General features: G+C 38.3%; 3 protein-coding genes across 8 annotated transcripts; 1 reads left to right on the forward strand and 2 right to left on the reverse strand.

The window, feature by feature from the left end:
- Positions 1 to 2,138: 2,138 nt before the first annotated feature.
- Positions 2,139 to 4,809, forward strand: LOC105055898 (L-type lectin-domain containing receptor kinase SIT2-like). Its single transcript, XM_010937914.4, has one exon. It carries the CDS (start codon positions 2,689 to 2,691, stop codon positions 4,672 to 4,674), a length of 1,986 nt encoding a protein of 661 aa, XP_010936216.2. The 5' UTR covers positions 2,139 to 2,688; the 3' UTR covers positions 4,675 to 4,809.
- Positions 4,810 to 22,037: 17,228 nt separating this feature from the next.
- LOC140853293 (EPIDERMAL PATTERNING FACTOR-like protein 2) lies at positions 22,038 to 23,124 on the reverse strand. Its single transcript, XM_073247743.1, has 3 exons — positions 22,794 to 23,124; positions 22,682 to 22,716; positions 22,038 to 22,588 (listed from the first exon to the last, which is right to left on the reverse strand). The coding sequence occupies exons 1-3, from the start codon at positions 23,122 to 23,124 to the stop codon at positions 22,349 to 22,351; spliced, it is 606 nt and encodes a 201-aa protein (XP_073103844.1). The 3' UTR covers positions 22,038 to 22,348.
- A 468-nt stretch (positions 23,125 to 23,592) lies between these two features.
- Positions 23,593 to 48,101, reverse strand: LOC105055897 (putative lipase YDR444W). 6 transcript variants are annotated; one of them, XR_012136311.1, is made up of 11 exons: positions 47,639 to 48,100; positions 46,718 to 46,785; positions 45,575 to 45,645; positions 45,155 to 45,424; positions 44,435 to 44,595; positions 44,290 to 44,345; positions 44,111 to 44,163; positions 43,905 to 44,037; positions 43,719 to 43,783; positions 29,525 to 29,622; positions 27,528 to 27,578 (listed from the first exon to the last, which is right to left on the reverse strand). XR_012136311.1 is itself a non-coding variant. In XM_073247741.1 (10 exons), exons 1-10 carry the CDS (start codon positions 47,944 to 47,946, stop codon positions 23,653 to 23,655), a joined length of 1,296 nt encoding a protein of 431 aa, XP_073103842.1. In that variant the 5' UTR covers positions 47,947 to 48,101; the 3' UTR covers positions 23,593 to 23,652. The 6 variants fall into 6 exon arrangements, 5 of the variants coding, with proteins under 5 accessions (XP_073103842.1, XP_010936213.2, XP_073103843.1 ...); XM_073247741.1 differs by lacking the exons at positions 27,528 to 27,578; positions 43,719 to 43,783 and adding an exon at positions 23,593 to 23,730 and having other exon boundaries at positions 47,639 to 48,101; XM_010937911.4 differs by lacking the exons at positions 27,528 to 27,578; positions 43,719 to 43,783 and adding an exon at positions 25,876 to 26,928.
- Between the last annotated feature and the right edge of the window lie 3,961 nt (positions 48,102 to 52,062).

The raw sequence follows: 52,062 nt of genomic DNA on the forward strand, positions 1-52,062 counted from the left end.
ATCTCAATTAGTTGGGTTGGGTTACTCCCTTCCTTTCAAAAAAAAAAAATAGGGTAGATTATTATGAATCACCAGGGTATTTAGACATGTGAATTGCTGAAGATTGTCACGATAAATTGACCATATAGATTTAGCCATATGAGAGGTTATGTTGTTTCTATGATTTGAAGAATAGGTATCCAGAAGATCTTCATTGTCTGTTTTGTTTTTATTTTTTTTTTGCTGATGATAAATGATCAAGTTATACGCAGATACATGCATGTCCAACCGCAAGGACATGCATGGCACTATAACTGCAACCGGTCTGGCGCAGTCCAAATCCAATTCGTGCTTGAATCAGATTAAAAACTTGAATCCAAGTCCAATTCATCCTCTTCAGGTCAGACTGGATTAGATTTTCATTTATTTTATTGATTCATCAAGTTTTTCAGATCAAAACATATCGAGAATAATCTAAAACTACAATAATTTTTTATAAATTAATCAATAACATATAGTCAATATACTATATCTACTAATTAATCTATTATAATATAGATCAATATATTATAATAGATAATATACAAGCATTATTAATGAGCTATTCTACATAAGATTGGATTGATAACTGGTCATATACAAACATGAATGCAAGCAAGCAGAACACGATTACTGGTGAGAAAAAGTGAAGTTTGCTGTCTTGCAAGATAGCTAGCCAAAGCCAAAAATGCCTGCATCTGGGATGCCCATCGAAGTTAGGAGCTACACGTAATTGACCATGATCCGGAAAAATGATAGCGAGAAAAGTAGCATCCATGTAGTACTTGTTACGTCCTTTTCCAAGAAACTGCAGCATCCTCCTGTTTTCTGGACAAAATCTAACCAAAAAACTACTTGGGTCCAATCAGAAACCAATTCTTACTCTTTGGGATGAAATTTTGGAGATAAGTATTGATTCTATTGGCAGCTATTTTATCTCTAATGAAATGTCTACCATCATTTTGCTGAAAAAAATAAGAAAAGAAGGTTGGGTCTGGACGCTGGACAGTCTATGTTGGGCTTGGATTGGTTGTCAACTTCAACCAACTAACTAAATCGCACCGGAAGAAACAGAGCATCCATGACTGACTATGATTTTGTCCATTCCAATGCTTTGGAAAACAAAGCTATTCTAGACCAATATCGTCATAAGAGACAACCCATCAACTAAATGTTGGTGTTAATTTATTAATGATGGATACTTGGATGGAGACCTCCCTTACATAATTTGTGACTAGAAGAAAGAATAGCTGGTTTTACTAGTAAGCTTGATAGACTCCTGTAATCCTCTGCTTTACTGTTTGTTCTCCTCGTCTAAGTTTTTGGTAATGAAGTAGGTGGGGCTCTGGTTGGCCCTTCCTGGTAATGAGAGAGGGATGCTCGATCTTCCGCTGTCTGCCACGCGCTGAAGGGAGAGATCAGCCGATGGAGACCCGAACTCAAAGAGGAGAGAGGGAGGGCAGATTTTCCCTTCGAGATAAGTCAGGACAAGTTAGGTTTCCTTCAGGAGAAAAAAAAAAGGCAAGTTAGGTTTGACTTTATGCTCGTAACCTATTTTCTCGTTCAGTGAAGATACATTGGGGCCTAGATATTTACTCCATGGCTTGATGATCTACTTTTGCAAGAATATTAAATAGATCTTTGGATACCTGTAAAGGGCCAAGAAATCCGGCTAGTGTTTTTATGTGAAATTTTGGATTATTATTACTTTCCTATCTACATTTGATGGATGGTTTTGAAACAAAAAATTTTATGATGACTCAAGCAAAAAGCATTCTATGAATGCTCCCATCTCATTGCGCAATTTGGAACCTACAAAGAAGGCAATTTTTATGCTCAGTAACATATGTAAATAATATCATTTTACAAATATTATTTTTATTGTGGGACAGTGGGAGAAGAAGGATTTCCCCCAACAATTTATTAAGAGAAAGAAAAGAATGCACAAGAAGAATTAAGGCCAACTTCTTGGGGGCAAAAATACTTAAAGAGTTCTTCTAATAGCTAGACGACTCTCCTGTACTCTTGGTTAGCATAAATTTCCCCATAGAAGAAAGGAATGGAGGGTCTTGCGGAACACTACATTAATGGAGCATTTTTTTCCTCAGAAAAATTCTGGAATTCTTCTCCGGCCACACATGCCAACAGAAACCGTAGCCACTCGGTCCCAAGCTCCTCTCCCTTGGGATTTTACTCTTTTACGTCTCCATGATGACCATAAGTCCTGAATATTAGGCAGCCAACCTCTGATTTTGAGATATAGTTTGAGAGAGAACCAAATGCTCCATGAAAATGGGCACCTAACAAAGAAATGGGATACCTTTTCAGTATTTGCCTCACACAGCGGATAGCTTGTAGAGAGTATCCATCCTTTCTTCCCTGACATCTCTCCCGTGGGCAATTTGTTTTTCAGAGCAAGCCACATAAATACCCTCAATCTTTAAGGTAAAGACTGCCTTTCAGATGACTCTATAGAATGGTCAAAGCGTGCCGCCATTGTTGATAAATCTGTAGTATGAATCCCCCGAGGAGTTCCCATTACCTGTGAGTTTCACAAAAAGGGGCACCTGCAAGCTCTTGTTCCCTTTAGCCTTTCTTTTCCGAAAAATATTATATCTAATCACAGATATGGCATAACAGAGGTCCTGACTCTTGTTTCCCCCACTAAATATGTTTCTAAAGCTCGTCATCTGGCTTCTCCCCCTAAGATTTGCAGTCTCGAGCGAAGATGGCTTCACCTTCAGCGGATTCATCGGTGCAAACCTTAGTCGGGACGGCGCCGCAGTGGTGACCCCCGAGGGACTCCTGAGACTGACCAATACCACAGACCAAACCAAGGGCCATGCCTTCTACCCTGTTCCCCTCCACTTCCGGCCATCTCCGACCGCTAATGTCCTCACCTTCTCCACCACCTTTGTCTTTGGTATAGTCACCGAATACAATGGGTTCAGTAGCCATGGCTTTGCCTTCTTCATCTCCCCATCCAATGACCTGTCCACAGCTCTGGGAGTTCAGTATCTGGGCCTCTTTAACTCGAGCAGCAATGGCGATCCATCTAACCATATCATTGCAGTCGAATTCGACACAATACTCAACCCTGAATTCGAAGACATCAATGACAACCATGTCGGTATCGATGTCAATAGCTTGATATCCAACAAATCCTCCACAGCAGGCTATTTTAGCGACCAGGGCAATGAATTGAAGAACCTCAGCCTCGTCAGTGTGGAACCCATGCAAGTCTGGGTAGAGTACGATGGCATCAAAATGCAATTTAGCGTTACGTTGTCTCCTATGGGAACATCCAAACCCAATCATCCTCTCCTGTCTTCTACCATCAATCTTTCGAGCATCATGTTCGACGCCATGTATGTGGGCTTCAGTGGGTCTCAAGGTCTCAGTAGATCATCCCATTATATTCTAGGTTGGAGTATGAAGATTGATGGAAGAGCCAATGACCTCAACCTCTCAAGTCTACCTTCACTTCCTCGACGGAACAACCTCGAGAAGGGAGCAAACCATTTGAGAGCTTGGTTGCCATCTTCGTTATCTGTGATTGTATTGATGGCTGTCGCTCTTGCAACTTTCATGGTAATAAGAAAGAGGAAGTTTGCAGAGTTGGTCGAAGATTGGGAGGTTCAATATGGGCCACACCGGTTCTCGTACAAGGACTTGTACATGGCGACCAAGGGATTCGCAGACAAAGAACTTCTTGGCTCCGGAGGCTTCGGCCGAGTCTACAGGGGAACCTTGCGCACTTCCAACATGGAAGTTGCTGTCAAAAGAGTTTCCCATGAGTCTAGACAGGGAATGAGGGAGTTCATAGCCGAGATTGTGAGCATGGGCCAACTCCGGCATCGAAATCTGGTGCAACTTCTAGGATATTGCCGCCAGCGAAACGGCGAGCTTCTTCTGGTCTACGAGTTCATGCCTAATGGCAGCCTCGACAAGCTCCTCTTCGGCATGGATGGGTTCATCCTTGACTGGCGACAGAGGCTTCGAATCATCAAAGGTGTGGCCTCGGGCCTCCTATACCTGCATCAAGGCTGGGAGAAGGTAGTGATTCACAGAGATATCAAGGCCAGCAATGTGCTGCTAGACAGTGAGATGAATGGAAGGCTCGGTGACTTCGGCCTGGCCAGATTATATGATCATGGGACAGATCCTCATACCACTCATGTCGTCGGAACTATGGGCTATATTGCACCGGAACTCACGAGAACCGGCAAGGCGACCACCGGCACCGACGTCTTCGCTTTCGGAGTTTTCCTTCTCGAGGTTGCCTGTGGAAGGAAGCCGCTGGACCTAGGAGCACCGGAAGAGGAGGAAGTGTTGGTGGATTGGGTGGTGGCGAATTGGCAGAGAGGAGAAATCCTCGATTCATGCGATCGGAGATTGGCAGGAGAATATCAAGTGGAGGAAATGGAATTAGTGTTGAAACTTGGTCTGCTCTCTTGCCACCCGTTGCCTGGGGCAAGGCCGAGCATGCAGCGAGTGATGCACATACTGGATGGCCATGTTCCCCTGCCAGAATTTTCGCCCAGTTATCTGAGTGATAGCATCATGGAGTTCCTTACTGATGAAGGGTTTGATGATAATATGGCATCCTATCCATCATCCGCATATGTAAGCTCAGAGGTTTCAGGAGGTCGCTGATTCAATGGGGAAACCTGTGTTACCGGCTTCTGAATAATTACCAATGTTGTATTTATCTTCCTTTTCTTTTTTTTTTTTTTTTTTTCTTTTTTGGATGGAAGTTGGATTTAGAATATTCTGTTAGAATTTTCTCGAGTAGCAGCATTGATATGCCCACAAAATCATGCCTACCATCCTTGATGGCAGCCGATCCAGAGCTCATAAAACTCTGTTTTAGCTAATTATATTTTAGTCTATCATAGACCAATTCTCTGGCCCTTGGTGGTGAAGCGCATAGGTGATATGTTTACTCTGTTTTCGTGTAGAGATGGATGAAACTCTTTGCAGCCTTTGCAACGAAAGCAGAATGGAAGAAGCAATTCTAGTAGGTTTCATACTTTAGGTCCGTTTGGTTTAGTGCAAGTGGGTGAGCAGGAGCCCACTTCACTACTGGACCTGGTGTTGGACCACGTCCCGGTGCCGGAGCCGGTTATGAACTCCCTCATCCTTTACCTAGACTCATGTGGAACTATTTTATACGTCGATTTAGAAGAGACGCAGTGCTTCTTCGGTCCAAAATTACCTACCACAAGAACCGTACCTGTGACATCATATGACATTAATGAGTGACCACTTGACCCCTTGGAAACTCCTCATGTTGCACACCCTTTCATTGACAAAGTCCTCCAACGGGCAGTTGTAGGACATAGCTGTTGCGATTATTATTGTAGAAATATGCATCGCAGATGATGGTACTTCCATTGACAGAGCCCATCAACAGGTAGCTGTAGGCCATGGTTGTTGAGATTATTATTCTACAAATATGTATCATGGATTGAACGGTGAGGTCTTCATGGTCATACTTGTTTGTCTTTAATCCAGTGACGTGCATCTCAAGTTCGACCGATTATTCAGGTGAATGTCACATTTCGAATCCAACAATCGATTCAGATACGTGATGACCACATACTTTTTAGAACAGATCTTAAAGAATATGCAAGACTAAAATATTTCATTACAACCTCAATATCCATAATATCTAATTTCAATAATAACTAATAAAATTTATATAATTACAAATTAAATTTCTTCAATCTTCTGATCACATACTATGACACTCTATCTATCCATCTGCTCACCCATAAATTCAAGCCATAGCCAATCATAAACATCCTGTATCTCTGAGGAAAAAAAGAAAGATGAAGGAGTATGAGCTTTACAGCCCAGTAAGAATTCCCATATCACACCAATACAATAATATAATCTGAAAATAAGAATAAGCAATAAAACATAAAATCTCATGTTCAATATTCAGAATAATTCAAATATCTATAAATTATCTATCTTGTCAAAAGAGATGCATCATCATATATTAATGAGTGAAATATTTTTGTTCAACAATTGTTTCTCGTCTTGCCTTTCATTTCTCTTTTGATTATCATATAATCTTTAACCTTTTTTTTTGACTTTGGACTAACCAAGTCTATACCTCAGTCATCATCCGAATCAATTTTCACTTAAAAACCTTTCAAGGCTGTCCCAAGATGAGCTTCTGACCGACTATCTCACGTACGAAAGCCTGTGAGAGGCTGTCCCAGGCATAAGCTCCTGGCGGACTGTCCTAAGTATGAGCTCCTGACCGGCTGATCCACCTATAAGCTAGTGGGGGCTGTCTCAGGTATAAGCTCCTAGCGGGCTGTCCCAAGCATAAGCTCCTGACCGGCTGTCCCAGGCATAAGCTCCTGACGGGCTATTTCATATGACAAGGCTAGTCCATACCATATATCTCTTTCTTTTCATTTAATCATTATGTGTTGATTTCATCAAATCAATTCCGACTTACATTATGATCAATTTAGATATATCATATCCATATAATCATGCCATCAATCTCTAATACATATATATTGACATAACATACTCATACTCAAAATCAAATAACAGTATCTCAGATATAATAAATTCATCGATCTCAAATCCGACGATGCAAAACCAATGATACAAGACTAACAGTAAAATAACATATATATAATGATGATCATATACGGAGATTCTTACCTTTATCGGTAACTGATTCAAGCATAGAAATCAATGTTTTTCTTCGATTTATGAATTTTGAAAACAAGATATTCCACTCGACATCTTATGCAAACAATCGTATCTCTTCGTGATCCTGATCAAATATAAAAATTATATATAGAGAAATTATCGATAATCGATCCTAATAACATAAATTCAGGACTTCTCCTAAGATTATCCAAAATTGGGATTTGTCTACGTATCTGGATCCTCTATTGGTCCACAAGACTTATAGAGAGAGAAAATCAATAAAGAGAGAGAAAATTCTAGAGAGAAAATTTTAGAAAGAGAAAGTAGAGAGAGAAAGTGAAGAGAGAATCTTCGTATCCTTCAGATGAGGCAATTCATGATTAAGATCATCTGAGATCATATCAAGATGACTCAATATGGATTAACCATGATTGATATTATAAATTTTGAATAAAGATCGGACTGGAATCCAATCTACTGCATAAATTTTAAAGCAATCTCAAGTCATCTAATTTTTATCTCAAGTTTGCCCTAGAATCTGTAATGCAGCTAGAGAGAGAAAAAGACCCTAGAGAGACAAAATCCATAAAGAGAGAGAGGAGAGAAAAGGTCTAGAGAGAGAATTTAGAGAGAGAAAATAGAGAGAGGAGAGAGAAAAGAGAGAGAAAGAAGAGAGAGAGAAAAATTCTTTTATTTTTTTTTCTTTTTCTTTTTCTCTTTTTCTTTTTCTTTTCCTTTTCCTTTTTCTTTTTCTTTTCTTTTCTTTCTTCCTTCTTCTTTTCTCGTTTTCTTCTTTCTTCCTCTTTCTTGGCCGAACAAGGGGAGGACCAGAGGGAAGAGCTCGGTGGCTCGAGCTCCGACGAGGGCGGCAGCATCTGGTCGACGACGACAAAGTAAGGAGAGGCCGGCGGCGAGGTTCGGCCGGTAGAGGTTTAAAGAATTTGAAAAAACAGGAGATCCGTCCCATTTTTTTTTATTTTCCGGTCATTGGCCGATCACCGATGGCCAAGATCTTCAGAAAAGAGGGATAGAGAGATGAGGATCCTATCCTAGGGTGAGAAGCTACAAACGGCAGCGGCAGTGGTCGGAAAAGAGAGGAAAGGGCCCGGCCGAAACAAAGCAAAACATGGTTCACCCTTTTCATGAATTTTCTGGCAAGCTCGACGGCCGGCGATGGTGCACCGTACTGTGGAAAGGAGGGAAAGAAAGAGGAAAAATGAAGAAGGGCTTACCTCAAGCTTCAGTAGCGTCGTCGGCTCCAATTTCCACGAGCACAAGTACGGAGGTCACGGCTTCAATGAAAGAAATCAAGAGGAAAGAGAGGGAGGAAATCGGTGATCATCGTGGGTTATTTAGGAGGGGAGAGGGGGTCTTATAGAGTAGAGGGGAGGTCGAATCCCCCTCGGATTCAACTTCTCCTCCAATGATTTGGGTGGAAGAAAACTTCCAGCGAGAGTCTTCTTCATTTATTCTTTTTTTTTTCCAAAATTAGGTTTTTAAGGTTGGGCTCGGTCTAGGGCCCAAACGGCCGGGTTATTACAGTGAAGGCATAGCAAAATGGAAAAAAAAAAAAAAAAATTCTGATGCTATATAACAGTCTTTTGATGACGACACTATAAAAATCATATTTTCTTTCACGTCCATATGTTCACACCTCATGTCCAAAATATGTTGCTTTCTTCTTTCCTACATCTATCCCTTTTACTTTCCAAGTCTAGAATCGTTCTTAGCTGCAATAGTGTCCTTCCAATATAGTGGCTGGCCCTCCTTTGCGAATGGTGATCGCATGAGTGCTGAATTGTTTCATCACGGGTTGGCCCCAGGTGTGAAACTTAAGGGCTGAGCCCAGCCCAGCCTCAAACTGGCCCGAGGGAACCACGCCGGCGCGTGACCTGAGCTGGGCTGCGCTCAGGTCCACTTTTTGAGGCCAGGTCTTGGCGATCGCACCATCCAGCCCATTAAGAGACTAATCATGTGGATTTGGGGGATGGGATCTAATGTATGCGATTGGAATGGAGGAGCGTTAAACACCTGGCTTGTTTCGGCCGCCATTTTCCACCCGGCTTTGGCCATTTAGCATTTAATTTTTGATCCTGCACCAATTTAGGGGGTTTGTACACCGTTACACTTATATTATAAGCACTTGCATTAGTTGCTCACACAATTACATCATCTCTATGCACGCATATATCCAGATGTATGCGGTTATTTGTAACCATATAGAAGTTAAGATGGATGTGTTATGGCCATGGACTAAAAGCTAAGTAGCCTAGGAATTATGAGCACGAATTAAACTTTTGGTTAACAAGGATTAAACATCAGATGATGGGATGAGCCAATCAGATGGCAATACTTGATATACAAATCTTGATCATCAAAAGTGACTCCGATACCTTGATCTTAATTTGAGGTAGGTGAGCAATCTCCTTGGACGATCAAATCTTTGATTCAGTATATACTTACTACTCTTCTGGCTATGTTTGAACAAGGCTGAAAAAATCCAATATGTGCATGTAGAGACCAAAAGCATTGGGATGCCTTGCAAACCATGGGTGCCTATAGGTAGTGGAGATAGTGTGAGAGCATATGCAGATGTATATTTAGTTCTGATTATGCATTAAGTAGATTTTAGATATTTATGTAGGTTTAAGGGTTTTTTTTTTTTTTTTGATGATAAAGGAGGCAAATGCCACCAAAATTTATTGATTAAAAAAAAATTACATAACAAATAAAAAAGAAAGGAGGTATATACAGAGATTGGAACATTTGGGGAGGAGTTATAAAAAATTTAAAAATAGACAAATCTCGTTCCTGAAGTTTCTACTATACCATTCTAAAGAGAATCAAATGCAGTTGATACTTTAAGTACAATTGAGACCATGATACTAAAGATAAAATGCAATAGATACTTTACCTCCATCTAAGACTAAGATAGCAGCATACATCATGTACAATAATCAAGAAAGAGAGCTTCACTCAAAGAAAAAATAACACCATCATCCAAGATGTTGTTCCAGTCACTGAAGAGATGAAGTAAGAATTCTGATTTTATTCCAAATTGTATAAAATACAGGAAGCATCTTCTAATGGTACAAAGAAGCCCTTGTATAGCAATAGAATCGACTGAAGAACATTTGATAAGAAGATCCTCGCATTGCGTTCTTTCCAGCAATTTCAAATGATTGCAGTGAAGAGTAGAAGAACAATCGGCCATGCAGCTATTGAAAACATATTTTTTCTCTATCTCATATAAAGTTTAGTGAAAAAATTTGAAGGTGCAAAACACCAAGACAAAGACAAATATTCATCCAAATATAGGAAAAGAACTGACGGAGCAAAAGATATCATTGATATTTTTCATCCCATAACCACAAAGGATACAGCCTCCCAATTGCTTATCTTTTTTTTTTTAAGCAACTCTTTAGTATTCAGTTTTTCTTCCAACAAAGCTACAAAAAATATCTAATTTTTAGCAGACAGGAAGAGCCCAAAGATATTTAGCAAACTCATATTTCATCCCTCTTGAATTGATGAAGTGGTAACAAGATGCAGCAAAAAAGAGCTTTTCCACCAAGTTCCCAAGTGACATAATCGTAATCTTGATTTAAGTTGACAAGAGTAAGGATGGAAAGAGACAATCAAATTTTGTTTGAATCTGCAATGAAGAGTGCTTGATCATTTGAGTCTCAAAGTCGAAGATCTAAAGTTATAAAAATCAGCAATCACTCCACTCTTTTTTATGATGATGTTGAATAGCTTTAGCAATAAAGTCTGTAGAGGAGCATCAGAAGCCAAGTTCCTTCCAAAAAAGATATCCTTCTCATTACCAAATGAAACCTTTATCTTTCCAGACCACAGGAGAGCACAATGATATCCTTCCAAATACTCGAACATTTCCTTTTTAGCTTCCAAGATATTGATAGTTTCACCTTTTTATGATCCCTTCTGACTAAACTTTCTTGATGCGATCTTGGATTGTGACAAATGATATTAAATCGGATCTAGTCCATATCAACTAAGCACACTTTAGCATGAGTCTATTGGGGATGATTACCGATTGATTATAGTATTTATAATTGGATTTGATTAAATTTTAACCTCTAGATGAATGAGGATACCAACCCTGAAATGGAGGAAGTATGTGAGATTTGTATAAGTGTGTTTTTTCCACATCGGCTATAATAATAGATCTTAAGATATTTATATTTAAATAATACCTTCCGACTAGTTTTTTTTTGGATGAGATAATGGAATGAAACATATGGACGTAGTGAATATAAACAACTTAATTTGTATTTTTGAAGTATCCTAATTACTAGTTGTAATCATAGTTTTATAATAAAAAAGTGATAACTTTCTAGCTATTCATGGCGTTACTTAAAAACATCAAGCACATATATTGGGAGGCCACTTGTTTGGATTCAAAATAGGTCAAGCAAAACAATAAGCTGAAGTTTCATTGCTTAAAAACATTTACACTAACTTGTGTTATAATTGTAGAGCGAAGTTAATATGCGGTACCATAGTTGAAGAAACGTGCATGAGCTGAGGCATTTACATGTTCGTGGTAGCATGTGATTGGTGATCATGCACGAGATAAACATGCTCATCATGTGTAAGCCCTTAAGCTCACAGTCTTTACCTACACGCGTTGACACAATTTTAACATTGCGTGGGATATCCGAAGATCATTTAGTGAAAGGAAGGGGAATTTGCAATCCTTTCTTTGAGTGCCATTTTATGTTTAGCTTGCATGCATCTAATATTTTATGTGTGGCCTCGCTACACAAAGGATAGGATGTAAAATGACACCAAAGTATAAAGCAGGTGAATAATTTTCGAGCACAAGGATTGAACGGAAAATGACAATAGCCACATCTAACGGACCTTAATCACCCCAAGGATCATATGAAAGTAGAGAGAGAGAGAGAGAGAGAGAGATTGTATTTTCATGTCATAAGTGAAAAGTCCCATCAAATGGTTCCTACCTCGAACTGATAGGAAGAAAATATTGGCGTCCAGTTTATGTTTTGGGAAGCTGGAGAAGTCACCATCCGTCCTTTTTTTTCTTTTTGCTAACAGTGGTACGTGGAACTTGAATTCACAGGGTAGCATTCCAGAGCAACAGTATCCTTACCGCTTATTGGCAGGAAAATTAGTCCAGATCGAAAACATGAAAAAATTCAAGACCCAAAATACCCATCCAACACTTGAGAATATAAAAGCCATGACTAACTCACCGTGGCCTCTTGAGCTATAATTAATTTTTAACCCATCATCGAGCATAAATCGGTGTCGAAAATTCATCGGTATGATTTGATAATTCTTACTTGGAGATATCAGTGACCTCTTGGTGGCCCACTCGCTAGGATCAATCCCAAAATCATTTACAAGCGGTCAGTAGACTAGACGTCTATTCACAACCAAAGGCCTCCGACCAAATACGCATCGAAGTGAGGGAGCCTCATCCCTAAGGATCAGCTTAGCTCTCAATCGAGAGCCTTCCCTTCAGGGAGCTAGTTATAACATCCGATCCCTCATCGGTCCTATTCGTCGACTTGCCCAGTGGCTTTCTCAGTAGCCGCCGTCACCCTTTCACCAATCGATAGCTGTTAATGATTTCCTCCAAAGTTCAGAGATCGTCGACAAGGCATTAAGTCAGCTTGGCCGACTTAAACCCCCTGAACAATCGGATCATCTGAACAACCAGACGGTATCCTAATAAACTTTTGAAATATAGCGGACAAGATACTCTGACAAGCTTATAGAACACGACCACGTGACATGGCTGACACCCACGACTAACAACTTGATTAGTGGGCGGACGGCAAACAGCTTATTCTGACAATCTACGAGCGCAAACCTAATAACCTCCGGACTCTGTCTATAAGAAAATGCGAAAAAGGAGATCCCAAGATATGTCATTGCTCTGTCTCTCACACACCTCTTTCTGTGGAACGAGATACTGACTTGAGCATCGGAGAGTCCCCATCAAACCATTTTCGATCGAAACTTTTTTATAGGTCTCACCTTCGGAAGATAGATCTCGACCGTCTGCTCCAGTTCTTCCGATGCCGATCGAAATCTTGCATCGACACCACCTATGACAATAGTGAACTAATTGACCATGATAGCAGCACAACCCTGTTCCCCTGTTCCCTTAAACATAGACAATGTAAAGAGACTAACATACATTCTACATGCAAAAGGCAATATAGGTTGTATGGTTAAGTAACAGAAGAGCCGGGACCAGAGCCGCCTTCATCAGTTTCAGACATACAAGAACCTGTAGATCTTGAGATATTGCCTTTGAGCCGAGCCTCTCTAGTGGGTTTACAGCCAACCAAACTTGCAACATTGTTCTGTCCTTGTTTATAGCCTTTTCCCACTTGATCATCCTACAAGATTGTAAGAAAAGCATCATGAATCATTAATTCATTAGGCTGCCAAATTACATCTCCTTGCATTGCTTCTTTTGCGATTGAATCAGCATCCCTGTTAGCTTCACGAGGAGTATGGGAGCAATTAAAAACGTTGCACCCGGTTTAAAATGTCAGAATATCCTTCAATAGAAGGTGCGCCCAACTCCCAGTGCTATTGCTATCTGCAATACCAGGAACAACAAAGGCAGAATCTTCCTCCAAACAAATGTTACATGCGTTGAGATCCACAACAACTACTCTGAGACCCATCCAAGTTGCCGTAAGCTCACCTTGGTGTACCAAGAAACAGGGCAACTATTTACCTTCAGCTTTGATAAGCTCATCCACTGAATTTCTAATGATAAACCCAGTTGATACCTTATCCACATTGACGACTGCATCAAAGTTAACTTTAATGCTTCCAGAGGTGTGAGGTAATCAGATAATAAGAGAGTTTAAACCCCTTTCCATAATGGACAGAGAATAGTTACCCCCAAACCTGAACGGAATTTTTTTTTTTTTTTTGATGAAAGTTGGAGGCTAAGGCCACCAAAAAAGATTTATTGAAATTGCAACATAGAAGAAGATAGTAGAGTTTACAGACTCAGAATGTTACAGCTCGCCGCATAGTATGGAACAAGACAACAGGGAGACGAAGGGATGAGATAAGGGAGTAATACAATAAAACAGATGGGGGAGCAAGGTAGTGGGATTAGGAATTTGGCGAGGGGGTAACTTGCTTGATCTTTGATCGGATTGCATCAAAGTTCTTCAGCTGGTTGGAGTTACAAAGGATCGACCAATCTTTGAAGAGGGACAAAGCATCGGATGCAACTACCCACATCGAGGAGGCTCTATTCAGAAAGAGTCTAGCATTACGCTTCCTCCAGCATCTCCAAGCAATAGTAGAGAAGAGCATCAAAATAACCAATTGGATAGACTTCGGAAACTTCGACTGTGTCCAATCCATACATAAGTACCTGAAGGTAGATTGAGAGGAGAGAGTGCCCAAGGCCACGCATATGGAGCTTCAGATCTTGGAGAATAGGGGGTAGTAGGAGAAGAGATGATCTATTATTTTCGGTGATATGCCACAGATAGCACAGCCACCCAAGAACTTGCCCAGCTTCTTTCCAATAGTATCCCTTGTATTCAATTTATGCTTTCAACATAGCCACAGAAAACAACGTATTTTCAAGGGAATGGAAAGATTCTAAAGGGTGGATGTGAACCTACAGATTGTGCCCGAAGAGTTTAGAAATTGATAGAATGAGCAAGTGGAGAACTCACCATTGCAAGAAGCCTTCCAAACAATTCGATCTTCATCGCTGTCGAGAGTGACAGAGTTCAAGAGACAGACAATGAGATCAAATTGGGTGCGTTCATCGAAGGAAGGGTTTGGAGGCGGTTTGAGACGCCAAGAACGCAGTCTGATGTTGAAATAACTTGCCACTATGCCATTCTTATTCTTGCACAGTTTGAAAAAAATCAGGGAACAGAGTTTGGAGAGGGGCATCGGCAATCCAATTATCCTTTCAGAAGAGGGTTCGAAGAGCATTGCCACAAAGAAATTGAGTGCGATTTCAGAAAGCAAGCAGGTGGGCTCATTAATTGAACGGAATATTGAAGTTACTTGAGTGCATCATAGTATCTTGTTGAATGAGATAAGTAGAGGTCCGTCTCATTAGTTGAACTAGAGAATGACTTAGATTTTGAAAGATTCCCTCATTGCGTCTTGTCTAACTCAGCCAAGCACCAGTTGCCAACATATATTGCTTCCTCTTCTCCACCTTAGCATCAGACGATAAGTCCATCAAGCCCGGCAAACACTTTAGGCATAATCTCCATTGAAAGCTCATTCTTGAGTAGTTGCCAGCAGCCTGCAGTATTAGCACACCCTACCAACACATGATTGATATGCTCAATTATATTAGGACATAGGTCACAATTTGAGGAATGTTCAGGTATGATTCCCTTGTTGGCTAGAAAAGCCTTGTGAGGAAATCTATTCCACATCACCTTCTAGCAGAAGTATTTGACCCTCGTAGGCACTCACATTTTACATATCCAATGTGTCTTAGGGCCTTGAGCTTCTTGAGGTGGCTAATGATTGAACAGAAAGTTTTAATAGGTGGATTTTTAGTCCAGCTACTCCCCCAACTTAACTGATCAGACCAATCTATATGTGCAAGAGGCATCATACTGGATTCATTATCTCAGTTGCCATTATGTTAGAAACTGAATGCATATTCCATTCTCGTGAGGGATTAATCAAATCACTGACCTGCAACCCCTCAATTGGAGCTTCTGCATTGATAAAAGTAGGCCACGGTGCAAGAGGTAATGTAGACAACCAAGGATCATGATAGACATTGACCGATTATCCATTACCTATCAATCAGATAAATTGGTGCTGAACAAAAGGGCCACATTCACAAATTTTCCTCCAAATTGTACAGCATTTTCGGGGTCTGACATAGTTCGTCTAGTTGCCCTCAAAATGATACTTAGCTGAAACAACCTTGGCCCATAAGCCATTGCACGAAAATGCCTTCCTTCTTGCTAATGGTGATGTTATACCCAAAACCCCCTCTGTGACTTAGGTCGGCATATATTCTTCCATGCAATGAGATGAACGCCTCTTTGGTCAGTACCATGCCCCTGTAAGAAAGCCCTATAGTCCTTTTCCAACTTATTTAAAACAATTGTTGGCACATTAATGCAGGAAAGAGTATAATGGAATGGAAAAGAGTACAGAACTCGGTAAAGTTGCTCTACCTGCTAAAAACAAAGCCTTTCATTGCCAACTTGCAATTTTGACTGTCATGTTTTGTATAATAAAAGAGAAGGCTTCCTTATTCAAAGCTTTCCTGATATTGGAATGCCAAGATACTTTCGTAACCCTCTATTCTCATTAACCGCCATGACTCTTGTAATATTTGCTTTTGTTGCCGACAATGTAGTTGGATCAATCATAAACCTGTGGTTTAGCAAGATTGATTGCTTATCCGAGATAGAGCAATAAGCATTTTAAGAAAAGTCCCTGTCTGTCCTTTAATTTCTTGTTGTTAACGGTTATTTCTTGACAAAGTTGTTAACAATTATTCGCTTGTGATTTAAGCTATGATGTGACTTTATTTAGCTCAGATCGTAGACTTGACATTTCATGGAGATGCACTGGCATGGCGTGTGAGAAGCCCAAATAAATACGCAAATCTTCTTACCTCCCAAGGGCTTCCGCTCTTTCCTGACATGCAATCTTATTGTCCATTAGCGATGAAAATAGAAGATATATTTATTTTTATTTTTTTTTACACTATCAAAAATATATAAAAATTTATAAATATAAATATATATCAAATATAAATAAGAATAACAAAATATATCAGAGAATAATCAAGAATATGCTAAAAATAAATCTCTGGACCTTTAATTGGACATTTTTTCAATTAAGTTCAATCCTTCCAATACTCCCCTCAAGATGAGCGAAGATATCTCGAAGCCCCATCTTGTCAATCAATCCAGAAAAAGACAATGAGCTAATTCCTTGGTTAGAATGTCTGCCATCTGATCAAAAGACCGAATATAGGTAATGCAGATCTGGCCCTGATTAATTTTTTCTTGATAAAATGACGGTCAATCTCGATGTGTTTGGTACGATCATGCTGTATCGGATTGCTTACAATCTCAATTGCTGCTTTGTTGTCACAATACAACCGAAGAAGAAATTTATTTAGAAGTTGTAATTCCTAAAGCAACTTCTGAAGCCAAAGAAGTTCACATATGCCTAGAGCCATTGCTCTATATTCAGCTTCTACTGATGATCTAGCCACTACTGACTGTTTCTTACTTCTCCAGGTAACTAAATTATCCCCTACATATGTACAATACCCAGAAGTAGATCGCTTATCATCCAATGACCCAGCCCAATCTGCATCAGTGAATCTCTCTACCTGGAAGGTGTTGTGTTGTGAGAACAACAAACCACGACCAGGACATCCTTTCAGGTAGCGTAATACTCTGAAAGCTCTCTCCATGTGTGATTCTCGTAGATCATGCATGTATTGACTGATGACACTGACAGCATAGGCTATGTCTGATCTTGTATGTGAAAGATAAATCAACTTTCCAACCAACCGCTGGTATCTTTCTCGATCAACAAGAGCTCCACCATCTATCACTGTTCGATGATTCTGATTTATTGGAGTAGTAGCAGGCTTACACCCCAACATCTCAGTCTCAGAAAGCAAATCTAGTACATACTTTCATTGTGATAGAAAAATAATATGCCCAAAAAATATCTTAGTGGACCCAGATCTTTTACCTCAAATGCTTGCTTTAATTTTCCTTTGAGTTGTTTAATCTCATGATGGTCATCTCCTGTTATTACAATATCATCAACATAAACCAAGAGTATAGTTTTTTTTTCTTGAGATGCCTATAGAATAGAGTATCATCTGCATTACTCTGTTTATATCCCATTCCTTTTACAGTCCGACTGAATCGATCAAACCATGTTCGAGGAGACTGTTTAAGGCCATAAAGTGAGTGCTTTAGCTTGCAGACTTTTCAATAGTTGCTCTGGTCTCAAATCCTGATGGTATTTGCATGTATACTTCCTCCTGAAGATCTCCATGAAGAAATATATTCTTCACATCTAACTGATGTAATTTCCAGCCAAAATTAGCAGCACATGATATCAGTGTTCGAACAGAGTTCATCTTGGCCACTGGAGCAAAGGTTTCATCATAGTCTACTCCATATATTTGAGTGTAGCCCTTTGCTACTAGCCGAGCTTTGTATCTTTCCACCTTGCTTCTGGAGTCTGCTTTATAGTGTACACCCACTTACACCCTACAGGATGCTTACCAGCTGGTAGAGTGACCAGATCCCACGTCTGATTTTTGGATAAAGCAGTCATCTCTTCTAACATTGCTTCCTTCCACTTAGGTTCTGCCATAGCCTTTTGCCAGGTACTAAGAATACAGACAGAGTCTAATGCAGCTATAAAGCTTTGATAAGATGGAGATACATTTTTATATGAAATATAGTTAACGATATCATAATGGTAACGAGCAGGAGGAACAATTGAGCGAGTATCCTTCCGTTTTGTAATAGGAATATTAAGATCAGAAATGGAAGGAGTAGTAGAAATATTGTTACCATTAGGAGACTCTGGAGAAGAAGCTTCAAGCGGTGGAGACACCTGGGCAGTTGGTGGTGAATGCACACTGGACTCTTCTTCTTTCTCAATACTAGGCTCCCTCTGAACATCGTTACTATGATACTCCTCCTGGGCATCAAAATTTTTTGGTGTGTATAGAAAGTCACCCGGAAGAAATAATTCTGGTGTCTTATTATCAGATAGATGACTTCCATAATAAGCTTCAGTTTCTCAAAAAGTAACATCCATAGTAACAAGCATTCACCGCTCAGGGGGATAATAGCACTTGTATCCCTTTTGAGTAGCAGGATAACCAACAAAGACACATTTTAATGCTCGTGGATTTAGTTTTCCTACTGAAGGTCTATGATCGCGAGCAAAACAAACATATCCAAAGACCCTAGGAGTGACTACATAATCAGTAGACCCTTTCAAACATTGTATGGGGGACTTAAACCCGAGTATTCTTAGAGGCATACGATTGATCAAGTAAGCCGCGGTCAAGACAGCCTCACCCCACAAAAATTTAGGAACTTGCATGGTAAAAAGTAAGGATCGGGCTACTTCCAATAAGTGCCGGTTTTTTCTTTCGGCAACTTCATTTTGAGCAGGAGTATCAACATAAGTGGTTTGATGAAGAATTCCGTGAGTGTGAAGATACGCACGGAACTCCTGATTAATATATTCTGTGCCATTGTCAGAACGTAGAATTTTAATTTTGACACCAAACTGAGTACCTACAAGTTTATGAAACTCTTTAAAATAGTTTAAAACTCCCATATTTTCCTTCAATAAATAGACGCAAGTCACTCGACTAAAACAATCAATGAAGGTAACAAACCACCTATGGCCCATGAGAGTATTAGTACTACATGGTCTCCATACATCAGAGTGAATTAAAACAAAAGGTTTAGAACTTCTAATTCCAGATATAGAAAATACTGCTCTGGTGTGTTTAGCCAACTCACAATGATCACAAACTAACAAATTTTTATTGCATTTAGTTGATAAAGACGGAAATAAGCGACTAAGAATAGAAAAAGAATGTGACCCAGCCTACGATGATGTAACATAAGTTCTGAAGTGGCACCTTCAGCAGACAATGCATACCCCGTCAAAGAAGAGTTCATACTTTTCTCATCAGTTGATAGATAATAGAGTCCATTGTGCAGTCTACCACCCCCAAGTATCTTTCCCGTTTTCAGCTCCTGAAATAGACAATGAGAAGGCCAAAAAGTGACAGAGCAATTCAAATCTCTAATAACAGAACTGATAGAGAGTAAATTTATAGGAAAGGATGGAACATGCAATACTGATGATAATCTTAAATTAGGAGTACAGTCAATGGATCCTTTTCCTGAGACAGGGGTAAAGGATCCATTAGCTATTCGGACATTGTCATGTCTTGAACATGATGAATATGAAATAAAACTATTAGGTGCCCCTGTCATGTGACTGGATGCTCCTGAGTCTATTACCCAGGAGTTGGATATTCGTAAGTAAATGCATGTGATAATTTATATGGAGTACTGAGTGTGCAAAAAGAGAGGAGTCAAGATATCCGTCCTGGTGGCTAGACTGTTCCAGAGTAGATGTGGTGTTAGAAGATGATTCATATTTTTCATCATTCGTCGGAAGGTCTGACACTCCTCTGCAGATAAGCTGTGTATAGCACTCTCGGTCTCTTCAGAGAGATTGGCTTGGGCAGTCCACGAACATGATTCTGTCATCCAGTTCTTCCACCACTACGACGACCACCACGGCCCCGACTACCATGCCCAGGCTGATTTGGGCGGCCATGGAGATCCCAGCAAAATGCCTTAGTGTACCCAGGCTTTTTACAATAAAAACATACATTCTCACCTACCTGCTGTGGCTGTACAGTAAGAGCTGATCTTATAGAACTATTGGAGTCACAAGTCACTCATCGCCGTGTCTCCTCGCTTAAAACAGTAGAGAAGACTTGACCTAAACTAGGTAAAATATCTCTAACGAGAAGCTGAACTCTGACAGATTCATATTCCGGATTCAGACCATATAGAAAGTCCTGAACCCGTTTTTCTTCTAAATATTTCTGAAATCCATTAACATCGATGGAGCATTGTGGAACAAAAGTTCTATAATGATCAGCTTCAGACCAGAGATGTTTCAACTCGGTGGCATATTCAGTGATAGATAAATCTCTTTGACGAAGCTGACGTAATTGAGAACGGATCTCAAATGCTTGAGCAGAATTCTACTTTTGTGAGAATATTTGGGCCACCGTCTCTCAGACTTCCTGTGCAGTCTCCAGCAGTTGCACACTTCTGGCCACATTCGGTGTCATGGTATTTAGAAGAAATGCCAGAACAGTAGAGTTTTCATTCTCCATTAAGCCATATCCTGCTCATTATTAGCAGGTTTCTCTTTGTGCCGGTGAGATATCCCTCCAAACCTCGTCCTTGTACAAGTAGACGAGTACTCCTCTCCCATTGTAAATATGTCGTTGGGCCATCAAATTTTACAGCCACTTGAAGAGCATTCAGCGATCCACTATCTCTTGACGAACCCCCTGATCAAGTAGCAACTGTAATAAGCCGATCCAGTAGACCTTCAAGATCTTGCATAGTAATTGGATTGGCCATACAAACAAAATACGAACGATAATCTCACTGACACACTATCAATGAATCATCAAACACACGAATCACCGAACACACCGTAACTGCAGACTTCTTAATTATCTAGCCATAAAAGTTTTTCATTTTTTTATTTTTTTTTTTTTTTTTTTTTTTTTTTATTTTTTTATTTTTTTTATTTTTTTATTTTTTAAATAAAATAAAATAAAAGGTTAAAAGAAGGAACTGTGGTTTCCTTTGTTACCAATTATGTATCCCGTGAAGCATGGGATTGTGGAGGGTGATGCCGTCGCAGAGGACGCCGTCGGCAAGGAAGGCGGTGGCTGGTGTCGGGGACTAGACCGTGAAGAGCTTTTGGTGGAGGCGTCGGAGGGATTTCGGGGCTGTGGTGGCGAGCTGCGAATGGACTCAACGAAAGCGGAGGCTTCGGAGGGATTTCGACCGGGAAGAAAGGGGGCTGCGGTGGCTGGGAAGAGGGGGTTGTGGATGGACTCGACGAAGGGCAGCTCGTGGAAGGATCGGACGGTGGCGATGGTCCGGTCGAGGACCAAAAGCGGGATGCCGTGGTTGGTGATTTGGAAGAAACCCCAATCGTGGGAGGCAGCGTGGATGAGATCGACGGGTCGATGGTGGGATGATGGGCTCGGCAGATACGGCCGGGAGGAAGGGAGCTGCGATGGCTGCGGTGGCTGCGGCGGTAGTGGTTTGCTATGAAGAAGAAGCGGTGGTGATTTGCTGTGAAGAAGGAGGAAGAAGGAGCGGTGGCGGCGATGGTGAAAACGAGGGTAGAGACGGTATCAGCAGTGGAGGGAAGAGAAGGGTTTTAAGAAGGGAAAGGAAAAAAATGGATCAGAACCTGAGAGCTCTGATACCATGATAAAAAAGGAGGAGATATTTGTTTTTATTTTTTTTCACACTATCAAGAATACGTACAAGGACCTATAAATACAGATATGTAGACCCAAATATAGATAGAGAATAACAAGAATATGCCAGAGAATAATCAAGAATATGCTAAGGAATAAATCTCTGTACCTTTAATTGATATTTTTTCAATTAAGTTAATCCTTTCAATAATTAGAAAAGACTATCCAGTACAATTATTAAAAAAAAAGAAAGAAAAAAAAAAAAAAAGGCCCAGAGAATGGGCCCAAATTCCTACAATATGTCACTAATGTACAAGTTACGAAGAAAAACCCAACTGGCATCCAAAACTCTAAAATTCCACATAAAAAACAAGCAACAAATGTAGGGATATTTTTACACCGGTGAGTGCAGAAAAAGAGTAATCTCCACGTTCAAATAAAGAACAAGAACAAAACAACAACACAGACGACCAAAAGATCAGAAAGTTCACCAAAGCATTGTCACTTCTTGAGTAGTTTCTTGGAACAATTCAAATGGTGCTCTCATTGTCTCTCCTTTTGACGGCCATTAAGTAGTCATGGATTAAGGATCCTGTGTCCACACTTGCATTTCCAGCTCAAAGGCTTGTAGTTGGAGCTGTCGTCACCTCTCGAAGTGATTGCTCTGGAGGAATACCCAATGCCATTCTTGTCCTGTGGTACTGCAGGCACTTGAACTGGTTCACAATGGCCACACGAGAGACACCTCCTCTCACAGCTTGGTGGCCTCGATCCAATCAGGGCTCCCACCATCGCCATCTCCTGTCCTTTTTCCTCCTAATTCCCAGTCCAATGTCAAACTTACGAGCCAAAGCTGAAAATCTCATCAAAAACAAAGCCAAGAAATGCTGTATTGAATAAAAATCTCACCTCAATGACCTCCATAAGATGAAACAATGGCCTACCTGCAGGTGCCAAAGCTTCAGACTTCATGGTAAAGGAAGTTTTGAAACAAAACACATTCGGTGAGAAATTAAGCTACCTTGAGCTAAGTATCTGGCCGGAGTGAAGATCAGTAGGAGTAATATTGACAAAAAAAGATGTTCTTCTCTCGGCGTTCTAGCGATGCATGGATGAATTCCCATTAGAGACGAGTGGATGAGTGAAAAAAACGTAGAGGAAAGAGAGTTATATGAAAAGAGTGAAAGCTGAGTCTTCAATAAGTGCGGTGTTGGGGGGAGAGAGAGAGAGAGAGCCAGCAAGATTAGAAAGATGATTGCTCTTGGCGTACTAGTGCAAATAGATATCTGGAAAAGGAATGCTGTGGAGCCAGTGTTGAATGCATTTATAAGTACCATAGAAAGCCCTGCCATTTACTTGGCAATCAGTTCAGTCGCGCACACACGCAGACAGAGAGAGCACAACAGTTGGCATAGGGGTTACAAGAAACCAAGTGACCTAAAATTTCAGAAGCACAGAAGCACATCAGCAGCATAGATTGATGAGCCTCTCCAAGCACTAAAGTATTAGAGAAAATAAGCAGCAGGAGCTCAGATATGAATCTATGACATGCTATGTTAGCAGAAGAAAGTTGTGGATAGAGGGAGACCACCGTAAGTCAGAGAGACAGAAAGAGTGAGTGATAATAGACACTGAGATAACAGCTGTGGGGATTCCTTCCACAAACAGACATTGAGATAACAGCTAGCTGCCTGATAACCCTTTCTGTACTGCTAATATCCTGTCAATCTTATATATTTTCTCGAGTACGTAGGAGGTGTTTGCTCGGGGTGGTCACACTTTGAGCAGTCCCATTCCAAGCTTTTCTCGAGCAGTCCCTTTCAACACGCCAACATCTTCTCTTCTTCAGAAGAAAGAAGGGATAGAGGAGACCTCCGTGCTTACACTATGGCTCCTGGGTACTGACCTTGAACTTGTTGCCTGGTGGGGTCACCATCAGAGTTCTGGGTCTTCTGTACCTAACAGAGGAGTGATGTAACATTGAGAAGTTGATGAGTTGATGGAAATCCAAAGATAATTACGTTCTAGAAATTTGTAGTACTTAGTAGTTAGTATCCATCCCATCGTTAGAAACTCCATATCATGTAAACATAGCCATCATACTTTCCTCAATAAATGATGGATATCACCAAAAATAAACTTAGATTATGGTTGCCATCTCTCCTCCCTCTCTCTCTCTCTCTCTCTCTCTCTCTGTGTCATGTTTGTATGGTTCTGGGCTTCTGGCTGGTTGTTATCTTGGGGGCTCTTGGAAAGGAAACTGCCACTAGGGAAGGAAAGGTGGCAGCGCTCCTTGAGACACTGGAACACGCAATGTCTTAAGAAATAAGGAGTGGGAAAAAGGAGCAGGACTCTGTGAGCTCCAAGTCTCGGACCGTTAGATGTTTGAGGATTGAATACTGGTGCCTGTATACTGTGATTACAATCTTGGAGCTTATATGAGACTCCTAGTAATTAACAGCCTGCATTTATCCGAAGAAGAAATATTGCTGACGAGAGCTTTGCTGCTGCTTCTGAACTTCTTAATCATTTTAAAAAAATAAAAAAAAAAAGAATCTTGATTAAATTAAATTTCAAAAAAATTTAATAACATATCATGGGATACTCTATTTTTCTATTACAAAAAAGAGGATTTGGCCCAAGATTTTACTCATGAATCTCGCAGATTCTGACAACATCTACATCTATGTTCTCATCAATGGAAAACCAGGTAAATGGTTTAAGATCAGGAAAGGTCTCAAGCAAAGTAAACCTTTATCCCCTTTTTTGTTCATTTTGGTTGCCGATATTCTCAACAGGATGATGATTCAGACATACAATGAGAATTTGCTGAAATCGATTGGGCCGAAAGTGTCAACAAGTTTTGCTAACTAACATTATCCAATATACAGATGATACTTTAATATTCTATCAGGTAGCTAAATCTCAACTTCACATTATTAAGTTCCTATTATACATATTTGAACTATTTTCGAGATTGAAAATCAATTTTCTCAAATCCCAATTATTGGGTATAGGGCTAAATTCACAGGAATGCCAAGGATGCACCACAATATTGGGCTACAAGAGATCAAGATTTCCTATCCATTATCTTGATATCCCACTTTGCTTCAAGTCTCTACATGCTAATCACTGGAACTTTCTTCGGGATAAGATCGATCGAAAATTATGTAGTTGGTTAAAAAAGGTACTCACTGTTGCCGGACGTTTAACCCTCATAAACTCGATTCTTATGGTGATTCCCACCTACTGGTTGTCTATAACTAGATTATCAATCGTCATTATCAAGAAAATTGATTCAACCTGTCTTAACTTAATGTGGGGTGATAGTGAGAAATGCTCTAGTTTCAAGATCTTAGCTAAATGGTCTCAAATTTGTCGCCCTAAAGAGTTAGGAGGACTAGGAATAATCAATCTAAGAGTCTTCAACCAAGCCTTGCTATTGAAATGGTGAGATAAATTATACTTGGATTGCAAAAGCCAGTGAAAACTTATGATAAAGCAATCATACTATCCAAGAGATATAAATTTGACATCATCTCAAAACTTGAGAAGGAAAGTTTCAAACTTCTAGAGATCCATTCTAGATGTAGGTAAGTATGTCATTCCTTTCTCTACAGTACAAATTGGTGATGGAGTCTACACATCTTTCTGGCATGACTGCTGGATCACTATCTCCAATCTAAAGATCACATTTCTTGTGTTATATTGGTTGGCGAAAGACAAAAATTGCACCATAGCTACTTTTATGTCAAAGGAGAACTGGTCCTAGAACTTTATAAATTTATCCATCCAGCTACTCAAACCAACCTTCAAAACCTCTCCATGATGCTGAGGATAGTAGATCATTCAAACCATATTGACAGGAGACTTTGGAGATAATTTTCTAACCACAAGTTGTCTATGTCAGCCTGCTACAAGTTTCTAATCCATGATGAAAAAATATCCTTGTTCGATTTGATCATTTGGAAAGTACCAATTCCAAAAAAATGTAAGTTATTCAATTGGTTATGTTATCACCAGAAGATCTTTACGGCCAACACCTTAGCAAAAAAAGATTTCCACAGTCCTAGCCGATGCCAATTCTGCTACAACAACTGCAAAAATTTAGATCACGCTATGTTGCATTGCAATTACTCGATGGAAGTTTGGAAGAATATCTTACGGAGATACAATGTTACAGATATTCCATCAGATATAGAAACTCTCTAGGGTGAATGGAGACAACAACAGAGGATCTCAAATAAATTTAGAAAGCTGGATATCATTATATCAATCACTCTGTGGTGAGATGATATATATGCTTTTGATCCTTTTTGAAGAGTCTAGAAAAGATATACATCTTGAGTCGGGATCTGCTGGGCTCCTCTACTCTGAAAAAAATTCTGAAAACAATTCTGCTTTTCTATTATCGCTGGACACTCAATGAACTCTGAAACCGAAACCTTTTGAAATACCTCTTCCATCTTTTCAGAAACCAACCCGCTAAACATAACTTCTGATGGGACAGAAAGTTGGGAGTCAGCCCTTTGTATATTTTCTTTGTTCCTCCACCCACTCTCTATGGGACTTCTCCATGCATTCTGTAATCCAATTGACCCATCTAAACATTCACAAGTCATGTACCAACCACAATACCTCCACAGATTGTAATTCCCATTAATATAATACTAATTGCAAGGGGGAACCCACTCACTTCCTCCTTGTGTTATCTCAAAAAAAACAGTCAACCAGACCATTTCTGCTTGAGAGTTGACAGAATCTTAATATCTTGAGAGAGTCAGGCACAAGCACTCACGTTAAATGTTTCATTGGTTGATGAATCACGGACACGTTTGCTTATCAAATACTTTTTGGAACATTGAACATGCCACGTTATGTCAAAATTTGATAGGATAACAGCCATCAATTAATCATATCCTGATCAATTACCCAAGCCCTTTGCAGATTCGCCAGGTGTACCCTTTTCCTCTCTTCTCTATTCTTTTTTGTTTTGCTTGTTTGTTTGTTTTCTCGCTTCTTCGTTTTCATGTTTTCTCTGATGCCTGTTTCTGCCCTTCTACCATTTCATGTCTATGTGGTGGTCCTTCCCACAGTTTTCCAAGAGAAAGTTTCTACTGATACAGAATGCTAGTGTTTGATGCATTGGCTGTTACCTACAAAAGGAATTGCTGAGTTGGAAAATAATTCCATTCAACTTGGAGTTGGGAGAGCAATGAGAATAGAGAAGCATGCACACATACTCAGCATCGTTTTGCTCACTCCACATTACTGTAATGAGAAATTGACATAATGAATACACAAGCATAAAAATGGGATGTATATTAAAAAACTTGAGACTTATACATTTCCAACAAAAATACAAGAAGTCTATACAACTTTTATAATTTGCATTAATTGTGCAAGTATTCAAGGCCTTCTAAGAGTGCACCTTTGGGACAGTTCTCTACGTTCCCTTCCTTCCCTTGACCAGGATGCAGACACTTGTACATGGCCTGTTTTGACACCGCACTCAAAAAAGTTTTCACAAATGCTTCTTAAATCTAGTTGCAAAATCTTAGATCTAAATACATGGATGACCATCTCATATTGGAGAAACTACAACTCAACTGAACTAAGCCTTAATGCTAAACTAGTTGGAGTTGGCTGCATGAATCCTTTCTCTCCCTTCCACTTAATTTAGGAAATTGGAGAAACTGCACCTTTGTAGATTATAAATGGCTGAGACTGTTCATTATAAAAGAAAATTGTCGATCATGTGAAAGATCACATCTGCACCATCTGAATTTATGAAGTATGTATTTACCTGCACCAAATTAATACAATGCTTATGGACCAAGGAGCTCTAACTTGCACATATGTGTGTCAGATATGTGTATTTCAAAAAAGCCATGATTACATATGTTATAATGCCTGAGACCGCAATTTCATGTCCAAATCTAGATTGTAAGGCAAGGGCCATCTGTACCCAGTCTTTTAAGGCTTTTTCATCTTTAAGTATTGTGGTAGTTACAGTGTAGCTATTGCTAAAACATACAAAATCTATTCCTCTAACCTTAGTTCTGATAACAAACAACTATGTGAACTTAAGATGCAAATTGACCCAGAACTTGCTATCAAGAAATTTTGATGCAAGAATAAGGCAATAGTGGCCGAGTAGGTTTTAGTAGAAAAACTGTTAGGCTGGCTGAAATCCACTGCTCAAATCAAGAAAAAGAAAAAAATTACTTGAAAGAATACGGACTTAGAAATCCCATTCACTAGACAAGGAAAATAATGGAGGGGAGATAATCTGATAGCATCAAGTGAAAGGAAGGTTGAAAAGGAGAAAGTTTGGGTTGAACTGATGGAGGATGAGTATTGTTATTTTGTATTTGGCAGTCGCAAGGGTCCTCCTGGAACCATTCCAGGTTGCTAAAATGGAGGAACCTGTTAGTCTTTATGGGAGGCTTTTTGGTTCTGGGGTCTCTAATCTGTTTCACCATTTCATTATATCAATGAAATGTGTGGTGGTATTTCCACCATTTTGCTTGAAAGAAGTCAAATTTATAGAAGGATTAAGCACTGCCAGAATCCAGTGTTCAAAGTAGTTTAGATTTAGCTCATGATAGCACTTAAGAGGTATTTGATGGTTTAAACTGAAATAAAAGGTCATACTAGGATTGAGGGCATAAATATATCTGATTCAGAACCTGAAGATGGCCCATAAAAGAAAGAAAAGAACAACCTTACGAAAAATGGAAGAGATGATGCGGAAACAACTGTATGCCTCATATAAGACTAAGAAATTAGAGCTGAAAGGACACAAATACAAGGTCTTCACAACCAAAATATAAGAATCATCAGCTAAGCTCTTGGTTCTTGATAAAAAATCACCAGAAAACATGATCTTGCAAGGAAGAAATACTCTCAAGCACTCATAATCGAGTGAATCAAGCAACTAAAAGTTGGCATTGAAGGATGGAGCACAAAGAACCCTTAATTCTAATAGAAGAGCACAAAAACCAAGTTAGATGTTAGATCAAAATTGAAGAAAGCCAGAGATGCAATGACAAATTGTTGAATCATGCAGAAAATACTTCAGCAAATTGTGTTCTGTATGCCATAGCTGCAAAAAGGGGATGCAGGAACAGAGCCCTCTAAGCTGTCAACACATTCATCTCAAGCCAATCTCATCTCATAATGGAATCTCAACTTGGAGAACAGGAAAACAAGGTCCAGAACTGGGAAGATCTTGACAAGAGTCTAGACAAAAAACTTGGACACATCTATTGTTGAGCTAAACCTGGGATGCGAAGAGAAATAGCAACTGTCCCACAGAGTTATAGATGTAACTTATCAAGATTTGTTCTGCCTTTGCAACATCTGAGAGTACCCTACAACATCTCCAACACCAAGGAGTTACCACACAGATCGGACACATTCAAGCTCATATACAGAATTTTAGACAGATGAAGTATAAAAGGAAAACAGAACCAAGGCAAGCTGACAAAAGTTTCTCCCCTGACAAGTTCAACGAGCAACTAAACGACTTTGTAGTCTGCGGCAGATGGGAAGGGGCAGATAGACTACTGACAATTTTTTCTCACATACTTATTTAATTTAGGTCATCTCCTTTACTTGAGAATGCATTGAGTCACATATATCTAAAACAAAATGCAGTTTCTAGATGAAAATTGTGGCAAACAGTTGATATTAGTGAAATGGAATCGATCATTGATATGTTTCGCAAACAGGAAGAGAGTAACATACCTGAATAGTACAGTGAGCAAAAATTTTTTGTATACTTTTTTGGAAGCTGATATCTACTCTTTCCCAGGGAATTCTGGTTAAACCTTTGATCATTGCCTCTGCAGTTTAAGGAAACAAGACATGCTTGAGACAACCAGCCAGTGAATGGAAGGAATGAAGAAGCAGCACACAAACTTCTATCATCAAGATCCTATAACATCTTCACTGTTCATGACCCACTCTCATCAACATACAAGTACTAATGAAATAAAAGAATACAGCAGTGCATTACAATGAACACTTTCAAGCAAGCTAAAACACCTACATATCCTTACCTACACATTTTTTCTTTCCAATCAAATTATAATTCAAAGAACAAATCATCATAAAATGATGAGAAAAGCATTCAACTAAATTTAATATTTACAATTTCAACCTAGGAAGCATAGATACCGGTACGCGGTATGGGTACTTTATGGTATGGGTACGCCGATACGGTAAAAATTGAAAAAACCACGATACGGATATGGCTAACTTTTTATATTTTTTATTCATATTTGAATATATATAATATTTCAATATTAATAAAAATATATGAAAAAACTGAATCATATATATAATATGTAATACCCGATCCATTTGGGCCTTAGACCAGGCCCAAATCTGAGAAGCCCAAATCCCACAAAAAAAAAAAAATTGAAGAAGACTCCCTTCTTCCTCCCGACCGGCTCCTAATCGGAGTCCGAAAAACCCCACGGAGGAGTCAAACTCCTTCCCCTCTGCCTCTATTTTTAAGGAAGAGATCTCTCCCCTCCCCCTCCCATCAAAAAATCGAGAGCCAACGGCGAGGATCACCGGAATTTTGCCCGCGGAAGCCGTCACTGTGTTCGCCCCTAATTCTCACCGGAGATGTCACCGGAGCTTGAGGTAAGCCCTTCTCTTCCTTCCTCTTTTCCTTCCCCTCCTTTTCACGGCACTGTGCATCCTCGCCGGTCGTCAGACTCGTCGGAAAATCCATGAAAAATGAGATTCTATATTATCCTATTCGGACGAGCCATTTTCTCCTCTTTTTCGACCACCGGTGCCGCCGTTTGCGGCGTCTCACCCCTAGAATGGAACCCTCATCTCTCTATCCCTCTTCCCTGAAGGTCTTGGCCACCGATGACCGGCCAATGATCGAAAAATAAAAAGAAAAAAGGGGCGGGTCCCCTATTTTTCGAAAAAAAAACTCACCGGCCGAACCTTGCCGCCGGCCATTCCTTGCCCCACCGCCGTCGACCGTGCCGCCGGACATCCGGCCATGCCACCGCCCCTCGCCGAAATTGAGCCACCGAGCCCCATTCGGTCCATCCCCTATTCGGCCGAGAAGAGAGAAGAAAAGAAGAAAGAAAGAAAAGAAAAAGAAAAAAAAAGAGGGAAAAAAAAGAAGAAAAAAAGAAGAAAAAAAGAAAAAAAAGAAAAGAAAAAAAAAAGAATTTCTCTCTCTTTTCTCTCTCCTCTCTTTACCTTCTCTCTCCAATTTCTCTCTCTAAATTCTCTCTATTTTCTCTCTCTAAACATTTTATCTCTTTTTATCGATTTTGTCTCTCTAAGGTCATTCTCTCTCTCTCTGATTGCATCACAGACCCAGGATAAACTTGAAATGAAAATATGATGACCTGAGATTGCTCCGAAATTCGTGCAGTAGATTGGATCCCGATCCGATCCTTATTCGAAATTGATAACATCGATCATGGTTAATCCATATTACCCTGATATGATCTCTGATGATCTCAATCATGATTGCCACTTTTGAAGGATACGAAGATTCTCTCTCCACTTTCTCTCTCTACTTTCTCTCTCATGGCTGACTTTCTCTCTCTAAAAAGGTCTATGAATCCTGTACCGAGTCATGCCTTCATCTTTTAGGGGCTTATGTTGATTCCAAGAAGATGACCTGAGGTTGCTTTAATATCCGTACTGTATGTCAACCTCATTTGATCATATCAAGTATCTTTCAAATTCATTCTTAATAAACTTTATTGATTGATCTTGATCTAATCTGTGCTTCACAATTTTTTGATCAAGTCACTTAAATCTGACCCTCAGATCAGAGATCCTGAATTGCCCTGATATCTAGATGGTCTGACACATCCGGTCAACAGTCCTCTTTCCTTATGATTTAATCTTATTATATTCATGAAATAAAAATTGATGATGATTTGATATTTTAAATAGGATTAGCTAATTCTTCTAACGAAGTTTGAAGATCTAAGATGAACGAGGTAAGTGGATCTTACGTTCCTTATTTATTTTTAAATTTTTATAATTTTCATGCATATGCTCTTTTGTTAATAGAATCATATTTTTCATAAAATAAGGACAGCATATATGGTATAAAAAAGCATGTTTTATTATGAGCATTGATTTCATGAATGTCTTATGAAAATAGCATGATTATGAAGCACGAATTTTATTATTTTTTCATCTATGTATATGTATGTTGTAAGAAAAAAAAGATATAAGGATTTCAAAGACTCTCAGATAGCTATGAATGAATCTCTTTGGGAAGGTCGACATCCGGAGCTAGCATCCACATGAAATATGACCCCAAAAATGGATATAAAGTTGGCATACAAAATAAAAACTCTGTCGATTAAGAAACATGACCCTGTCACGGGTATAATAGTGACCTTAGCATGAATGTCTGTGAGCAATGTTTTGAAACATGATACGAATACATGACAAGAATGATTTATGATTCATGTTTATTAAATGTTCATAATTTATGCATGCATGATGGATTTATAACTTATTTTATTAAATGCTCTATGAAATGCTTTATTTTTGTAATATCTATTACTTTCTAAATATTGCATTATCATGAAAAAACTTATGCTTGATCCAATAAGAAGCGCAAGTTCTACTTACTGGGCTAATGTAGCTCATATTTTTTTTTGTTTTCTTTTCTTGTACAGAGAAATAAGGCTAAGACCGGTGAAGAAAATCCAGGCTTGAAGATCTGCGTAGCAAGCTTAAAAATTTGGTAGCGAAATTTTAGTTTATTTTATGATCACGGATTTGTAGTTATTTATGAATGTTGAGATTCGGATTAGTACTTGCTTTTGAATTTAGATGCTCTGAACCAATATTGGTTTAATTATTTGATGAATAATGAAATTGAATCTTTTTATTTGATGAATTTTAGATGATTATGATGGATTGGCTTCGTGTTATCGTGGGCTCCATCCTTCAGTAGCATGGCCGTGTTATGTCCCAAATTTGAGGTATGACAGTATGGTATCAGAGCTTAGATTATGATCATTGAAAATTATGATATAAGTGACTAGGATATGATAGAATAATATCAGAGCTTAGGTTTAAGACTACTGAGATTATGAAGTGATAACAAAACTTTATATATGATCAATGGGATGTAACAGAGTGGAGTGTATTAATTATTCAAATCAAAGTTTAGATTTTCGAGCTGATGTAAGATATCTCGCTAGTATTAAATTTTGAATAACTTATATAAATCTTAACATATAAGGGACAAGATTTTGTCTAAATTTATCGATTAATATTAAGAGTTGTGACGAAGGAAGTTTTACAAGAAATAACCAAGTTGATTTTACTTACAAAAATATTGACTTGAGTTCTTTTAGTTTGTTCAAGTTGGAGTTAATTCTTTTGCAAAGAAAGTTGGTTTGGAAGTTGTCTAAATGATTGTAAGGTAAATCGAAGGTCAACTTAAATTAATTCGAGACATAGTGGATTCTTGAGGACTGGTAAAGCTTATGTAATAAGTTCAAACATAGAAGATGGATGAAGATTTAATTTTGATGTGTTATTCCTAAGAGATAGTAATGACAAGGAAACTTAAAATTTTACACTAAGTTTTATATGAAATCTGAAAGTTAGATCTATCTTTGATTGATTTAACATACAAAGATATTTTTATTTTTGATAGATTTAGATAATTTGATAAGTTGAGATCAAAGTGCGCAGCAAAAGCGTGGTGGTCTGAATTGATTAGAAATATTAATCCTTTAAATCAAAAGATATTATAGAATACATTAGTTGTAAATAAAGATTTTATTGATAATGAAAGGATACTATAGATCTTAATCTAATCTGATCATAGTCCAATAATTTTTGCCAATAAGTTATTTTATTGTAGATAATGCCAAGAAGAACCCTAGATATCTCAAATAACATAACTTAATTTTGAAGAAGAAATTATTTGAAGGAGGGGAGAATGTAATACCCGGCCCATTTGGACCTTTGACCGGGCCCAAAATCTAAAAAGCCCAAATCCTACAAAAAAAAATTTGAAGAAGACTCCCTATGAGAGTCTTCTTCCTCCCGATCGGCTCCTAATCGGAGTCAGAAAAACCCCAGGGAGGAGTCAAACTCCTTTCCCTCCACCTCTATTTAAGGAGGAGATCTCTCCCCTCCCCCTCCCATCAAGAAATCGGGAGCCAATAGTGATGATCACCGGAATTTTGCCCGCGGAAGCCATCACTGTGCTCGCCCCTAATTCTCACCGGAGATGTCACCGAAGCTCGAGGTAAGCCCTTCTCTTCCTTTCTCTTTTCCTTCCCCTCCTTTCCACGGTACTGTGCACCCTCGCTGATCGTCGGGCTCGTCAGAAAATTCACGAAAAGATGAGATTCTATATTATCCTGTTCGGACGAGCCCTTTTCTCTTCTTTTTCGATCATCGGTGCTGCCATTTGCGGCGTCTCACCCCTAGGATGGGACCTTCATCTCTTTATCCCTCTTCCTTGAAGGTCTTGGCCGTCGATGACCGGCCAATGATCAAAAAATAAAAAAAAAAAAGGGGTGGATCCGTTTTCTGAAAAAAAAACTCACCGGCCAAATCTTACCGCCGGCCATTCCTTGCCCCACCGCCGTCGACCGCCGCCGCCGGACATCTGACCATGCCGCCACCCCTCGTCGGAATTGAGCCACTGAGCCCCACTCGGTCCGTCCCCTGTTCGATCGAGAAGAGAAAGAAAAAAACAAGAAAGAAAAGAAAAGAAAAGAAAAAGAAAAAAAAAGAAGCAAAAAGAAAAAGAAAAAAAAAAAAAAAAAAGAAAAAATTTTCTCTCTCTTTCTTCTCTCCTCTCTTTACCTTCTCTCTCCAATTTCTCTCTCTAAATTCTCTCTATTTTCTCTCTCTAGACCTTTTATCTCTTTTTATGAATTTGTCTCTCTAGGATCATTCTCTCTCTCTGATTGCATCACAGACCTTAGAATAAACTTGAGATAAAAATATGATGATTTCAGATTGCTCCAAAATTCATGCAGTAGATTGGATCCCGATCCCGATCCGATCCTTATTCAAAATTGATAACATCGATCATGGTTAATCCATATTAAGTCATTCTGATATGACCTTGATGATCTCAATCATGATTGCCACTTTTGAAGGATACGAAAATTCTCTCTCCACTTTCTCTCTCTATTTTCTCTCTCATAACCAACTTTCTCTCTCTAAAAAGTCTATGAATCCTGTACCGAGTCATGCCTTCATCTTTTAGGGGCTCATGTTGATTCCAACAAGATGACCTGAAATTGCTTTAATATCCGTGCTGTATGTCAACCTCATTTGACCATATCAAGTATCTTTCAAATTTATTATTAATGAACTTTATTGATTGATCTTGATCTAATTTATGCTTCACAATTTTTTGATCAAGTCACTTAAATCTGACCCTCAGATCAGAGATCCTAAATTGCCCTGGTATCTGGATAGTCTGATACATCCGGTCAACAGTCCTCTTTCCTTATGATTTAATCTTATTATATTCATGGAATAAAAATTGATGATGACTTGATATTTTAAATAGGATTAGCTGATTCTTCTAACAAAATTTGAAGATCTAAGATGAACGAGGTAAGTGGATCTTATGTTCCTTATTTATTTTTAAATTTTCATAATTTTCATGCATATGATCTTTTGTTAATGGAATCATATTTTTCATAAAATAAGGATCAGCATATGTGGTATAAAAAAGCATGTTTTATTATGAGCATTGATTTCATGAATATGTCTTATGAAAATAGCATGATTATGAAGCATGAATTTTATTATTTTTCATCTATGTATATGTATGTTTTAAGAAAAAAAGATATAAGGATTTCAAAGGCTCTCAAATAGCTATGAACGAATCTCTTTAGAAAGGTCAACATCTGGAACTAGCATCCACACGAAATATGACCCCGCCAACGAATATAAAGTTGGCATACGAAATAAGAACTCTGTCGATTAAGAAACATGACCCTGTCACGGATATAATAGTGACCTTAGCACGAATGTCTATGAGCAATGTTTTGAAACATGATACGAATACATGACAAGAATGATTTATGATTCATGTTTATGAAATGTTCATGATTTATGCATGCATAATGGATTTATAACTTGTTTTATTATATGCTCTATGAAATTTTTATTTTTGTAATATCTGTTACTTTCTAAATATTGCATTATCATGAAAAAACTTATGCTTGATCCGATAAGGAAGCACAAGTTTTACTTACTGGACTAGTGTAGCTCATATTCTTTTTATTTTCTTTTCTTATACAGAGAAATAAAGCTAGGACCGGTGAAGAAAATCCAGGCTTGAAGATCTGCGTAGCAAGCTTGAAAATTTAATAGCGGAAGTTTAGTTTATTTTATGATCACGGATTTGTAGTTATTTATGAATGTTGAGATTCGAGTTGGTACTTGCTTTTGGATTTAGATGCTCTGAACCAATATTGGTTCAATTATTTGATGAATAATGAAATTGAATCTTTTTATTTGATGGATTTTAGATAATTATGATAGATTAGCTTCGTGTTATCGTGAGCTCCATCCCTCGGTAGCATGGCCGTGTTGTGTCCCGAATTTGGGACGTGACATAATATTTGAATAATTTTATATATATAATATTCGAATATTAATAAAATTAAGTTCACAAATCTCAACTAAATTTATAAGTATCATCATAAAAAACAAATAAATACTTACAATTAACGAAAAAAAAAACTAGCAGTCTAAATAAGTAGAAATCAAAATAGTAAGTCTTGATAATCAAGTGATAATAGTTTCAGCTGCTTCATTCTCTGCATCATCAGTAAAAAGCTTCTTCTCCACATCTGATTCATCAAAGGACAAACTTGCAATCTCAAGAATGCAGAGATAGGAGTAACGATACTATACCAAAAATATATCTGCACTGAAAACGTATCCAGTGCTGGTACATGCCTGAAATAAGAGTACCCATGCTTCATAGGTTTCAACTAACAAGTACTTGTTTTTCTTTCATTTTCAATGTCAGATGCAATGGTGGTACCGTTAAATAATTTATTTTCTGACTCTAATTTGACGTGCTAAACATTTGCTTTCCTAATCTTAAAATTTACCGAATTTTGTCCCGCTTCATGTTTCCCTTAGATATTTCATGCTTTTAGAAAAAAATAAACGTACACAATACCTAAGCCAGTACATGCATCTCTAGTATAAACCCGAGTGCAAGGGATGCAGTCACGACAAGAAAGATGAATATCTACGTAGCAACTAGACAATGTTAGGGGCACTTACATTCAGTTTAGGGTCACTTTTACTTAGTATCCCTCGAGTTTCAATCTGATCCCTTATGTTCGTTAAGTGAATCAATATGGTCCTAAGCCCGACCTGGCATCCAACACCATTAAGATGATGCTTAAAAGGCATAATTACCCCATCTTCAATCCTTTCTTGTTTTTCTTTGTTTCTTCCAAAATACACAACTCTCCCAATCTCCACTATCTCTCCTTTCCCATCACCTCTCATCAGTTGAGACCAGAGATAAGATGCCATCCCCCATCTCTATCGATGATCTAAGGCACATCAAAAAAAGAAAACCTCCCTCTCACCATGGAAGCCCAGCGAATAGACCAACTGACGCTCATGTAGACCAGATCCTTCAACACACATGTTGCTCTTCATGGGCGGTAATCACACCGCTACTTAATCTGCTTGCTAATCTCACCTCTATCACTATTTTCTGTTGCTATCAAAATTTTTTTAAGAAAACTTTTTCCACCATCTGATTCTAGCACATTTTAAGGTTTCATAATTTAACCAATATAAAATAAAGAAAAAATTATAAGAACACACCCCAACTTTAACTTGATTTTACTTGCATCCCCTGTATTTTAAAATGTGTCAAACAGATCCTTCTATTTAATGAAATGCAATGTGACCCCAATGTTCACTCAAGTGCTGACGCCGTTAGCTTACCATTATAAAGGACAAAAATGCTCCTTCCTCATTTGAATAGAATTTGATGGCAACCTTCCTAATTGTGAGGGTTGTTCATTTTCTATTCATTGCTTCCAGCAAATTTTCTCCAGTGAAATTTCGGCGACGACCACCATCCCACCCTCTGCTCGAGTCTGATAGCCTCTTCTCCTCCATGCACGAGTATGGCACTCTCAAGAATCTTATTTCCCTCCACTGTGGAAGTGAAGCACCATCTTCTCTCCTTTGGCCGGTAATTCCTCTTTTTTCAAAATTTTTCCTTATAAAATCAAGATTTTAGTGAATATTGTATTCTTATGTGTCTCTTTAGTGGCCGACCCAAAGTAAGATATCATAACCATAGATTTAGGGATGTTCTTTCGATTTTTCCTTGCATAATGGTGTAAAGCCGTTGACTTTTGATTATGGTATTATATTTTAATCTTTATTACTTGCATGCAATATTCATTGATATGTGTTCTATAATAGTCTCTCCTATGTATGGTCTTTATTCCAATTTTTCTACAGTCCATTGATAAAAAATTATGGTCCCTCTGTGTATGTGTTGTGATCCTATTTTTGCTGTGCATGTGCATAACAAATGAGTTTTGGATGGATATGGTCTCTTGTAAGTTTTTTTTTTAAATCTGTGACCTTTGTTGTGGTCCTACTATGGATTTATATCGTGTCCTTTTTAATGCACAATAGAAGCATTGAAAAGCATCCAAACACATGGAGGTTCAATTTTTAAAGTATAGTCTAATATTTTTGACATTTTAAAATACATAATATATATTGAATTAAGTTTTTTTAACCACTTTTTAGACTAATATTTAGTACTTTTTGGACTGATGTTTCATTTTCTTAAGCACTACTTTTAGACTGTTGTTTGAGTTTGTTAACATTGGAAGTATCAAAATTTTATTTGGACTCATGTTTTCCGTTTGTTAAGCAATGCTCTTTTAATGCCCAATGACTCTATCGATTTTTTGTGTATAAACTTCATGTATCACTTGTTCGCTATTGTAAGGATGGAATTTGATTTTTTCACCATACAAATTCACTATGGTAGATCAATCAAGTACCATCCAAGCTATCACTATAGTGAGAGGTATGTTAGATACTTCGATAACTATGATCCAGATAAATTTAGTATCATAGAGCTAAAGGATATATGAGGCCAGTTAGGGTATACAAATTATACTTGATACCTACTTTTATTATCGCATGCCTGGACAAATGTTTGAAAATAGTTTAAGAAAATTAAGATGTGATGCAGATATTCGAGAGATATTGGCTTCCATGAAAGGGACTAATATGATGTAAGTATATATGGAGCACTAGGAGGATGCAACTACTTGTGCTATTGTTGGTGCCACTTAATAAGCTACTTTAGCTATTGCATAGATGCCTCCAGTTACTGCATCTCCTCTAGCTATTACAAAGAAGCCTCCTCAAGGGAACAATGAGAATCAATTGGCGGGTGTCCCAGTCACTACTGTAGAGTGCCTACTATCAAGGATGCAGCTGCATTCACACCAAAAACTCGAATCAAGAAAGTAGCAGTAAAAAGGATTGGTGGAAGAAGACCACTTGCATTTGGAAGGTCTAAAGTTGATGAGAAAATGAAAGGGATTGCAGCTGCCACTCAAAGCCTGCACTTGGCAGTGGCAGTAATAGTAATGTATCACTTAGTCAACTAAGTGATTTAGATGACAATGATGATGATCTATTTGATGAGTATGCAGATAGAGATGTTATTGATGAGAAGTTGAAATCTTGGACACAGCATTCTTCTCTCCAGAAGATGCTGATTTGTTTGGAGAGAAGCAATCCATAATAAGAAACCAGAGAGTAGTAGCAGCTCTCATCTCTGCAGCTTGGATAGTGATATTGATTCAAATGCTGAGATTTGGGGTCCTGATTATCCCGAATTTAATGAGCCGATGAATATTAAAAGAACTATCAAACTTTCGGTTGGAATGAGATTTAGCAATGTCACACAGTTTAGGAAAGTACCATGGCTTTATAACATATAGGAGAATTTTAATTTTATGTACAGGAAGAATGAGGCTAGTCGGATTAGTGCTATATACAAGCAGGAATGTGGGTAAATGATTCATGCTCCACCACTATAGAGGAAGAGAACTTGTCAAATAAAGACCTTCCAGCCTATGCATGGTTGTGGAAGGCAATTTGAAAATTATGATATCACATCTGAGTTTCCAACAAAGAACTATTTTGACGAGGTTAGATCTAACACAAGGTGGAGCATCGAGGGCTTCCAAAAGCAAGTAAGAAGGAATGTGAAAGTTTCTATTTTGAGGTCACAATACTATAGAGCCAAGAATAGTATACTAGAGATTGTTCAGGACAACCGTAGGGAGCAGTATGCCCATCTGTGGGAATACTGTCAAATCATCAAACAATCTTGGAAGCACGATGTTGATGAATGTCAGCAATCCTAATGAGACTAGTTAGCCTATCTTCAAGAGATTATACTGTTATCTTGCAACATGCAAGTATGGCTTTGTCAAAGACTACAAATCTATCATTAGACTAGATGGATGTCACTTGAAGGGCTCATTTGAAGGACAACTCCTAGCTATAATGGGAAAAGATGGTAATAAAAATATATTCTCCATCGCATAGGTCATGATCGAGACAGAGACAAGATAGCTAGAGCTGGTTTTTGACATGCTTATTAGAAGATATTGGACCTTTAGAAGAGCATGGTTGGATCTTTATGTCGGATAGACAAAAGATAAGTTTGTATTATTCAATACTTCTATTTTTCATTACTTTTAAGTACTTAATTATCCATAACTTATTCACTTGTTTAATATTTGTATAGGATCTTGTTGAGACCTTTCAGACCGTCATTTCTAATGTGGATCACAGATTTTGTGTGCGACACTTGCATGTCAATTTTAAAAGTGCTGAGTTTTAGAGCAAGAATTATAGAAATATCCTTTTAAAGTGTGCCAGAATGACCACGCTTCATGACTTTGAGGTTGCCATGGAGAAGATGTGACACTTTGATGAGACCGCATGGTAGTGGCTCCGAAAGCCCCCACTTGAGTTGTGGTCGAGGCATGCTTTCAACCCTAGAAGCAAGTCGAGCATATTATTGAACAATATATGCGTGTTCTTCAATAAATACATAGTGGATGCTCAAGACAAGCATATTATCATCTTGTTGGAGACTATTAAAAGGCTATTGATGTAGTAGTTCCAAGCTAAAAGAGAAGACTTGGACAAAATTATAGACCCTATTTATCTTAAAATTCAAAAGAAATTGGAGAAGACAAGATTGGAGGCCATAGATTGCCATTGCATATGAGGCAACAAGTTTGAAGTTGAGCATCACAATGATAGATTTGTTGTAGACTTAGGAGAGAGTGTTTGAGGATATAGGGTGTGAGATTTAACTGGCATCCCATGATGCTATATTACAGTGTTATTTTGTTTATTAGAAAGGATGCATAATATTTTGTCAATGCATAATATATTAAAAATACATTTTTTGGGACCTATAAGCATAGCATTAAGCCAGTTCCAAATATGAAATCTTGGCCAATGATAGAGTATCCCATTGTATCCCCCCTCTCCCAAGGACTCCTCCAGGTAGACCCAAAAAGACGAAGGAAAAAGAAGAATGAGCCAAAAGATTCTCATAGAATCAGAAAGAAGGGTACATTCGTAAGATACAGGAATTGCCAACAATGGAGCCATAATTTTAGGACTTACAAGGGCCCTAAAAAGGAGAAGGCAAAAAAAAAAAAGAAAATATTGTATCCAATCAAATCAGGAGCTAAGTTAGTAGAAAAAGAGAGAAATCACAAGTATTATGGCATTATTTACATTCAAGAATATAGTTAACTAATATTTCTTATGTTTCAGCATCATTTTTCAAGCTCAAAGGAGTGGGAGAAGAAAGAAGTCAGTAGCCTCAAAGCCTCCCTCCTCTCAGTCAACAACCTCCTCTAAGTTATGACTTACGGCTCACAGCATCTAGACCATTTTTGACTCCATCAAAAACTTGCATCTAGCCTCACAGAAACAACGCTATCAATTTTGATGGGATGCATTTGAGATATCATTTTGGATGTATCAAGCTTTTGGAGTGATAGCTTTGGTGTTTATACAATGATATCTTTTTTTATTATGTGATATCTTGTAAAACCTTATGATACATTATGTTATCTTATGTTTATCAAAAGTTCGACAGATTATGATACCTTGTGATACAATGTGATGCATTACAAAATATTGTGATACATTCTGATGTATTATTATATATTGTATTAAATTGTCATAGCTTGTGATAGAGGATGGTTTACTATCATCAATCACGATATAGGATGCTTTGATTCTATTTTTGAATATTATGTGGTAATATATTGAGAATTTTTTGAATTTCATTTTGATCTATGATTACGATTCTTCGAGTTGGTTGTGAAATTGAAATAGTAATATAACTGGATGATGTACAGGTTCCTTATTCACATTTTTTTATACCAGGGGTATATCTGAATCTGGTTAAATGTAGAGGGATGTAAGTGGAATACAGAAAAAATTTAGGGGAGGTCATCGAAACTTTCTAATTTGGAGGGGACGAGATTGCGGCATTCAGAAAAGAACAAGGGTGTCATCGAAATCTCATAAATTAGTTTAATTCATTACTTTATGATATTTTTACTTCAGAAAATGAATTTCATGTTGGTTCTCTTTTACTATGCTACTAATTTTTACTTCAAAAAAGTCCTCGGCCGTATAAATTGTATTTGAGGAAATGCATTACATGTTTGTCCTTTTACCATGGATACTTGGGACCAAAATACACCTACAGCATGAACAATGTAATAATTCCAACAAGCATATATGCTGATAAATTAGAGAAATGTTGCTCATTACATAATCATTAGAGATTACAAATTAATAAAATATCTACTTTTGGGACAAATCTCAAATATTCAATTGAGCATATTTAGTATATTTAAAAATCAGACCCAATTATATAAAAAAATTATAGCAATCCACCATCCTAGCATACAGTAAATAGCTCATTTAACCCTTCTTTTGTAGCTCGAAATGTGGTCCTCAAGATTTCTATTCTGTTGCAACAGCCTATTAATAATATTCTTGTCCTATGCATTTGAAGGCAGATCATGCCAACAAAATTAACCACAACCCCTCTTTACCTTGAAAAACAATTTAGGGTGGGAGATTAAAGCAAAAAATCGGATAATAAATTGAAAATGAGAAAAATGACAATATACCTCATACATACCGCATCTAAAGAAACACGGCCAGAATTTTTGGTGGTCCATTAGGTCCTCAAAGGTGATTTAGTTCCACTATGGCAAAAATCAATAGTTCGGAAGGAGTACTTGGAAGAACTTGATTAGAAACCCTCCATGGTCTCCTCCCTCTACAACCCTCCCTTTCTTTCTTCCCCAGATTTCTTCTTCACCCACAGCTTGATTGGGGATTTCTTTTTCTCCACCTGTAGCTTGATTGGGAATTTCTTCTTGTCCATCCATACTTTGATTGGGGATTTGTTCTTCTCCATCCATGGCTTGATTGCGGATTTCTCTTCTTCTGCACGGTTTGATTTAGGTTTCTTTTCCTCTCCTTTTGATTTTGAATAATTGGCATCCAAAAACTTGGATCATGTGAAGCACATGCTTTGATGTTTTTGGCACTATGACTAACACTCGACTAGCAACTGAAAGTAAGGTACTATTGTCATTTCATAAAAATAGGGTACCATGTCAAGATCATGTGACACCATTTCGTTAACAAAGATAGATGATAGAGCCACATTGGAACACTTTGTTAAATAGAAGGGTCCATTTGACATGTTTTAAAGTATAGAGGATATAAGTGAAATTGGGCTTAAGTTGAAAGGACGTTCCTATAATTTTTTCTAAAATAAATTTAGAAAAGAAAATAAAACCTGGACTTTTCTACCATAGTGGGTCCTGCCCTCCTGGTGACAATGATATAAAAGAAATCCAAGAACTGAAAGGAGGCAGAAAACATAAAAAATTCATTTCAAAATAGTACCTTGAAAACTTCAGATCAACAGACTGCTATATTGAAGAAAATAACACAAAATTCAGTGATAAAATTTAAGACAAACCTTCCATCTCGCTCGTAGATTTTGGTTGAGAAATCATCATCTCCGAGAAGTCTTCCTGCTGCACAATAGCAGTTTGGGGTTTCTCCACATAGACCACATGTGGATATTTCCCACTCTTTGTGAAACTTTCACGCTGCATTAAGGAACATAGAGTGCAATTAGATGAATTGTTACATCCAAGCTTGTAGAAATATTGAAAACTTTACCTTGGGAAGCTCATCTTGATGACGTATCGAAGATGTCTTCCAGCCAACAATAACTGAATTGAGTTAAAGTGCTTTAATAAGGTAAGTGATTGTAAAACTTCTCTAGATGACAACACTAATATAATGTAGCTACGAACTTACAATCCTATATTGCACTACTAGTTACCAAAATAGGATACAGTCATAACAAGCATTTGAGTACGCAACACGTCGCTTGAAAGATTGCAAAGCAGACCTGCAGAAGCAAGCAAAACTGGTCATAATATGGTAAGATCCAAATGCAAAGCCATTAATGACAAAGATTAACTATCAATGAAACCTTACATGAATTTGAGATCTCCACAGTCACTGACCATCCGGAGGAGAAGAGGAGGCTTTCCGTCATCATGGTCTTTAAGGAATAAATGCTTTCCTGTTCTTCTAATAATCCATGAAATATGATATGCCATCTTTTCTAGCGCATAGGAGCCACGGAGTATTGGGATCTGCAATTAGTTATTTTCAGCAACCCAAATATTTTTCTTCTTAGAAGATCAAAACAAGCAGAAGCAACTCAACACAGCTGATATGAAGATTGTTTATTCTTGAGACCAATTATGCTTTTGCATATTGTGATTGTTGGTTTAGTCTGCTTGATTTATTTAATGATATCATGCCAAACTTCATATCAGAGGAATCAATTAAATGAGAGTAATCAATGAATTCTAGAGTTACAACTTAAATCATTTATTAGCAATGAAATAACTTAATTACTGTTGCTAAAATTAAATACATCAATCAACAATTACACATGCTACCCAGACGAAATGATTTAAGAAAAGAAAGCACTGGAAGAAGCAAAAAAGCGAAGTAGCTAATGTGATGAACAGAAGACATCCATGGAGTGAGTGATGGAAAATCAAATGGACATAGAAATTTCCCGACTGACACAAAAGCAAACATCAGTTTAGCATTGTAAAATTGCAGTTACATCAAAGAGATTAGGTCATTTCAAAACAAGTAAAGAACCAGAGTAAATGAAGATTACATGGTCTTGGATGTCACCTGTTTGTGCAATCTTGAGCCAAGGTGAGGTGTTGCAAAAGTTATAAAATTCATCGGCTCCAGTCCAGCAATTTTTCCTTTTAATTTTTCTTCCATGCATTGAGTTCCAGATGCATAAGTTTTACAGCCACCATTTTCCTCTGGAGGATTCCTTGGCACATCTTTTCCATATAATATGCCAATTGCATATCTTGCAATCAAGCCACCTAGTGAATGCCCAACAAAGGAGATCTTTTGAAGCTCCGGTCTGCGTGCAATAGCTGATATGACCTGATTTCATAAACATGGCAATGTAAGTCTACAGGGAATCAGGGACACGCTGTTATTCGATACAGCGATTACCAATGAAAACAGATCTATTTGCTGCACAAATTTACAGGGAAAAAACACAAATTAAGAGGTACAACTAGTCATGCGGACCTCTTCCGCTAGTCTCTCTCCCATTACGTCGATACCATCAAATGTGAGGGTTGAGTAATTACATTCACTGCCTGCAAAACACATAGTAACTAATCATTTTCATATATGAAGGAAAAAGGAGAGAAAAAGTGGTGTGGAGTGTGCAAGCATAACTAATATGAGTGCCTATATTTCTCAAGTCAGTTTTAGGGGCTTGTTTGCAAGCAGAATGTGTAGCGAGATGTGAACACGTCCCATTAGATAGATCTCGGAAGGGAGTTGCTAGTAGTTCAACTTAGACAAGTTTGGTTGAAAGAAGACACTATTGTCCTGTCAGACTGTGAGCATTAAGCTTAGATTGGTTCGAAAATAAAATTATGACATTTGAGTATTGAGATAAAACAAATCCAAGGTCTTCCTTTCTAATGATCAGTCGTAGCCTGTTCTTGTCGACCATATCTTAACCCATGTGTTCCTTTTCCTCCTGCAGTTTGCCATTTCCATGGCCTCATCAATCATCAGATAACCAGTAAGCTGCTTACGATTTTGCTGCTATTTGTTATCCATTCTAATTATGCATGATTTGATGCATCTATGTTACTACTCCTCCCTATTTTTCTTCTTTGCATGGGCATGGATATGTCAATTCTGTATATGCGGATCTGGATAATTTTTTTGCCAGCAATTGACTATCCATCAAGTGCATGCTCTGCTGCCATTTATTTTGATTCTATACCTACTTCCATTCATCATAATATTCCAAAACATCCTATTGTCTATTGCAGTCGTACAACAGGTGTTGAATCTCTTGCTTAAATTATATATGCTCAGTTCACAGTAACTAAGTCTTTAATCCCCAAAGTTGTATAAATAAGACAATTTTCTTTGGTAAAGCACTAAAAGAGAAAGCTTATGTCACTATTATTTTAATTGAAGCAGGCTTGGCAAACCGTGCAAGGTCCTCAAGCAATCAATATCTGATAGAAATCTGGAAGATCATGAGGCCTTGAATTGTAAAGGCTTTTAACTATATGATTAGGATGGTTGAAGAATAAAACCCATGCCAAATGAATTATAAGCCTTCAGTGCAGCTAGCTTTGCTCTTTTTTCATCAGATTTTAGAAGGGGAAAAAGAAAATAATATTAAAGGATGAGGGAACTCACAATGGACAACAACATCATCGGGATATTTCTTCACAAACTGTTTTGCAGCAAATCTCCAATTTGCAGCACTGCAAATACAACAGAGAAGTACCGTCACAAATAAGAAAAGACTGAAAGATGCAAGTTGCTTAAAGAAGAATCCTGTGCAGCAAAAATAATCCGTAAAAACACAAAAATTGATCTAATGTGACAGAAAATAGAATACAAATATAAATTCCAACAGTTGCAACCGCTAAAAGATTTGCTTAGGAATGAACTAGATTCTTCATGGTCAATTAAGATTTGTATTTTTATTAGATGGTGAATTTGAATTAGAATAAATGCCAATGCCATTGATATGCTCGAATCTACAAGCGCAATAAGTTGATAATATCTAGATAATATAGTTTTTAGGGGTAGCTTCCGTTGCCTCCTTTTTCCCTTCAAAAAAAGATAATATAGTTTTTAATATTTAAGCTCTTAAACTGCTCGACAAATCCGTGCGCCGGTAGTGCGTGTGCCAAACTTGTGAAGAGCGGAGGAGGAAAAACTATGGACATGATTAACAGATTTTAATCCTCAAACTAAGCCAGCATTAATTGCTATCCGATCACCATCATTTGCTGCTAAAAAGCAGCATGACGTCGGTGCTTCTACGTGGGGCCCATCCCCCGCCATGTCAGTCTCGTGGGCCCCACGCGAACATCCAGCACTGAACGCTGTCTTGTTTTATGGCCAGACCAGCTGATCCCTAACCAAATTAATATCAGGGAATAAAAAGGCAGCTACTTTTGAAACCAGGAGAAATTATTGGTTAGGATCTCAAATCTCAATCGATGCCGATGCCATTTGTGATCAAAAGGGAAAAGTGCCCCAAAAAAAAAATCAGGAAAACGAAAAAGCGAACCGGGGAGGGTATGGATCAGTACTGTGGTACCAGACCTTCCGATGATGCCATTCACCGTCACCACCAGATGCGTTGGGATCCGCCGCTCCCTTTCCCCGTCGTCTCCTTTGTCCAAGTTCCGATCTCCGCCGCCACCCGCCGCCGGCGGATCGGCTGCGGGCTTGAAGCAACTCAGCCGACGGAGATAAGCCGAGCGCCCCCGTCCCTTCCTTCTGCTCCGCTTTCCCCCGTTCACGGCCTTTCCCCCTCCTCGAACCTCCCCCGCCACCGCCGCCCCTGCTGGAGCCATGTTGAGACTTAACTCGTCGGATCGTTCGGCCGAGCTGGGGGAATGGGGTTTCATAGTCTCGGTGGTTCTTCCATCTACATTCTAAAAGGTCATCTCAGCTCTCTTTCTCTCTGTCTGGGGTTCGTTTTTTCTCCGTTCAAAGCTGGAGATGGCGGTCGCATGGAAGAATGCGAGGGGAGAGAATGGGGGGGGGGGCTCGGCTTCTTGACCATGCAGTTCATTTGTCGACTTCTCCAACTCTTCCACTCTCATTCTTGGTGGCCCATTCACATCGCCGAGTACCTACTGGTTTATTATGCGAAGCATCGTTTCGGCGTTTCCATGCGACCACGCAAATATGAAAATTAAATCTCCTATCACCAGCCAATTTGAGATATAGGTGTGCGTTTTTTAGAAGATATATACGTGGACCTAAACAAATTCCACACCACGTCAAACATAACGTGTTTATAACATGATCGGGTCACATATCGCATATTTAACAAACAAATGCAGTTTGGATGTGCTAGACCAAATCCGATATGATAGCAATCCAGATTCAGTAAGGTGTAGCCCTATAATTTAAAGATAATTTACCCGCATATTAAATTCTTCTTGTGGGATTCAAGCGAGATACTCTTAAATTTAAAATTGCTAGATATGCGCAACACCTTACGTCTTGTTATTGCTCGAATTCAAGTCTGTCTGGTCTAATTACACAGAGTGAATCCCAAACACAATTCAGCTCGTTTGAGTCTGCCCATGCCCATGGTTATTAGGTCCATGTTAAACCCGCTTTATTTGGATATCATCAAACCGATCCGTTTGTACCGCAAACTCCGTAAGCATCAAAACGTGCATGTTGTATGATAGTGATCGCATACAAAAAAAATTATGCGCTCCATGGCTTTCTAGACTGGCAGAGTGGGTCCCCATAAATGACTAGCCGTGAAATGCGTGACATGACGAAGTGACGCGTGTGGGGCCCTTTCTTCTCCCCCACCGCGTCGTACGCTCGTGACCAAGTAACCTGACGGTGATGGTGGGTCCCGGTGCAAAATAATCCTAGACCGCAAAAACCCACTCACCATGTCCTCTGAACCACAGCTGTCAGCTGTGGTGTGACACAAGCACTAGTGCGTCACCATTTGGGTCTCATTTGTTTCCCGGCAGATAACGTTGGATAGGAAAGCGTGGGATCGGAATCTTTCAGTCCCCTTGCCGTCTTTCTCCCAACCAATGAGCGGACGATAGAATCGGGCCAACAACCAAGCGTACAAGGCACGTGATACGTTAACTCCATGTGGGACCGATGCGGCCGAAATGATTGGTTGGAGCAGTCCAACTATAAAGTAATACACGCCAATGCACCTTCTTTTTCTCTCCTCTTTCCTTTGTTTTGTCCATATTTACCTACGTTGATTTATAATTGGACTCACCCATTTTTTAACTGATGGATCTCGTCCAATCAATAATTTCCCACATATAGATGAATTACAAAACTTGACTATATGGTCAAAGTGTAATGATGTTTATGCGTCTGAAATAAAAAGAGAAGAAAGAATAGTTATAAATTGATGACCTGTGAGACATTTGAATTTTCAAAGTTGTTCTTTAGCCCTAATCTTAAGGAGCATGTTCTAGAACATATGTGGTCATAATTTTCAATTGAAGTTATCTAGAGCCGATACGAATTCCTATGTGGACCCCAAAGTTGATTTGAGGGAACTTAGTCTGGAGACTTTTGTGACAGCTTAATAACTAGGACTTCTAGAAGTGTTGCCTATATAAGCAGCCAATGTCATGAGCTCGGTTGGGGTCATTATATGCCAAAATCAATAGAGGGCCAAGAATAAGAATTTGGGAATGCATGATACATTTAGGATAGATACCAATAGATGATACGTGGGCATTCCTAAATTCTATAATTGTTTCTAAAAAGAAATTATTGTACTAATTCATGTATATATAGCATAGTATTTATATTTTGTAGTCATATGCATATGTATGGTATTTTATAGACATGAAGAGATGACGTGTAGGCATTCCTAAATTCTAGAATTGTTTTTAAAGAAATTGTTGAGTTAATTCATATATATACAACATAGTATTTATATTTTGCAGTTGTATACATATGTGTAGTATTTTATACAACCAAATTTTTCATATATTCAAAATTGCATGATAACTGAGTGTTGCTTTTCCCTTTTTTCTTTTTAATATGTCAGAATATGTTATTAATAATAGTCTACAAATATCTTACATTTAAACATCCAATGAAATATAATCCACATGCATGTTTTCTATTATTCAAATATTTGACGAACATGAGTCCAATGTTGATACTTAGGTTCCAACCATGTATGTTAGGGATGAAATTTGTAGTTTCAAACTCCACCCACAAAAACAAACTAACTAGACTCAACCAAACTCACTCAAAAAATTTAGATAGCTCATTGCCTACAATACCTTCTATCAAAAAAATAAATTAATAAATAAAAATAAAATCAAACACAAACCATCAAGTAAATTAGCACATGTATCAATCCTATTTTCAAAAATAATTCATGTAAGTTGCTATCATGCTCGACTTCACAATTGCATCTCTCTTTGAAGGTTCATGTACGATTGGAGTGCCAACTATATTGTTCATTGTTATTTACACTTTTGATTTTCCTAATCCTTTGAGAGGCCTTGCCATGGTGGATGCTTTGGCTTGTATCCACTTTGAACCCTGTAGTTGCCCTGCTTTCTATCAAAGAAAAGAAGGAAAAAAGTCATGTTTGGTGGTCTAAATTTTTGGATCAAATTTGGATTAGTTGCACATATATTTACATATATTTTATTATGAAAAACTATAAATTTCATCATTGAAGTTGGAGAGTTAATTTTTGTATCTATTAATTTACTAATGAATTTCAAAAGCTTGAACTGCTATTAGATATTGGGGAAAAACCAAGAGACAATAATGAAAATTAGTCGAAATGATGTTTTGCACTTATAATTTTTTGCTCTAACATGATGTTAACTTAGTACTAAACCCCCAAATTTAAATTATTAGAGAAGTTAACAGTATACGTCAAACACTGACAATACAAAAGGTTTCAAAGGCTTGTCTAACCGAAAAACCTCTCCCTATAAGAAACAAAACTTTTGCAAGTGTGTAAATGGTTAAAAGAGTGCAGGATTGGATCTTCTAATTGCACCAGTGAATCAAATCTTTCCCAATTTTATAACTCAGTCAATAAATTAATGCATGTGAATCTTGCTAGAGCTATATATAATTGTTTTTTTTTGGTAACAGAGCTATATATAATTGTTATTGAGCTGGATTAGGTCCTTCTTTGTCCAGCTTTGCATCTGAAAAAAATTCGTGCATGGTGTTGCACGAGATCCTTTAGCGGGAATCCATAGGCCATATACGAGTTGAAAGTTGGAAGAGGATTTACAGCTAGCAGTGGCTTATAAAAAATAACATTTTTATTTGAGCGGCCTGTTGACCAGTGATAAATCACATCACTGGACCTTTAGCCATTCTCTAACAATCAATGTGCTTCGGGCGGGCTAGTGGCTGACAAATACTTGCTATTCTCGCAACCAAAAAAAGGTTTGAGAGTCCTCCAAATGAGCACGGGTCTTCTACTGTACATCATACGGATATACAGTATGATGCACAGCATATTGTTCATTACATAATGAACGATCATATATGGATGCATATTTATTATGTACGATCATATGGTGCACAACAAAAGATTATATGATGTAAGCACAACGAATGAAACATGCTATACACCATACCATAGTGCACATCAAAAGATCCACGTGGCCTCCAAATATCCTACCATGATATTTGTATCATATTGCTTGCCATGAGAATCTAGAGTACCGCCATCAATCTCTGCAGCCTTACGTGATAATTTGATAATTAAAAAAATACACAAGAATAGGTATCGTCAAGGGAGGTGCTCAAGATTTTTTTTTTTTTTTTTTTTTGATGAAAAGGAGATTAAGATATTCCACCACAACCATTTAATTTTATTTCAGATTGAGAGCATTTATAAAGAAAAAATAACAAAATATATAGTTATAAATAAAACTTCCTAAAATCATAAGAGGATGAAAGGTATGGACACAAGATTTCTCATCTTTGAGATAGTGGAAGAGCAAAAACTCAATTTGAAGCCAGGG

Source organism: Elaeis guineensis, chromosome 13 (assembly GCF_000442705.2).
Source record: "Elaeis guineensis isolate ETL-2024a chromosome 13, EG11, whole genome shotgun sequence".
In the NCBI taxonomy this organism is placed as follows: domain Eukaryota; kingdom Viridiplantae; phylum Streptophyta; class Magnoliopsida; order Arecales; family Arecaceae; genus Elaeis; species Elaeis guineensis.

Excerpts from the sequence above, each read along its gene's own strand:
- LOC105055897 (XM_073247741.1), bottom strand. The coding sequence starts at position 47,946 with ATGAAACCCCATTCCCCCAGCTCGGCCGAACGATCCGACGAGTTAAGT. Across the intron at positions 45,646-46,717 it reads CGATGATGTTGTTGTCCATT|GCAGTGAATGTAATTACTCA; the intron begins GTGAGTTCCCTC and ends TGTGTTTTGCAG. Across the intron at positions 44,038-44,110 it reads ATCAAGATGAGCTTCCCAAG|CGTGAAAGTTTCACAAAGAG; the intron begins GTAAAGTTTTCA and ends TCCTTAATGCAG.
- LOC140853293 (XM_073247743.1), bottom strand. The coding sequence starts at position 23,124 with ATGGCAGGGCTTTCTATGGTACTTATAAATGCATTCAACACTGGCTCC. Across the intron at positions 22,717-22,793 it reads GGCCAGATACTTAGCTCAAG|GTAGGCCATTGTTTCATCTT; the intron begins GTAGCTTAATTT and ends TGGCACCTGCAG. Across the intron at positions 22,589-22,681 it reads ATCTTATGGAGGTCATTGAG|GAGGAAAAAGGACAGGAGAT; the intron begins GTGAGATTTTTA and ends ACTGGGAATTAG.
- LOC105055898 (XM_010937914.4), top strand. The coding sequence starts at position 2,689 with ATGTTTCTAAAGCTCGTCATCTGGCTTCTCCCCCTAAGATTTGCAGTC.